The sequence below is a fragment of the Bos indicus x Bos taurus genome, chromosome 16 (assembly GCF_003369695.1).
Source record: "Bos indicus x Bos taurus breed Angus x Brahman F1 hybrid chromosome 16, Bos_hybrid_MaternalHap_v2.0, whole genome shotgun sequence".
NCBI classification, from domain to species: domain Eukaryota; kingdom Metazoa; phylum Chordata; class Mammalia; order Artiodactyla; family Bovidae; genus Bos; species Bos indicus x Bos taurus.
This window is the reverse complement of record NC_040091.1, coordinates 35,630,237-35,702,325: the sequence shown is the minus strand read 5'-3', so window position 1 is coordinate 35,702,325 and position 72,089 is coordinate 35,630,237. Positions and strand designations below refer to the sequence as shown.

The following is a 72,089-nucleotide window of genomic DNA, read 5'->3' as shown; positions in this document are numbered from 1 at the left end:
AAAGTTGGGATAATAAGGCTCACTATCTGTAAAGCACTTTGCCACTTTCAAACTCCTTTTACATTATCCCTTCAGCTGTCACAACAGCTCTGAGGGACTGGATAAGCATTATCATCATTGCACTACATGTGAGGCACAGACTCTGAGAAGACAGGGCAGAGCTGGGGCCCTAGCAAACTACCCCTTCCTCAACACAGACACATCCTCACTGCTTCCCGAAGAAGTAGCCTTTGGGCACCTCTTCCCTGCTGTTTCCATCCTTAGACACTCTTCCTCCAGTGACTCTTGTCTTCCCATGATGATTCCCCTCTACCCTGCTCTATGTAGCAACTGTCAGTCTATCTTGCGTGGATCCATCTTAAGTTATAACAGTCTTGTGTACTCAGGTCTGAATCTCCTGTATGTGTGTGTGTGTGTGTGTGTGTGTGTGTGTGTGTGTGTACGCATGTGCGTGTGTGCATGTGTGTGTGTGTGCTAAGTTGCTTCAGTCATGTCTGACTCTTTGAGACACTACGGACTGATCGTATCAAGCTCCTCTGTCCATGGGATTCTCCAGGAAAGAATATTGGAATGGATTGCCGTGCCCTCCTCCAGGGGATCTTCTCAACCTAGGGATCAAACCCACGTCTCCTGCATTTCAGGTGGATTCTTTACCACTGAGCCACCAAGGAAGCCCCTGAATCTCAAACCAAATCTCAGGTCTCCCACAGATTTATGGACTGGATGATTCGTATGAGCTGCCTGAGCCTTATTTTCTTATCTACAAATGGGGATACTACCGATTTCAGAAGTTTTTCATGATAATAAATGATGTGTGAAGATGTTTTGTAGAAGTGTACACTATTTAAGGGCTTCCCAGGTGGCTCAGTGGTAAAAGATCTGCCTGCCAATACAGGAGCTGCGAGAGACACAGGTTCTATCTTTGGGTCAGGAATATCCCTTGGAGAAGGAAATGGCAACCACTCTAATATTCTTGCCTGGAGAATCCCATACAGAGGAGCCTGATGGGCTATAGTCCATGGAGTCGCAGAGAATCTAACATGACTGAAGCAATTTAGCATGCATGCAACCCTGGAGCCAAGCTCAGGGAAGAAATAGGCACAAACTTGCATACTGGATTTTCTTTTCTTTTTGGCTGTGCCATGTGACTTGCGGGAGGTTACTTCCCAGACTAGGAATGGAATCCAGGCCTTGAGCCCAAACCACTGGACCACTAGGGAATTCCCATAGTGGATTTTTTGATGGATTATTAACCCTACAGCTTGTACAACTAATGCTATGCCTATAGATATGTCTGTTTCACATTCTGAAAGTGAAAAAAAGAACAAATGAAATGGGTAGGCACCAAATCTAGTCAAGTTTAAAGTAGTATAATTTGTTTTAGGTCTCAGTTTCCCCATTGGCCAGTGACTTGATTCTTCTTGCTCGCTAACTGTTCATCTTAAAATACGGACATCTGTGGAATATGAAAAAGACTGACATACAGTGGCAAGATGTTGATACCAGGAGGACTGACGATGACAATAACAGCTTCATTGATTGAGTGATGATTCTGTGCCAGGCAATGTGCTCAGCACTTGTACATACCTTAATTCTTTTGATCTTCATGACAACCCTGTGAGGTCACTGCTGTAAATATCCCTATTGTACATCAGAGGAAACTGAGGCTTAGAGAAGTTAAGTATTTTGTCCACAGTCACCCAGCTAAGGTGTGATAACCTGAAATTTCAATCCAAGATTCATTCTGCTGGTCAGCCTCCCCAATGACTCTATATGTTTCAAGTACATTTTCTTTTATAGGGGTTATATGTGATCTTATTTGACTCTCCTTTGTCATTTTAGTCATCTATTATTTCTTGCTCAGATTTTTGGCACTTTTAAAAATTATAAACATATTAAGTATATACACTTTACTTAATACTTAATATGTTTAAGGCTCAAACTACTACACAATTGCACTCATCTCACACACTAGTGAAGTAATGCTCAAAATTCTCCAAGCCAGGCTTCAGTAATACATGAACCGTGAACTTCCAGATGTTCAAGCTGGTTTTAGAAAAGGCAGAGGAACCAGAGACCAAATTTGCCAATCATCATTGCTGGATCATGGAAAAAGCAAGAGAGTTCCAGAAAAACATCTATTTCTGCTTTATTGACTATGTCAAAGCCTTTGACTGTGTGGATCACAATAAACTGGAAAATTCTGAAAGAGATGGGAATACCAGACCACCTGACCTGCCTCTTGAGAAACCTATATGCAGGTCAGGAAGCAACAGTTAGAAGTGGACATGGAACAACAGACTGGTTCCAAATAGGAACTAGGAAAAGGAGTACATCAAGGCTGTATATTATCACCCTGCTTATTTAACTTACATGCAGAGTACATCATGAGAAACGCTGGGCTGGAAGAAGCACAAGCTGGAATCAAGATTGCCGGGAGAAATATCAATAATAAATAATAATCTCAATAATAAATCTCAGATATGCAGATGACACCACCCTTACATCAGAAAGTGAAGAGGAACTAAAAAGCCTCTTGATGAAAGTAAAAGAGGAGAGTGAAAAAGTTGGCTTAATGCTCAACATTCATAAAACTAAGATCATGGCATCTGGTCCCATCACATCATGGGAAATAGATGGGGAAACAGGGGAAACAGTGTCAGACTTTATTTTTTGGGCTCCAAAATCACTGCAGTTGATGACTGCACCCATGAAATTAAAAGACACTTTCTCGTTGGAAGAAAAGTTATGACCAACCTAGATAGCATATTCAAAAGCAGAGACATTACTTTGCCAACAAAGGTCTGTCTAGTCAAGGCTATGGTTTTTCCAGTGGTCATATATGGATGTGAAAGTTGGACTGTGAAGAAAGCTGAGCACCGAAGAATTGATGCTTTTGAACTGTGGTGTTGGAGAAGACTCTCGAGAGTCCCTTGGACTGCAAGGAGATCCAACCAGTCCATCCTAAAGGAGATCGGTCCTGGGTGTTCATTGGAAGGACTGATGCTGAAGCTGAAACTCCAGTACTTTGGCCACCTCATGCGAAGGGAAAAGACCCTGATGCTGGGAAGGATTGGGGGCAGGAGGAGAAGGGGACGACAGAGGATGAGATGGCTGGATGTCATCACTAACTCTATGGACATGAGTTTGGGTAAACTCCAGGAGTTGGTGATGGACAGGGAGACCTGGTGTACTGCAATTCAGGGGGTCACAAAGAGTCAGACACAACTGAGTGACTGAACTGAACTGAACTGAACATACACACTTTATATGCCACAACTAATAAATCCTAAATCTGAAATTCTCATGAATCTGATTCTAAAACCTACTTGCTTCTGCAGGCTCTCATCCATGATACCTTGTTTTTTCCATGATTTTTGGGAACATTCTTATTTTATTTAACTTTATGTGGTAAAGGGTCCTGGTAAAACTATATTCTTCCATAAAGACCCTTCTTTAGCCAGATGATAGGGGGCTATGGAATATCATCTGAAAGTAAAGTTTTAACTTGCAGATTTTTTTTTTAATTGAACAGGTAATATGAATTTGGCTTGAAATCTTCAAGAGAGCCAACATTCAGTTAAAAATTCTCAGGGAATATTACATTTTCCCCTCTCCCTTTGTGGCCAGGTTTAAAGCAGACAAATTCTCTTGTGGACCTTCTTCATGTATGTGTGAGTGTGTATATGTGTTTTCATTCTTTTAGACCCTGTTCAGTTCTTTTTAATTTGAGTAGACTCCTACAGCATGGGTAGAGAAATCACCAGGAATTAGCTCATATCTTCAAGACATCTATCTGGTGGTTTAATTCTTACCCACCTTTTGGATCCCTGCTTTAGCTTTGTTTTTATCAAGTTGAAATCACTTACAAAAATAAAGGAGCAGAATGTCTTGAATGCTTGTTAGTCTTGGGTTTAATCCCGGTCTACTATCTTAATCATTACACAATCTTAGGTAATCTATCTACTTTCCTGAATTTGTTTTGTCATTTGTGAAACATAACTAAGTATGCTGCTGCTGCTAAGTCACTTCAGTTGTGCTCAACTCTGTGCGACCTCATAGATGGCACCCCATGAGGCTCCTCTGTCCCTGGGATTCTCCAGGTAAGAATACTGGAGTGGGTTGCCATTTCCTTCTCCAATGCATGCATGCATGCTAAGTCGCTTCAGTCGTGTCTGACTCTGTGCTACCCTATGGACAGCAGCCCACCAGGCTCCTCTGTCCACAGAATTCTCTAGGCAAGAATAGTTCCCTACATAACTGACTCGTGAAGATTCAAGATAATGACTGCAGAGTAAGTAGAACCTAGAGACCTTGCCTGGCTATTAAATGGCGGCAGCTATTACGAATTTTGTTAGTCAACTCTATTGAGATAAATGTCCTGAAATGTTTTAAAAACTCCAAATTGACCATTTCCAGGCAGGTCTTGGCTTCCCTGGTGGCTCAGTGGTAAAGAAAGAACCCTCTTGTCAATGCAGGAGATGAGGATTCAATCCCTGGGTTGGGAAGATCTCCATGAGAACGAAATGGCAACCCACTCCGTTATTCTTGCCTGGAGAATCCCATGGAGAGAAGAGCCTGGCAGGCTACAGTTCACGGGGTTGTAAAGTCAGACACGACTGATGGTATGGGGAGGGAGGTGGGAGGGGGGTTCAGGATGCCGAACACGTGTACACCCGGGGCAGATGCATGTTGATGTATGGCAAAACCAATACAATATTGTAAAGTAAAAAAAAATAATAAATAAATTAAAATCAACTAAACAACAGAAACAACAGGCAGTTCTGCTGCTCACTTAGCCTAGAATGATGGTAACAAATGAGAGACCTGATTTGAAATCCATGCAGTATTGTACTAAGAGTGAGGGTGGTCGTAAAGAAAATTTATCTTTTTCTTCATCTGTGTCTCAATTAGAAATGATCTGGCAGCATAAATGGCACATCTCTGACATATGAATGATTGCTTTCTGAAAGAAAATACTGAACAGAGTAGGAATCTCAACCAAGAGACCAAGTTCTGTTATTTACACAGGCTCATGAAAAGTAACAAGAAATCTGACTTCACCAGTATTTTGGCTGTGAAGCAAGCATTTTCCATCTGCCAGGGTGATGGACTTAATGATTACATATACAATATCCAAAAGGTAATTTAATACATAAGTTCCTGATACAGTTACACTAATATAATTTGAACTTGGCCTGATAGACACCAATAGACATGAAAATAAGATCGCTTTCTCTCCTTTTGATTAATTTGGCCAGATGAAAATTAATGATAACAATGTCCATTTGATAATTCTTAGGTGTATTGGATTTTACACGTGGTAAAACATCATTACCTTTAAAGCATTTTTTTTTTAAGTTTTTTGATGAATGGCTATGTGTCTATGACCACTTTGGAATTTGTTTGTTTGGTTGGTTACTGTGCCCTGCAGCAATCTTTTAAAAGTCTTCTTTCAGAGAAATTATGACAGCAGCATTAATTGGAGGCAGTCTTGTATCTTAGGAAATGTTTCCCTATAAAATTATGGAAAAGGGCCATGGTCTCCATTCTTTCTCATCTCTCGAGAGATGTTTATATTAAATTAAACTGATTTTTCTGGCAGCTTTATCCCCTTCCAGTGTTCATTCAGCCTTCCACAAATATTATTTAAACCCTACAATGAGTATCTTTATGGGTTGGGCTCCCCAGGAAACACAATTTGCTGGCAGATCTATTGACAAATGTTTTTGGCTAAGACACCTGTTGGTGGGTAAGGAAAATAGAGTTGGTTAAAAGGAGAAGTTGAATCTTGATGTGGTATCAACCAAGGCAGGTAGGTAGGTCAGCTGGACCTACACAGTGTTTTGGAGCTGAGGATTGCCTTCAGAGTTGTCCTGAATCGAGGTAAGGGGCCCAGGTCTTTGTACCACTGTACTGACCAGCCATTGGGCTGCAATTGTAGAGGGGATAAAACCTTGAACAAGGAATTTTCTTCTACAAGGGGCAATGCCTGAGAGGGCATTTAGCTGTGAACCAAAACACCCAGCAGCTCAGGGAAGTATATGTCTCCATCCTGAAGGCAGGACATGGCAATGCAGGCTCAGTGATAAAGAATCTGTCTGCTGGGCTTCCCCGATGGCTCAGTGGTAAAGAATCTGCCTGCAGTGAAGGAGACACAGGATCCCTGGTCTGGGAAGATCCCACATGCCCCAGAGCAACTAAGCCTGTGTGCCACAAACACTGAGCCTGTGTTCTAGAGTCTGGGAACTGCAACAATTGAGCCCATATGTCACAACTACTGAAGCCCACACACCCTAGAGCCCATGCTCTGCAAGAAGAGAAGCCACCACAATGAGAAGCCTGTGCACTGCAGGAAAGAGTAGCCCCTGCTCTCTGCAAATAGAGAAAAGACCCACACAGCAACACAGACCCATCACAGCCAAAAATAAATAAGTAAAAAAAAAAATCTATCTGCCAATGAAGATGTGGGTTTGATCCCTGGGTCAGGTGGATCCCCTGGAGAAAGAAATGGCAACCTCCTCCAGTATTCTTGCCTGGAAAATCTCATGGACAGAGGAGCCTGGTGGGCTATGGTCCATGGAGTCGCAAAGAGTCCCACATGACTGAACCTGAAAGCTGGGGGTGTACTGGTGAGCAAAATTAAATACAGTTCCCAGCTTCATGAATATTTAAACCTTGACCTTGACCTCCATTGGTCACATTCATCCTGTGCTTGGCGGCCCTGCCCCACTCTTCATTTACTTGTTCCAGCTTCCTTATACCCAAGGACTATGAAGACAATTATGACCATCTTTAGTATTGTTATTGAGTCAGCCTTGGGCACCTTCTTGCTTGAAGAAAGAGTTCTAGTAGCCCAATGGTGTGTTCCCAGTGATTTAGTTTTATCCATGATCTGAAATCACAGCTATAACATGAAGGCATATTTAAGACTCATCCAGGGAACACACACTCTCCATCTCCTTTCTTCCAGTGTCTTTATTTATTTATATTTTCAGTGATGCTCGCAATCTAATCATTTTTTTTATGTGAACCCAGTTTTTATATCTTTGAATTTGTTACAATATTACTTCTGTCTTACCATTTTTTGGCTGCAAGGCATGTGGATCCCAGATCCCTGACCAGGGATCAAACCCACAGCCCCTGCACTGGAAGGCAAAGTCATGACCTCTGGACCACCAGGGAAGGCCCTCCAGTGTCATTTAGATATGGCTGTACACTAATTGGTCTCAAACTATTGTGAACATCAGGACCTCTGGAGCTTATTTTTAATGATGGAAAGATATCCAGCCTCAGAGGTTCTGATTTAGCAGGGCTGAGTTGGGTACCTAGAGAGAGATTCTGAATTGGTTCCTCTGCATTTCAGACCTGAGAAGCACTGATGTACTCCTTCTGCTTTGTGACTCTGAGAGCCTTCTCCCGTCACTCAGAGTTCCATTCCTGACTTGAATATTTTCCTCCTGTGACCAAATTCTGCTGCATTCTGAGGACTGGGTTCAAGCGTCACCACTGCATTTTAAAGGGCAAAGTAGCACCACGAGTGAGTATGATTTCTACAATCGTGCGTGTGTGCATGCTCCATCGGTCAGTCATGCACGACTCTATGTGATCCCATGGACCATAGCCTATCAGACTCTTCTGTCCATGGAATTTTCCAGACAGGAATAGTGGAGTGGTTTGCCATTTTCTACTCCAGGGGGATCTACAATCAGATAGGTGAAATAAAATCTCAACTTATTTTATTGACAGCATCCAGGACTAAATTTTCTTACATAATCTCCCTGAGCTTCAATTTCTTCATCTGTTACATGAGAATAATAAGGCTATTATCTCATAGGGCTCTCAGGGTTGTGATGAGGATTAAATGATATAATACATGTGAAGTGTTGAATACACAGCCGGGCACAAACAAGAGAAGCAGTCATCACCTCCGCGTGGGAGGCAGCACAGCACAGAGGTGCCAAGTGCAGGCTCTTTGTCTCATGTGTTCAGAAGTGGGACCTTGGATAGTGTGCTTCATGTCTCTGAGCCTTCGTTTCTCCTTTGTAAAATTGGAGTAAGACTAATCTCCATCTCAACAGGATGTTATGAGGATTTGGGGGCAATAACACATGTAAGTGCCTTCCTTGCTGGCACTTAGGGAGGATCTTGAGGCTTCCCAGATACTGCTAGTGGTAAAGAACAAGCCTGCCAATGCAGAGGACATAAGATCAAACACAGGTTTGATCCCGGGGTCGAGAAGATCCCCTGGAGGAGGGCATGTCAGCCCACGCCAGTATTCTTGTCTGGAGAATCCCATGGACAGAGGAGCCTGGCAGACTACAGTCGATAGGGTCACAGAGTCAGACACAACTAAAGTGACTTAGCAGGCATGCAGGAAGGATCTCAGTAAATATCTGTTACCAGTGTTCTATGAAGATATCCTGACCTTTTATTCATGAGGTAGAATTTACTTTTCCTCTTTGGCATTTTCATAAAGCCGCTTGTACTTTTATGAAAATACTCATATTGTTTAACAATTATTCCCAAGTTTCTCCTTTAGGTCTTGTTATATTTTATATGTATACATGTAAAACAACTGTCACATCATAGGTGCTCAATAAATATTAATGAATCCCTGAATGAACCCAAAATAATTTTTTTTTATTAGATCAACAAGAGGGTATTTGAATTGGCCCTTAAAACAACCAGAAAAGCTGGCCTATATGTGACCTGATTCATTTTTGGGTAACTGACAGCATCCCAGACTCATCATGTGTTTAATAAGAAGCAGGAAGTGCATTGCTCTCCTGGAGCAGCTTAATAAAGTCCTCAGTGTGTGATGCTAAAAGGGAAGATGAGAAAATGAATAAATTAATGCTTGCCAACAGCAGTAAGCTCTGGAGAAAAAAGAAAGTTGTGTAATAATATAATGGCTCTGGGTAATTGCCTGCATGGACAGAATTTTTCTCCTTTAGTCACTGAGGGAACTCAATCTTTTATAATAACCAGGTACACTATCTTCTACAGCTTTTGTGAGAATGAATTAGGCAGGGGACTCAGATTATTCCCATTCTACAGATGTGGATACTGAGGCATGGCATAGGCATAGACTTTCCCTATACCACATACTGATGAAGTGGTGGAAATAATAAAAACAGTTAGTGTCTATCAAGAATCTACTATATCCCCTCACTGTTAGGACTATTATAAACATTATTGCTAATTTTCACGCCTATCCTGCCAGGTAAGTATTAGCAAACTGAGGTTCAGAGGGGTTAAGTGACTTGCCTCAGGTCACACAGTGATTGACAGAATCTGGAACCAGTCTGTCTGATTCCAGAGTCCCTGCACAACATCAAGCCCAAGCATTCTGATCTCTGGCCTAGAAGATTGCACTGTGGGGTAGGGAAATGGTACCGGCTTTTGAAAGACCTGTGATTAAGTTTCAAGATTTTAGAGAGCAGTGCACAGGACATGGTTAAAGGTGAATTTAGCTTCAGGTGAATGCTGCTGCAAAACCAGGTGTTCCTCGTTTAACGAACATGATTAAATTGCAGTGGAAAGTGGGCTAGAGAGGAAGAGTTTGGGGGACCTGCTCTGGCTCAGGGGAATAAATAGTGCAGGGATCCAACCCTCAGCTAGAAAGAGTGGCCTCTAGCAGGGAATGAACTGTTCTCTCTCCCTTGAGCACCCTGCAGAAAGGAGCAGGAGAGGGAGGCTGTAAGTTAGCGTGGGCTCAGTCTTGAGCAAGGTGTGGACTTCACAGCCACATGGTCTAGGTTTAAATCTCGGTTCTGACATTCTCTAGGGCAGGGGCCCCCGACCTCCGGGATCTAATGCCTGATGATCTGAGGTGGAGTTGATGTGAAAACAATAGAAATTAAGTGCACAATAATTGTAGTGTGCATTAATCACCCCAAACCATCCCAGCCCCCACTCCACCCCAGTCAGTGGAAAAATTGTCTTCTATGAGACCAGGCTCTGGTGACAAAGAGACTGGGGACCACTGCTCCAGGGTATGCCTCAGGTCTGTTTCTTCATCTAGCTGAGCCTCTACTTTCCAACTAGGAGATCAGAGACATTCTGATCATTTCATAGCAATGTGAGGAAGATTATGAGAACTTATGATTAAACTGCCACTTGCAGAGAGGGTAGTCTGACCTTCCAGCCCTGGGATGGCTGTGACTCAGAAAGCCAAGTCGCTTCACTGGGGCATGAAGTGACCCAGGGCAGCCCAGGCTGGCTTGTGGTTACTGGCATCAGTCAGACCTTGCCTTTATTGCTCTGCAGGAAGAAATAGGGTCATGGTTCTGGTTCACTAGCTGGTACGAGGCGGTTTCCACCAGGCTAGCATAGAAGAATGAGGCAGTGAGTATAGGAACCTCTCAAGGTGAGATTACCTCCCCAGGGAACCAGCACCAGGCAGTCCTGCTCTGCCCAGAAAGCAGCAACCTGCAAGTTTGGGTTTACAGAGTCTAACAGGTGTGGGAAGGGGCGGGAGAGAAATTGCTTCCTTCTCAAGGTATCGTCAGAGAAGGCAATGGCACCCCACTCCAGTACTCTTGCCTGGAAAATCCCATGGACAGAGGAGCCTAGTGGGCTGCAGTCCATGGGGTCGCACAGAGTCAGACACGACTAGGCGACTTCACTTTCATTTTTCACTTTCCTGCATTGGAGAAGGAAATGGCAACCCACTCCAGTGTTCTTGCCTGCAGAATCCCAGGGACGGGGGAGCCTGGTGGGCTGCCGTCTATGGGGTCACACAGAGTCGGACACAACTGAAGCGACTTAGCAGCAACAGCAAGGTCTCTTGCAGGCCTTTGACTTTTCCCTCCATCACACACACCTTGGAGCAGAGTGTGAAAACAACACCCAGCCCTGCCAAATCCCATCCTTGTATTTTGCCTGATGAGCACTAGGCTCTTGGGGGCACACCTTCAGAAGAGTGAGGGCGTTCCAAGTACGGACTCCATGGAGCCCACAAGGCACCAGGGCCTTGACATTTATTATTCCTCGGGAGCCTTGAGCTCTCCTGTAATTTGCAATTAATATGGTGAACTGTTTCTCACTTGTTGGCAAACTTGACTGAGTGCCTGCTTGCTCCAGAGCACAGCTCACGGACCAGGGCTTTAAGTCCTGACTTGGAAGCCCGTAGCATGCAGTAGGAGCCTGCACCACGGCTTACTCACTAGAGGGCTTGAAGTTCAATTGGTCCATCTGTAAAATGGGGATAATGTTAATGTAAGCTGTTGCAAATGGATGAATGCCTTATCAGACACTTTCCCTAATGCCTGGCACTTGTTAGATGCTCCATAAATGCCACTGAGACAGTGAACAGTAGAAGAGTTGTATTCTCAGTGTGGTCACACTATAAAACAAAAGAGATAATAATAGAATGAAATGTACAGATTCCATGACTACATGGGTTGTAGAATACTGGACAATGACCTTAAAGGCATGTATTTTAGACAGAAGGTCACATTGTCAATGATGAAAGACAGTCAGAGCTAAGGGGGCCTCATCTTTAGAACTGCATTTTAATGAGAAGGATTTTTAATTTAGTTATCATATGGCTCAGGGGTGTTGGTGATAATTTCATTCATTCCACAAATATTTTTACTGCCTACCATGTGCAAAATTTTTAAAATAAAACAACTGCCATATCCAACCTAGAGTGGCACACATAATTTCTTGTGAACTGATTGGAATTATTTGGGTTGAAACTAAAAAAAACAGCACTTTGCCCTGTGCATTTTCCACTGATTGTTTCAGCTTTCCCCTTGCTCCTGTGTCCTCTCCTTGAACACATCTCAGCATAGGAGTCCTTAGTCATCTCTTGGGGTCTCCCTCTCTTCCTGATGTCAATCAGAATTTACCTGTCCTTGCTCATTGTCTTTGGTTTTTCCATGTCCTGTCTCAGCTAACTAATTGAACTGGGACACCACGTTTCACATCATATTAAAGATTACAATCCCATTAAAGTCTTTACCATTACAGCAATTTTTATAGCATAAACAGCGACGTGTTAGGTACTCAACACATTGGCTCAAGGAATCAAATCTAATAGGATTTCAAACACTGCAATGGAAGGATGAGGTACATACAGATATTTTTGCTTCCTATTGTGATACTGTTTTTGCCAAATGATGTAAAGAAGAAAGAAAAGAATTTGGAGATAGAACAATGGACCGGATCCTGACTTGGACTTTGGAAATATATAAATAAATAAGACAGTCTGAATAAATTTTAAGTAAGAGAAAGGATGTGATTTGGAAAGTGCAAACATACCTAATACATTTTCCTCCACCTGGAGATTTTAACCATGTTATGATATTTTCCCTCCATTTTTCGCTCTTTTGAAATCTCCTATGCTTGTCACCTCTCAGTATCCACCTGATTCATCTCCCATTTGATCTGTTGGATCACTCCTTAAAATGCTGCAGTTCACAAAGCAGATATTTAAAAAGGAATCTTAAATTGTATTGACACAGTGCTTTTGCGGTCAACCCTTAAGTTTGTTTTCCTGGCATTTTAAAACAAAGGTCACATCAGGATGGTGCCTTCAGTTAGGCCAATAAGGCGTCACAAGTGAATATTCAGTTCAGTTCAGTTCAGTTCAGTCGCCCAGTCGTGTCCGACTCCTTGCAACCCATTGGCTGCAGCACCCTAGGCTTCCCTGTCCATCACCAACTCCCGGAGCTTGCTCAAACTCACGTCCATCGAGTCAGTATGCCACCCAACCATCTCATCCTCTGTCGTCCCCTTCTCCTACCTTCAGTCTTTCCCAGCATCAGGGTCTTTCAAATGAGTCGGTTCTTCCCATCAGGTGGCCAAAGTATTGGAGTTTCAGCTTCAGCATCAGTCCTTCCAATGAATATTCAGGACTGATTTCCTTTAGGAGTGACTGGTTGGATCTCCTTGCAGTGTTATCGAAATGTGATTATTCATTTGTCTTTACAGTCTGGGGTCAATTTTTTTTTTCCCCTGTGGAAATACCTTTGAAATCATAATTCAAGTTTAAAGTTTGGTTCATTAGGAAAGTTTGATTTTATTTACAAATATGCAGAAAGGAAACTAAGGCTTATAATTTGAAGTTGTTCGATTAAAGTTTGATAATATTATATGGGTTAAAAGTCAGGAAATATCATATTTTTACGATTATAATCTGATACTCTCTGGAATGTTGAATTTAAAATTAGTGTCTCTGAAGGCAGAAGCAGTGCCCCTGTGCTTTATCTTCTCTCGGTAGGAATTTATGTTGTTGTTTAGTTGCTAAGTCGTGTCTGACTCTGCAACCACATGGACTGTAGCCTGTCAGGTTCCTCTGTCCATGTGATTTCCTAGGCAAGAATTCTGGAATGAGTTACAATTTCATTCTCCAGGAGATCTTCCTGACCTGGGATTGAAGCAGTCTCCTGCACTGGAGACTTTACCACTGAGCCACCTGGGAAGCCCGGTACGAATTCATAGTCATAAAATATTAGGAAAGAATCCTTTAAAGCAGGGACTCATGGTCTGTGGTTGGATTCAAGGTGTCCATAATACCCCTGAAAATGTACATTAAAAATCTAATGTATGGATTTTCTTCTAGAAAGAAGGGTTAGTGTTTTCATCAGGTTCTCACAGTCTCTGATCTTCAGAATGCTAAGAATCACTGTCTTGAAGATAAACTACCTCAACCCTCTCATTTTACTAGTTGAGAAATGGCTCACTCCCTCCCATACTTATTCGGTTAAGCAACTTCCCTGATATTCTTTATAAGAGCAAGACAAATCCCAGGCATGGATAAAAGTCTGTGGACTTCCAGGACCATAAGAATTAGAATCTTCCCCAGTAACATCCCTGGAGAAGGAAATGGCAACCCACTCCAGTATTCATGCCTGGAGAATTCCATGCACAGAGGAGCCTGGCAGGCTACAGTCCAGGGGGGCACAAAAGAGTCGGATTAGCGACCTAACACACACTAACACCAGGATCCTCTGGACCTTTCAGGCAAACAATAAATACTAAATTTAGTTTTTTAAAAATATCATTTTCCACCATGATTATAAGGGGCTCATTAACACTAATGAGCTGGAACATATCAGTGAAACTTTGCATCATGTGCTATGTTCACTCGCACCCAGTTTGGCTCTCATGTAGCACAGGGGCTGCGTGTGTGCTGGAATAAACACCCTCTCCCTCCCTTTCACCTGCGCTCCTTCCTTCTCACGATTGGTAACAAGTGTTCCGTCTCCTCTGAAGGAGCCCTAGAGGTGGGGGATGCTACCTGCTTTTTGCTTCATGGAAAATTACTGCCGTATCTGGCCCTGATATCTGAAACCTCATACCACAGTTCTCATCCAACAGGTCTGTCAGGCGTGTGGTGTTTGCACAACAGTCTTTAGATAATAACAGAGAAGATAAAATTTCCCAGATAAGGAGGAAGTGGTGTGAGTTGAAACCTGCAGAGGTTTAATTTCCAGCTCTCCTCTCCTCACCTCATCCCTGCCCCTCTCAGAGTTAGTGAGTGCAATGACAGCACTCTGCGTACGCACTGCAAGCTGTACAGAGCCCATAAATAGTAGTTGTCAGTGACCCATAAATTAATATTTATTCTACTTACCCGATGTGGAAAATACTTTGCCTTTAGCTGAGTAAGCGTAAATAGAGTTGAATTGGAAAGGTTAAACTGTCAGGAGTTGAGTGACCCTGATTCCTTTTCCTGGCAAACCTGGGAAAAATCACCCCATCCATAGGTCTCAACCCTCTCTGCCTAACTTGTTTAATAACATTAACTCTAGGAGTTAAGTCCTTTGATTCCAACATATCATTTTTTTTCTCTACGATTTTTCTTGTAAAACAGAATTTTCACTTGTGTGTTGGAATCACTTCTCACTCTTAGCCAATTTCCTGAGCACCCATGTCAGGGTGACGGTTAAATCTGACTTTTTTCTTGCTGTTTTGATTGTTGTCAGGGAGACACAGCCCCTCTTTTCCCAGTGATCACGTTTGGCAGAAGGGGTTTTCTAGTTCATCATTTCAGTTCCATCCAACAATGACTTTTTGAGCCTTTGCTGTGTACCTCCACTGATTGTGAGGAAATCATGGCTGAATTAAGTCATGTGCTTTGTCCTCACGAAGCACACAACTTTGTGCAGAAGTCTCGTGTAAGCTGCTGGTTTTAACGCATGGCAGCATGACAATTTCATGCTGAAAAGAAATACAGGCAATGTGTTATGGCAGTCAGAGCAATGACAATCTTAGCTGTGTGATCAGAAAACTCTTCAGGGAAGAGGATGCATGTGAGTTGAGGTTTGTTTGTTTGTTTGTTTGTTTTTTGCCTAGTATAGTAATGGGTATCTTTTACTGAGTGCATACTATGAAGTATTTTTTCATTTCATACTCACAACAATTCTATGAAATGGATACTATCAATATTACCCCTCCATTGCAACTGGACAAACACAAGCATAGAGTTCAAGTAATCAACTGCCAAAGGGAGTTCTTCTTGCTAACTCTAGAATCCTTTCTCTCACCACCCCACCATACACTGGCTTATTTGAGAAACTTCTCTAACCAGCAGAAGATGGAAGCATTCCAGGCTGTACCTCCATGTTTACTGGGTGAGCGGCAGAAATGGAGTCTCTGAGGGCAGAACTGTAGAGCCTAGAAAAGAATATGGGAATTGTCCTTAACTCCTTAATGGTTACTCTAAGCCAAGCTCTGCCTGAGCACCTCACAGACACAATTAGCCTCTCATCCTTATAACACTCTTGAGAACTAGAGATTATTATCACAATTTTTAAAATTGAGGAGACTCAAAGAGTTAAGTTTGCTTACTTGAGGCATCAAGGATTATTGAAATAGGGGTTTGATCTCAAGTCCTGACAACTCCTTTCCAACCTCTTTAATCTATTATAGGAAGAGGAGGCTTCACAAACCTGATCAAAGACTCCTGTGCTTTTAACCATAAGCATATTTTCACCTCCTTCCTCTATTCCAGAACCTGAACGCAAATAAAAAAAACAAATATCCTAGTTCCTTTCACCAAATTGCCTTCCTATTATCATTTGGATTATAAATTGGCAATGAGGAAGAAAGAGAGTAGATTAATTCTCACCATAGTCTCCCAAGATATATACTGCTTACTTTATTTTGCAAATGAAAGAGCTTGCACTCAGAGAATGAAGAAACTTAGTCATGTGGATGAAAATTCAATTAACTACCAAGAAGAAAGAGAAAGAATTTTATCTGAGCCAAACTGAGGATTATAACCCAGGAAGCAAATTCTCAGGAAGTTCTGAGAACTGTTCTGCTTGCTACACGTCAAAGGCACAGTCATATACATTTTTGAGACACGGGACCATACGTCAATATGACATAGTTATAGTTTACATAAAGTTGATCATGGATATATAGTCCAGATAAATGGGTACAAAGTGAGCAGCAAGTCACCATGACTCTGTTCAGAGTCAGGAAAGACCTCTACTTTTTAAGAAGTTACACTGCTATGGTCACAAGAAAGAAAAAAAAAATTGGTCTTTCTGGTTGAGGAGGCACTCCCCTCTTTGAGGAGCTCTGGTTAATGTGTACATTAGAGAGGGAGGAGGAGGCCCAAGCATACACAGAGACTTTTATGTTTAATTTTTTCTTGCCCTGCCTTAAAATAGAAATTTATTTCATCAGTCAAAATCAGATAGCAATTATGAAAGGCAGAAGGGATGACTGTATCATTGGTTGATATTTATGGAGATTATCAAGATGTAAAATGCTTTGTATTCAGATATTTGGGCTTCCCCGGTGGCTCAGCAGTGCAGAATCTGCCTCTCGGTGCAGGAGATGCAGGTTCAATCCCTGATTCAGGAAGATCCCCTGGAGAAGAAAATGGCAACCTACTCCACTGGCTGGGAAATCCCATGGACAGAGGAGCCTGGCAGGGCTACAGTCCACGGGGTCACAAAGAGTCAGACCGAGTGACTGTACACACATGTGACAGACTAGGAGAGGACAGCTTCTAATCTTTCTCAATAATTCATTCTTTTCCAGAACCAAGAATGTAATAGTGGCTTCGAGGTTTCAGAAACAGAAGGTTTGACAGCAAAGAGTATCTTTTTTCAAGAATAAATTTCAGATATAGAATTACTACATGTTAGAGATGGAAAGGGCTCCTCATTTATTGTAATCCGTTTGGTTAACAAATGAGGAAACTGAGGCTCAGAGAGGTGTGATGACTTATCCAAGGTCCCAGTGAGCATTAATACATGCTTTTGCTTTAATAAATGCACAAGTAAATTATATTCCTGGATGAGATGAAAGTATTGTCAAAACGAATACTTTTTTTTTTTTTCCAAATCAAGTATAGCATTCATACAACTCCACTTCAAGGGTCAAAAGGATTATTTATAAACAATCCAACAAAATGACTCTAGAAATCAGTGAACTTAAATGCTCAAGTCATTCAGGGGAATTGTCTATTCCACAGTACAGTCTGCACACACAGGTAGAATGGAAGATAGGAACACATTTCTCCGAACACACAAGATAGTTTCATGCGTTATATCCCACTTTCAGGGCTTCCCTGGTGGCTCAGGCCATAAAGAATCTGCCTGTGATGCAAAAGACCCAGGTTGATCCCTGGGTAGGGAAGATCCCCTGGAGGAGGAAATGGCACACACATTCCACTTTTAATGAGTCTGAATACATTGTAAGAACACACTTTCCAAGGGAAGTGTTCTGGCCCTTATTACTGTCCTGCAACCTGACAGCCAGCCAACAAGCTTATGTTCAGGTAAGCCTTATGATGACGCCTTCACTGAAAGGAGCAGTAAAGCCATCCTAATCGTCCCTGACTCAAAGCCTTCCATTTCATCCCTTAAAAACTCTTACTGTGTTAGCTGTTCTTCCAACTGCAATAATAATTAACACTTATATAATGTCTCTTATCCCAGGAGCTCTAAGGGATTGGCTAACATTACACTGCTTAGTTCCTTTCTGATTAGGCATGGGAAAATGTCAGTTCTTGTTGCTCAGGAAAATGACTACTCTTCCCTGTACCCCCCACACACCCTAATTCATCATTCTTGGGCCAGGAGAGCAGAGTGCCTACCCCCCACACACCTTAATTCATCATTCTTGGGTCAGGAGAGCAGAGTGCCTGCACCGGCAGGGCAGACTGAGACAGAAAGAAAGGAGGGACTTGTGTCAGGAGTGGGATGCTGTTGTGGAGGGCTGTTGGTATTTACACTTGGCTCTGACTCCATCACGTGAGCAGTGCTGTGGGAGTTCTATTGTTTAGGGAGCCTCACCCTCCACGCTGCTGTCCTTGGCTCACTGCAGTGTGCTTTAGTACTGTGGTTTCAAACCATGCACTTCTTGTAAGCCACCTTTTTGATGCCTCGTGAGTGAGTCTGTTTCAGATGCTAAAAACTCATGTGTGTGTATGTGGTTCCTAATTAACAGGGCAAGGGTTGCAGAGCATGGTGCTCAGTCCTCAATCCCTCAGTCTTATCTGACTCTTTACGACCCCATGGACTGTAGCCCACCAGGCTCCTCTGTCCATGGGATTTTCCAGGCGAAAATACTGGAGTGGGTTGCCATTTCCTTCTCCAAGGGATCTTCCTGACCCAGGGACCAAACCCGAGTCTTCTGCTTCTCCTGCATTGGCAGGCAGACTCTTTACCACAGCACCCCTTGGGAATGGACCACCTCCTTTTTATGCAATCTCACTTGTAGGGTATCCAAGTAGTTTGAGAACACAGATTACTCCTGTGGGGAAGCTAGTACTTTATACTCCTTCAGTACTTTTCCATCCTTGTAATAACTGTCTGGTTTTAGAGATAAACACAGTCTGCCTAACACAATAGGGAAAGATGAGATGATGAACTTTGAAGTCAGAATTCTGAACTCAAATCCCAAGCACTCTGCTTTCTGGTTTTGTGACCTTGGGCAATTACTTGTCTTCTTTCTGTGAAACTGTTTTCTCATCTCTGAAATGTATACAATCCCATGGCAAAGGTTGTTGTGAGGATTAAAGATGATGATAAGAATAAAGAGCTTAGCTTGATGCCCAGCACATCACCATGAGAATGGCAGCTTTTGTTACATCTGTGAAGTGGTTGCTATTGATAAAATTGCTCGTAGACGTTAAGCCAAGTACCCTTTGCCTTTGCAGAAAAGAATAGGAAATTATTTTCCTCTGTTATGGTAATCAGGTTTTTTGTTGTTGTTGTTTGTTTGTTTGTTTTTTTAAAGAAAGATTTATGAACTGACACCTGGCAAAAACAATGTTTGCTTTTGGGCCCTTTTTTCCTAGTGACTCTTCCCCCCACATGCTGTTTCTTTTTTTTTTTTCCTTTCTTCTTTCTGATCACTCTAAAGTAAGATATTTACATAGTTATCAGCTTGTTACTGAAAAATTAGGGCTTACTAGAGAATTCTTATTAGCATTTGGCGTTAAAACCAAAATCTTCTTATCCTCTGTAACATTTAACATTATTTACCTCTTATTACATACCTGTACACCTTTCAAGTGTTCTATATATGTTGACTTATTTAATTCTCACCATACTTGTATGAGGTAGAAACTGTCAATCTCCCCATTTTACAGAGGAAGAAACTGAGGCACAGAAATGTTTATTAATTTGCTCAAGTTAACCATTCTATCTTCCAGGATCTGAAATCAGAGCCTGAAGCCAGGACTAAACAGTCAAGTCTCAACTTGGGAGACGCAGATTTTGGTGAACTGGAGAATCCCAGGGATGGGAGAGCCTGGTGGGCTGCCATCTATGGGGTCGCACAGAGTCGGACACGACTGAAGCGACTTAGTAGCAGTAAGCAGCAGCAGCGGTGATGAGGAAAGAGGTGAAGCCTGGGCAGGCATGTTCCCTGATGAGTCTGGATTTCTCTGGAATCAGGGAGACAGTATCCCTTGGAGGAATCGAATGGAAGGGACATTTGTCCACCCTTTTCCACCATGTTCTTATCCCTTTTGGTGGAGGCGCCCTTGCCCTCCTCCCTGACAGCTCACTGCCTCTCACCTCTAGTGAGAGGTGCTGCTCAGGAAACCAACGGTGTGCCATGGAGTGGCCACACAGAGCAGGTGGGGTGCTGTCAGAGTCAGAGAAAGAGGAGAGTGTTTGAAGGAAACTGAGAAGGCTGGCAAGGATTATGTTTCCTTCATGTGTAACTAGAAGGATGACTGTATCACTCCAGTGGTAGGTGGAATCCTCAGCACCTAGGTGTAATTTCCTAAAATATAACCTCAGATCTGGTGGCTTAGAACAGAAACTTACTCTCTCACAGTTCTGGAGGCTCAGTGTCTGAAATCAAGTCATCAGAAGGACCATGCTCCCTCTGAAGCCTCTAGGTGAGAATCCTCCCTTGCCTCTTCTCGGCTTCTGCAGCTTCTTACAACACTTGGGGTTTCTTTGCTGGTAGATGTATCACTCCAGTCTCCCCATTCTTCACATTACCCCCTTATCTGTGTCTCTCTGCATTCCCCCCTCTTCTTATAAGGACACCAGCCATTGACCCATTGTTGTCTAGTCATTCCATCTTGTTCAACTCTTTGCAACCCCATGGATTGTAGCCTGCCAGGCTCCTCTGTCCTTGGGATTTCCCAGGCAAGAATGCTGGAGTAGGTTGCCGTTGCCTTCTCCAGGGGATCTTCCTGACACAGGGATCGAACTCAGGTCTCCTGCATTGGCAGGTGGATTTTTTTTTTTTTTTTTTTTTTTGCCACTGAGCAATGAGGGAAGCCCATAGGCCCACACAAAATCCAACATGATTTCATTTTGAGATTCTTAGCGAATTACACCTATGAAGACTTTTATTCCAAGTAAAGTCACATTTTGAGGTTCTGGGTGGACATAGATTTGGGGAAATAATTTAACCCACTACAACAGACCTTAGGAAACCATCAATATTGGTTGTGGAGAAATAAATAGAATAATTATGCCCCTGCCTGACTACAAAGACCACTGAGTGCTCTGTAAGACTTGGAGTTGAATAATTAAAATCAAATTACCTCAGAAGGTACTTATAATTTCGTACACTGAACTTAAAGAGTAAGGTTACTAAGCAGCTATTAAGGATTTTGAACTAAAGTGCATTTTTGGGGGGATGTCCAATTAAAATGAGCTGATATAGCCATGCTGTTACAGAAATCGACTCTTTGATGTAGAAGCCATTTAGCAAGTAATAGATACATCTGTCAGAGAAGGCAATGGCACCCCACTCCAGTACTCTTGCCTGGAAAATCCCATGGACGGAGGAGCCTGGTGGGCTTCAGTCCATGGGGTTTCTAAGAGTCGGACACGACTGAGCAACTTCACTTTCACTTTTCACTTTCTTGCATTGGAGAAGGAAATGGCAACCCACTCCAGTGCTCTTGCCTGGAGAATCTCAGGGACGGGGGAGCCTGGTGGGCTGCCGTCTATGGGGTCGCACAGAGTCAGACATGACTGAAGCGACTTAGCAGCAGCAGCAGCAGCAGATACATCTGTAAACACATGCACACATATACAAACAGAGAGAGAACGAGAGAGAGAACATAGGTTTTACATGCCACTAATTATGGTATTTTGTGGTTAAGAAGGTAAAGAGTCTGCCTGCAATGCAGGAGATCTGGGTTTGATCTCTGGGGAGATCTCCTGGAGGAGGGCATGGCAACTCACTCCAGTATGCTTGCATGGAGAATCCCCACGGACAGAGGAGCCTTGTGGGCTACAGTCCACAGGGTTGCAAAGAGTCAGACACAACTGAGCGACTAAGTACAGCACCTGAAAAGGAAGGCCAAGACTTCCTTGCATTTTTGTACAATTGTCTTTTAGTCAATGTCACTGGTGACTTTGGTTTACAAAGGATGGCACTTTTTGCAAATTCACCTCTTCTCCCCACAAATTTGCCTCATGTTTCCATGAATCACATTTTTTTCCTGAAGTCATCTCATTTTGGATATTGCCATATGGTATGCTCTTTATTGTTGATTGTTTTCTCTGTCATGTCACTAGCCAGAAGGACATGTTAGTTTAAGTCCTGCTTCAAGGACCCCTGGAGGCATTTCTGAGGGAGAGAAAAATGAACTGAGAAAGGAGGAGCAGACAGTGCCTTTACTTCATTGATGTTGGCCTATTTGAACTCATTTGTGGAAGAAAACATTGACTGAGCATCTGAGATCAGTGCGGCGGTCCCTGGGATGGGTTCTAAGGATGCAGCGGTGAGCACCCAGGCATCTCCCCTACTTTCAGATGGCTCATTTCAGGTGGTGATCACTGGACAGCAGCTGCTTGGATATACTGTGATCATGTCAAGTGATGGTAAGTCAGAAAAACCATACTTTCTCAGCTACTGCTTATTCTAAATTTGATGTCTTAAGAGGAAGCAAACAAGTATTTATAGAGTCAACTGTTTGACAGGTACCCCATGGACCATTTGGTCCAGTATCCTGTTTTCAGTCAACAAGCATCTGATAAACACTTATTGAATGTCAAGGATGTACCAGGCACAGAAAAAGCAACAGTGGCTAAAATCAGGCACAGAACTCGCCCTGCCAGAATATAGTCTAGTGGTGGAAGTCAGATGTTATCAAATGATTACACAAATAAATATAAAATTATGATTGTGATAACAGCTATGAAAAAAGTTTAGGCAGCATTGTGAAGCTGTGAGATTGGGAATTTGAGTCAAGGAGGTCCAGAAGGCTTCCCCGGGAATTAGATTTAAGGTGAGATCTAAAAGAGAAATTTTGCAGGGGGCAGAGAGGAGGGACCCAGCAAGTTCACTGTGGACTCCCTTTCCAGATCCTTCTCTGGACCTGCAGCAGGCTCTGAAGATGGGCCAGGAATCTCTCAGGAATCTCAATTCTTTTGCAAGCTCTCTAGGTGATTTGGATGTGATCCTGAGAGATCCTTCATTTTGGGAACTTTGTGTTCCACCACATTTGAAAGCGGATTATCTGCACCAGCTGAGCGACCTTGGACAAGTTTCTCTCTCAGCATCAGTCATCTCCTTCCAAAAAACCAGGAAGAGTTGTCCTTCGATGTGTACAAAGATGACATTCAATATCATGAGTATAAAAGTGCATGCCACGATTAGACATACTGATGTAAGTGACAGGTCTGTGAGATGCCATTTTTCTTTGCTCAGGAAGATCTCTACGAACAAAGACTGCGTGTCCTGGTAGAGAAGGCTGACTCACACACATCATCAGGACAACTCAAATGGACTCCCAGTCTGTTTTCTGGATAAGATTTAACATTGACTTCCCAAAGGGCACAGGTTGCAAAGGTGGGCCTTTGGATGAAGTGGCATGAACATCGAGGGTAGAAGACTGGGGGTAGAGTTGGGGCTGGCTTCCCACTGAAGAAGGAACCACATTGACGGTTCTCAACATCACACAACTGAAGAGAACATTTTTCTCGCACTGAGTAGCTAAGAGCCACAAGCTTCTGGAGGCATTCCCAGTGCTGGGGACAGTTACTGTGTTTCAGAGTCACCCTTGTATTGAATTCAGCCAGTTATCACTTATATCATTCAGGTCCTGACAAGAAAAAGGTACATATTCAAAAGAGATGATTGGAGAGAATAAATGAAAGAATCATGTGCAAATTCGTGAGCAGGATTAAGGGTGAATACCCAGGCAGGCTCCACTAAAAACAGCTGAAAAACCGCTCCCCCACCCTACCCCCAGGTCTGAAGGGGCAGGGAAAGAGTGATGTCTAGAACTCTGTCCTGGAAGAGGGGACAGCTGACAGAGGCTGAGGCCTCATGGAAAGAAATCCAGCCACTGCTTACCAGGACTTAGCAGGGAAATTAACATTTTGACCCTTTTTCTCTCCCTTTCATATTCCCCTGGTGCCTCCCACTGGCCAAGCCTGATCAGGACCCAAGGGCAGGACGGCACACTCATTCAGTGAATTAATCTTCCCAGGGCGCAGTGCTGGAAAGAGAAGTGATCCAAAAGTGAGTGAAATGAGAATATCCAGTACGTTACTTACAAAACCATGACTTCTTTTTTTTTTTTTAATACCAGCCTCTCCTCAAGCACTTTCCACATACCTTTTTATTTAATTTCATATAGATTAAAAGGAAAGTATAGGGCTGTATGTATGAGTGCATGAATGTGCACACACTTGTGCGTGCACACAGACACACGCACACAACCCTGCAAAGAGGGCTGAGTGATTTGGGTAGATGTTAATACTGCAGCATCTTATAACGCTGGGCTAGGAAATAGGAGTCATCAGTGTGCAGTGCGCCTGGCTCCAGGCTGCCTACGGGGAGGGGAGGAAGGCTGGCCTGCAGTTTTCCCCTCTGCTCTGTCACTGTCTGCATGGGCGGAGCGGGAGCGGGAGGGTAGAGTGGGCTCCGTGAACACAGGATTAGAGGACCAAGCCCTGACCACAGCCCACAGGCCCAGGAGCCAGGGCCACACCAGGTACAGGGCAGAGGAACCTTGTCTTATTCTGCTTCACTCAGTTAGGGAAGAATATGAATCAGACTTGTTCTCAGGGAATGGATATGCCCCTTGGCCTGTGGTTCTAGATTTGGTTATGTATGAACATCATGGTGGTGGGAATGGGGGTGCGAGAGCTCATTAAAAAGACAAATTCCAGAGCCCCCTCTCCAGAGACTGCACTCCAGTAGGGCAGATAGGAGCCCAGGAATCTGCTTTTGGAACATTTGGATCCAGGTGGTCTGGGGTGACCTGAAGTTGAGAAATGCCGATGTGTAGTGGGCTTGTGTTTTTAGACTTGGGAGAGACAATAGGCTTCCTAGGTGACCAAGTCCAGTATCAGAAGCCCGGAGAGGTGAAGTGATTGTACAAAGCCAAAGGAAGTCCAAATGCATCGCTGCAGGAAAGAGAGTAACAGCGTGAATCTTAGTAAAGGGAGCTAGGGGTGATCAGAAGCAGCAGGCAGATAGTGCTGGGGAACCGACTGGCCGAGATGATGGGAATACTGTCTCCCTGGAGATGAAAGTCACTTTCAGGGCTTGCTAAATGTGCATGAGCTGGATCTTTTGAGATTCCTCAGGATTGGTCACCTTGCTCCCCTACGGGACACAGACTTCAAGTCTTACCGGAGAAACCTGGCCAAGCCCTGGGGACTGTCAGTGCAGTGTTGTATGCTTCTGGATCCTCAGATTGGAACTGGGAAACATGGGTTGATATTCAGACCCTCTCACCCAATATGTCTGCAACTTTGGGCATTACCTCTCAAAGCCTTCGTTTCCAAATTGGTAAAATGTATATAATAAACCCAGTTCAACAATGCTCAGATAAACTGAATCATGTTAAAGCCCCACAAATGGAAAAGACCAAATGTTTACTGAGTGCCCACTTCCTGCTAGATCATGTGGATTATACACAGAGTTTTAAGCATTGAGGAGGCTGATTTTGAATTAGGAAATTTGACTTGGGATGACAGCCCTTAAGTGTTTTTCCAACTGAATTATTATCTTTTTTCCTCATCTGTATCCATGTGTTCCCAATGGGACATTTCTTTACTATGTTCTCTAGCAGATCATCAACTCCTGATGACGTGTATTCTGATTTATGTTGTTTCACTTACAAGCATATAATATATCTACTAAAGCCATATATCCAGCAGCCTATGTGTCTCTGGGCTTCCTTCATCCTCACAGATCTCTGAGCACTGATGAGGCACTTAGACCTGCCACCTTCCTTTCATGAGCATCTCAGAACTAACCTGGCTTGGCTCCCCCTTCACAATCTTGGTCCCAGTGCACACGAAGTCCTCCTTCTCCACCATAAAGGCTCCTCCTTCTGCCTGCTGCTTCCAAATCTCCTGAATTCTTGTCCCTCACTCTCAGTCTTCATTGCCCAACCCTGTCCTCCTGACATCTCTTCCCACAAACTCATTCTCAGTGACCTCTGCCATCCACTCTCATCATATGGACTACTGCAGCCCCTGAGGGTGGGGAAACAACAGGCTCCCAGCTTTGCTCATTCCCAAACGAATTGCACCAGTCACGTGCCTGTGCAGGGACACTCGGCTGCCTGCTGAGCCCTCGGCTGCTCATCACACTAATTTGCATAATGATGCCTCCTATCCAGCGTCTTGTGTTTCTCTGGGGTGATAATGACAACCTCCATTTGTGTCAAGCGTTAGAATTTACAAAGGCTTTGGCAGACCACAATTTGATGAGATTCTCACAACAATCTCATGGTGGTTATTATCTCTCGTTTAACAGACAATGAAACAGGTTTGTCTAACTCAGTGGTTCTCAGCCAGAGATGAGTTTATCTCCCAGGGAACAGGTGGCAATGTGGAGGCATTTTTGGTTGTCACATGTTGCAGAGGCAAGATCTACTGACATCTACTCAATAGAGGCCAGGGATGCTGCACAGCATCCCACAACATGCAGGACAGTATCCCCAACAAGGAATCATTTGGCTCAAAGTATCAATAGTTCTGATGTCGTGAAACTCTGGTCTAGTTTCATTTACTTGCAAAACCAGAATTCTAACCCACTTGGTTAGAGTCCTTGAGCCTCTGCTGTTCTAGGGATCTTGTGCCACCGCTTTCAGGTTTTATCACTACCTTGGTTAATATCATCTCCTGATTATGAGAAAAGGATTGATGATTTCATTGAAGTCCCCTTTGTGCCTTGAGCTAGCTATGAAAAATTAGGGCAAATGACTAATGCTTTCTGAACCTCATTTTCCTCAACCATAAAATGGTTATCCTAGATTAACCGCTGGAAGATTAACTGGCCTGTCCAATGTGAAGCACATGGTAGAGAATCCAGCACACAGTAGATGCACTTTATTCTACCCCTCCCAATCTTCTCTCCTTAACTTCGGCTCTTATTCTTTCTCTGCTGCCTCCAATATGAGCATTTTTTAACATTTTAGCTCTTACAGTTAACTTCAAATGGCAAAAAGGTGGGTTCCATCACAGGAAAGCAAAGGATCACACAAAGAGAGACAAGCTTAAGGAAGAGGAGGACAGCCTGGGTGTGCCGGGGCTATTCGGACCTTCCTCAGATAAACTGGGAAGCTGATAACATTCTTTTTGGAGGGAAGATATGAATGGTTCAGCAGATACTCACCAGCTTTCCTGAGAGTGTGTATATAAGGACCCTGTGTATAGCCAGGTCCTGCTAGTGGTAAAGAACCTGTTTGCTAGTGCGGGAGACATAAGAGATACGGGTTCGATCTCTGGGTCAGGAAGATCCCCTGGATGAGGGCATGGCAACCCACTCCAGTATTCTTGCCTGGAGAATCTTATGGACTGAGAAACCTGGCAAGCTACAGTCCATAGGGTGGCAAACAGTCAGACATGACTGAAGTGACTTAACACGCATTTAGCCACAAAGAACTGCATAGGTATGAAGTCACTCCAGTCGGTAGAACTGTAGCCAAATCCTCATAATACACAGAACTTAAAAGGGAAAAAAGTAAGTATGCAAAATTGGAATTCTCCAATAATTTTCAGTCCACATTTTAGGTTAAATATCTGTTCATCTGGGGCTATCACCTTCCTCTAGGCACTAGGCAGAACCATGTCCTCTGTCTTTAATACCTTGTCCATGGAGCCAACAGGTTTTATCTATTAATAGTAGGTTTAGATCAACTCTAGAGTGACACTGTAAATATACACTGTTCTAACTGACAATGTTCCCTCATAGCTCAGTTGGTAAAGAATCCACCTGCAATTCAGGAAACCCTAGTTTGATTTCTGGGTCGGGAAGATCCACTGGAGAAGGGATAGGCTACCCTCTCCAGTATTCTTGGCTTCCCTTGTAGCTCAGCTGGTAAAAAATTCTGCCTGCAATGCGGGAGGCCCAGGTTTAATCCCTGGGTTGGTAAGATCCCCTGGAGAAGGGAAAGGCTACCCAATCCAGTATTCTGGCCTGAAGAATTCCATGGACTGTATAGGGGTCGCAAAGAGTCAGACTTGACTGAGCGACTTTCACTTTCAACTGACAATGTACAACGGGATCTGCTCTAGTCCTAAAAGTCGAAAAATAATTCACTTGAAGGGAAGTGTTGATTCAAAGGCTAGTGTGGGGGTTTCCCATTGAGATCAGGGCAAACAGTATATTCAGAATTTCTTAAGAATGAACTATATCTCTGAGGAAGCTGCCAGGAAGGAGCAGGTCCAGGCTTAGTCTCACCAGAGTGACTATGGCTTTCCACAGCTTTCAGAAGAACTCAGCCCTAATAGCAAGTATTGGTGAGGATGCAGAGAAATGAAACACTCATACACAGCTGGTAAGAATGTAAAATGGTGCAGTTACTGCATTGGAAAGGAGCCTGGTGGTTCCTTAAAAAGTTAACAATAGTTACCATATAGCCCCCAAACTCCACTCTTAAGTACTCACCCAAGGGAAATTAAAACATATGGCCACACAAAAACTTGTATGTAAATGTTCATAGCAACCATGTTCATGGCCAAAAGCTGAAAACAACCCAAATGTCCATCAGCTTATGATGGGTAAATATCAGTGGTATGTCTATACAGTGGAATATTGTTTGGCAATAACAATAAATTAAGTACTGACACATGCTATAGCATGGAAGAAGCTTGAGGAAAAACATGCTAAGTAAAAGACCATTCATGAAAGAACACATATTGAATGATCCCACTTACATGAAATGTCCAGATTAGACCAATCCATAGACAGAATGTAAACTGGTGGCTACCAAGGGCTAAAGGGTTGAGGAAAAGTGGAGAGTGATTGCTAATAGTATAGCGTTAGAGAATTTCTTGTTGGATGATAAAGATGTTCCAAAATTTACTGTGGTGATGGTGATACAACTCTGTGAATATGCTCAAAGCCATTGAATTATGTGCCTTAAATGGTAAAATGTATGATGTATGAAGTGTATCTCAATAAAGATATTAGAAGAAGGAGGAGGAGGAAAAGAAAGGAGAAGAAAAAAAAATAAAAAGGAAGAATCATCCAATCACTGGAATGCCCATGGGCAGAATCTCTCCTAAACATCTCGAGTCCGTTACTACTAAGAAGTCAGAGATCTCAGTGGTTACACTGTGGGCTCTGGCATAAATATCAATGGTTTTGGTCAGATAGGCATTAGCATCACTATATTACTCCTTCCCAAGTGACTCCTGAAATTTGGCTACAGTTTTCTGAGATGATTTGTGTGCGGTGGTTCTCTAGCATGCATCAGATCACCTGCAGGGCTTGTAAAATTGAATACCTTTGGGCCCCACCACAGCATGTCTGATTCAGCAGGTCTGGAGTAGAGCCAGAGAATCAGCCTGCCATGCAGGAGATCCCAGCTCAATTCCTGGGTTGGGAAGATCTGCTGGAGAAGGGATAGGCTACTAACTCCAGTATTCCTAGGCTTCTCTTGTGGCTCAGCTGGTAAAGAATCCACCTGCAATGCAGGAGACCTGAGTAAGGAAAATCCCCTGGAGAAGGGAAAGGCTATCCACTCCAGTATTCTGGGCTGGAGAATTCCATGGACTGTATAGTTCATGGGGTCACAAAGAGTCAGACACAACTGAATGACTTTCACTTCACAGGGCCAGAGAATTTGAGCTACCAACAATTTTCTAAGGGATGCTGATGTTGCAGGTCGTAGAACCACACTTTGAAAACTATTAATCTAATACTTAGATTAATAATTATTGTGATTAATTATTGAGAACTTAGTTCTCAAAGTTCCCCAGGGCCTACTGAGCATACTTTGCCAACAATAGCAGAAATTCATAATGTGAATTAGTGTGCATGTGTTTAATATTTATTTGTTTGGCTGCACCAGGCCTTAGCTGTGGCAGGTAGTATCTTCTCTCTTCCTTGTAGCATATGGAATCTTTAGTTGTGGTATGTGGGATCTTGTTCTCTGACCAGGGACAGAACTCAGGTCCCCTGCATTGAGAGCATGGAGTCTTAGCCACTGGACCACCAGGGAAGGCTCAGTGTGTGTTTTAATATTATAAAACCTTATAAATATTTTATTTGGAAATTATTTCTAAATGTTGATGTACTAGTGTAATTGGTAGACTTTAGTTTTGATAAAATGATGAAAGGAATCACAGACTAGGACTCAGAAGATCTGGGGGTCATGGCCTTCCAGCTCTAGGAATTTGAACCAAAAAACTTCCTGACCACAGTTTTCTTACCTGTGGGAAAAAAAAAAAATCACAATAATGCCTCACTACTATATAAGGCTGTGAGAAAGATAATATAATAACCTAGTTGAAAATACATGGTGAGCTGTACATGCATTAAACTTATATTCCTTTTTTGCTTTTTAAAAATTAATTTTATTGGAATATAGTTGCTTAACAATGTTGTGTTAGTTTCTGCTGTAAAGCACAATGAATCAGTTATAGATTTCCTTCCCATTTACATCATCACAGAGTAGAATTTCCTGTGCTATGCAATAGGTTCTCATACATACTAATGTATGTATGTCAATCCCAATCTCCAAACTTACATTCTTTCTAAAAAAATTTTATTGGAATATAGCTTCTTTACAATGTTATATGAGTTTCTCCTATACAGCATGACCTTATTTACAAAGCAGAAATAGAGATACAGACGTAGAGAGCAAATGTATGGATACCAAGGCAGGGTAGAGGGGGATGGGATGAATTGGGAGATTGGGGTTGATGTATATACACTATTGATACTATGTATAAACTTACATTCTTTTAACTGGTAGTATATAAGCAGTCTGTAGTACAGTCACACCAACAGTATATAGAAACGAACTACTGATATTTAATGACATGGATGGATCTTGAAAAGATTTCTAGTGAAAGGAATCAGACAAAAGATAGCATGCTGTGTGATTCCATCTACGGAATATCCTAGAAAAGGCAAAACTCCAGTAACAGAAAGTAGTTCAGTGTTTACCAGTGGCTGGATTTTGGGAAGGATTTGACTACCAAGGGGTGTAAGGGAACTTGAGGGTTGATGGAACTATTCTATGTTTTGATTATGGTGCTGGATGAATGACTGTATGCTGAACACAGAAGAGATGACTTTTATTATATGCAAATATACCTCATTAAAAAGAAAACATGGAAGGGAAAACCACCAAAGGATAAAATGTGACTTTATTCAGATTAAACTCATTATGTATTGAAAAGCCAAGCACAGTTTCTAGGCGTAGCTGGGTCCAGTTTCAGCAGCTCAGAAGGATGCTTAAGTGTAGAGATAACGCCCAAGTTATCTTTCCAGAGGCCCATAATATATCCGTATGTGACTTTAAAATTCTGAGTAGCTTGAAAATTGGTATTCCATACTTATGCATGTGCTCAGTCATTCAGTCCTATCCAACTCCAGTTCTATGGGCTGTAGCCCTACAGGCTCCTCTGTCCATGGACTTCTCTAGGCAAGAATACTAAAATGAATTACCATGCCGTCCTCCAGGGAATCTTCCTGACGCAGGGATCAAACCTGCGTTTCTTATGTCTCCTGCCTTAGGCGGGTTCTTTACCACTAACACTACCTGGGAAGCCCATTCCATGCTTATACTCAGGGTTAAAAGGGATTGGGCTGGGAACTTGAAAGCAGGGTTAGGATGGGAGATGGGGATTGACGTATACAAAACAGATAACTAACAAGAACCTACTGTGTAGCACAGGGGCAAAAAGAAGGTATAATCTGTTTATAGGACATTTATTAAATTAACCTTAAAATGCATTCCAATATACAGTCAGTAGGAACAGTATTTGACTCCACTTATACCTAGAGCAAACAAATTCATAGAATCAGAAAGTATCTTGTTAGCTTCCAGAGACCAGGGAGTGGGGACTGATATGGGGAGGGGAAATGGGGACTTAGTGTTTAATGGGAACAGAGTTTCAGTTAAGGAAAGTGAAAAATTTGGAAGGTGGTTGTTGGTGAGATTTACACAGCAATGTGAATGTACTTGGTGCCACTGAACTGTACAGTTAAATATGGTTAAAATAGTATGTTTTATATTAAGGGACTTACCACACACACACACACACACACAAAGAAAAACATTTTAAAAAGCAGGCATCCAGACTTACAGAAATCTAAATGATTCTGCTCCTTCATCCTATTATTTTGGTGTTTCGAAATCTCGTTCTGCATATTTGTGTGATCCTGGAAGGGTGGTTGGTGGTTTGAAGAATAAATACAGGGGTTTGCTAGTGGTGGGTGAAGCAGGGGCAGAGAGAGGTGAGGTGCTAAGAGAGGAGGGACAAACACACTGTTTTTGTTCTAACACTGTTTCTAAGGAGTGTGAAGCCATTTGCTTTTATAATCTAACTACTAATTTTTTCCTTCTCTAGGAGTTTCTTCCATTTGCATGTTCCTTACATTTTCTTAGAATTCCACCTTAAAACAAACTGAATGTACTTATGGCCAATATTTCCGCGCCGAAAAGTTTTGCTTAAACGATGACACACTGCAGTTGGAGCCTGCTCACCCACATCTGGAAGCCACATGTCAGCAGCAGCTGTATAAAACCAGCAGCCCAGCAGACATAGGGTGACAGTTTTTGCCAGAAGCCCAGACGGCATGGACCTCACTCTTCTGTGGGTGCTTCTGCCACTGGTCACCGTGGCTTGGGGACAGTATGGTGACTATGGGTACTCCTATCATCAGTACCATGACTACAGTGACGATGGGTGGGTGAATCTGAACCGGCAGGGCTTCAGCTACCAGTGTCCCCACGGGCAGGTGGTGGTGGCCGTGAGGAGCATCTTCAACAAGAAGGAAGGTTCCGACAGACAGTGGAACTACGCCTGCATGCCCACACCCCAGAGCCTGGGGGAGCCTACGGAGTGCTGGTGGGAGGAGATCAACAGGGCTGGAATGGAATGGTAAGAGCCAGCACGCTGCACACGGCTGGTGAGGCAGCAACAGACCCCTCTCGCTGGGGGAGGCTTGACCCTCAGGGAAGAGAGCTTACTGGAGACTGGGCAAATCCTACCAGGATCCTTTCCATTGCATGCTCCGGGTGTGGCAGGGTCGATGCTGAGCAGACCACTTTACAGGACAAAAACTCACGATGGGGCAGAGGGGTGTCCATGGCAGATGGACTTCTCTGTGGCTCTCAGTTTGGTCCAGGGACTAGTATGGCTTTGTGAAACATTTACTAGTTTGCCAAAAGATAAGTACAGAAACTGAAAGTCTTTATGAAACTTTGTAGCAATTCAATTTTGCTGTAACATCCAAGTGGCACTTTAGTACGGTAATAACTTATTCAGACTATCTTACAAAAAAAGTATTGGTACCCAATAGATTGGGGAAAATAAACAACAGAACCTTCACTACAGTTTGAGAAATATTGATTTAAGGCTAATGAGTGGGGGAGAGAGGTCAAAGAAATTTAAGCCAAGAGAAGTGAAATGAAATGGCTTTTTGCCATCCCAATTAAATGTGCCCTCTCAGTTTTGAGTACCAAGGTCCTTCTCTGTCTGCATTTAAAATGGATTTCATTGCTGGGAAATAGTTTACTGAAATCTTTTGGGAGAAGTCTTCTCATTCAACTGGGTTCTGCAATGGTTAATGACCCAGAAATGGCCTGAGCCTGTGTCTTCACTGTGGAGTGTGACTGTCTCACACTAGTACTCGGTCAGAGCCCATCCCAGGAGCTATGCACTGTGAGGCCAGTTAGCAGCCTGAGTGGAGGCAAGGCCACGGAGTGGGTTGGGGGAGAGGGTGAAGGCAGACTCAGGGGGAGGCTGGCCTGGGGAGGAAGAAGCCCAGCTGGCTGGTTGCTGCTATGGTAACTGTGAAGAAGAGATTCTACTGAGGGGTCTCCGTGGGCATGTGGTGGATTGGGGCTTAGGGGTGGTCAAGCACAAAATTCTGAGTGTCACTCCACCAGCACAGAGATAAGAGGTCAGGAGAAAAAGACTGATGGTTGGAGGAGCCAGGCAATAAAGAGGACTTCTAAGCAATAAAAACAGCTGTCATTGATTGCTTAACCCAACCAAGCACCATGCTGAGTGCTTTAAATCTATAAGTCACTTTATGGGTAGATAAACTGAGGTCTAGAGATCAGGGGTTTCCTCAAATGGAAAATGGTCGATCCAGGATTTGGATCCAGCGAGTTTCAGCTCCAGAGCATAAGTGCTTAGCCATGGTGATGGGCTACTTGAGAGTCTGCTGCCCCACTGCATGGGCTCAGTCAGCATGGGTCAGGGTGGTAGGGACTGGACTCAGGGCAGTTCGTCATCCTGGGAAGGGAGGGCTCTGTAAGATGACAGCAGAAGCTAGTCCTGGAGGGATGGGGTCAGCTTGATTACTGCCAGGACTGAAGAGGGGCTCAGCCAGCCTGCAAAAGGGATGGGGGTAACGGTTCACAGCTGCAGGTGGGGGCCCCTTTATCAGGCCTTATTCATCCATCCCCACTGCCTCCAGCGAGCATATTTAATTATCTAAAACCCTTCCAGACAGATGGCTGACTCAGAGTCCAGCCTCACCTCAATGACAGTCTCCAGTGGCTTCCCGTAGGCAGGCCATTGCCTGGCACAGAGCCTGGGGATGACCTAATTACAACTGTCTGTCTAGTCCTCCAATTTAGGGGACCAGTAGATGGGTGTGGCCCCTTTCTAATGGCCCCTTTTAGAGCCACACAAAACAGCACTCAGATGATTTTTTAAATCCTAAAGGAAGAGCTGGACTCTGAATCAGGAGGCCTGGACTTGGATCCTGCTTCTGAAGACAACTTGCCTGGTGACCTTGGACCATGGGTTCAGCTCTTTAGGCTCCCACCTCATTTGGAAAATAAGCAGTTAGACTGCCTAATCTTGTAGGGCTCCAAGGCTCCTAATCTCTGCTTGGCTCTGAAAATACAGCTGGATTGTTCTTTCATTCTGTTGATCTTTGTGTTTATCCCTGCTAGGGAGAGAAGGCAAATTGTGTTTAGTTTCAAACTTGCCAACGTGTGACTTGTTTGTCATTAACTCCCAAACTATTTGAAGAAAAGCATGAGAGGGAGTGCAAATTATATGATTTTGTTTGGCCAATGGGAATCAAATGAGAAGCTGACAGACACAATCTCTCTTCCGCCTTCACTTCCTCCACATTTTTGATTGTGCAGAGTCAAATGATTTTTTTTTCTTTCCTCCTTTCCACCCTCTGTTGTCTCCATCTCCTCCTCCATTAGTCAGAGAGTTAAAAAAAAAAAAAATGTACAAACGAAAACCAGTAGGACTCAGCTGCCCCAGGACTGATCCCGATTACCCCAGAGGCACTTCTGTTAGATGATTATTGCTTTTAGTTTAGGCTCCAGTCTCGGTGAAAAAATCAGGAGAGAAATTGTTCATAAACTGGGGAGCAATTATATCTTCCCGTTGACTGTGGGTTCTTAATCTATTCTGGGGGAAGAGTTGATAGTTTTGTGCAATATGGCTGCTTTGTATAACTACATTTGCTTGCAAGCTTAGTTTTAAAGGGGGTGGAGGAGTCTCAAACACAGATATAACAAAAACACATAGGATCTGCTAAAGATTCTTGTTAAATGGAGCACAGTCTTTAAAAATTGCTTTTGACATGTCTGAGTTGACTTGTAACATGGCTGTTTGCTAGGGCTTCTCTGTTGAAAAATCACATCTTTAGGTGCCAGATTCTGAAGTGTGCATGCTGGCCCCTACTTACAACTGCTTGGAGGCTTTACCTTGGTCCCATGAGTGGCATTTTGCCATCTCAGAGCATGCCCCAGTTGTTCTCAGGGAATCTTCTCAAACTTGGGTTGACCCAGGCTGTAGGACATGTGGGTCCCATGTGGGACAAGGTGAAGCTAAAATTTGTTAGCGAGGCTGAGCTGGAGTGTGGTGAGAGGAGCTCTGGTTTTAGAATCAGGAAACTTTGATTCACAGCTCCTTTTCCTATCATCTCTGAGCGCTGTGGTCTTGGGCATTCAATTTCTCATTCTGGAAAAAAAGTGTAATACCCATATTGCAAGCTGTTAGGGAGAAGTACTGTGATGCTCACAAGCTAAAGTGCAGGAGAACTCTAACACAAATCTAAAACAAATTCCTGGCACATTATGGGCAGTCAACAAAGATTTTGTGAATCTGTAATTTGACCAGGCTGATTAAAGAGGCAAGTCAGCTTTACATGGAGTCTGAATTCAGAAGAACATTCAGTCTCCTGGCATTTGCTTTTTTCCCAGGTCCTCACAGAATTCCCAAGGAGACATTTCAAAATGGCAGCTTGTTTTAGAACTGACTATTTGAATTTAATAATTCACCAAAGATAAGTCACGTGATAGACAAGAGGAAAGCACATTACTTCCACCACGTTCCAAAATCACGAGCTACTCCAAAAGCATATCTATATTAGTATAAATTCTGGCAGTTTTATCCTTGGCTAAAAGGTACAGGCCCACATAAGAGCCTGAGTCAGCCTGTTAAGCTGAAGTAGCCATAGATAAAGGTACTACCTCAAAAATATAAGAAGAAGTTGCAATAGCATACCCAGCACAGTATATGCCGTTGTCATCTTTTAAATAAGAACTGTCAGTGAACCAAGAATAATCACAGTTACCCAGAGAACTTCCTAAAGATCATCACAAAAGTCAGTAGGCCATCCCATCAGTGTTAAGCAATCATGAGGAACTTCATCAGTGCCAGAGGGGAGAAGAGTAGCAGAGTCAAGGTTATAACAACATGAATGAGTGGTGCGAGGAACAGTTAGCCAAAGGACTTCTTGTGAGGTGAGACAGCTGACTGAGAAATGTTCAGTGTGATGAGAATTCAGGAGAACTTCTACTGAGGTACAAAAATGGTTAAATGGTTCTGTCTCAAACCTCCACTCTCAGTCCTCAAGTTTTCTCATCAGTAAAATAGGAGCATTGGGATCCCCTGTGGCTCAGATGGTAAAGAGTCTGCCTGTAATTGGGACACCTGGGTTCGATCCCACACAGGAAGATCCCCTGGAGAAGCGAATGGCTACCTACTCCAATATTCTTACCTGGAGAACCCCATGGACAGAGGAGCCTGGCAGGCTTACAGTCCATAGGGTTGCAAACAGCTGGACATGACTGAGCAACTAACATAACATATAGGGACTAGTATAAGGGACAATGAGGTGTTGAGCCTTATAATCTAATATGATTTTTATGCTTTGAAGGGCTTCTTTACTTACAGGATATTGATTAATTCTGGGAAGAGGTTTTAAGGGATCTGTTTGAATCTTGATGTGTAGTGGGCTAATTTTCCTGATATCAGTTGGAGATTTTGCCACAAAAAAGGTGGTAATTGATTCAGTAGAAGCAGATGATCAGTTGTTTCCAGAATCAGCTCTAGTACCATCAAGAGCAAAACAAATAAATGTCAAAGAATCACTTAATTCACCTGGTTGGCTGCTTTGATGACTACTGTCAAATTCTAGAATTATTTTCTCCTTTTAGGAAAAAGTCCTGTATATTTCTTTGGCTTTCCTGGTGGCTCAATGGTAAAGAAACCACCTGCCAATGAGGGAGACACAGGTTCAATCCCTGGGTCAGGAAGATCCCCTGGAGAAGGAAATGGCAACCCACTCCAGTATTCTTGGAAAATCCCATAGACAGAGATGCTTGGTGGGCTGTAGTCCAACAGGTCGCAGAGATTTGGAGATGACTTAGTGACTGAGCATGCACTCGCACCCGTATACGTCTCTAAGAAGTCTTCACCTAATAAATGGAAGGGAAAAGAAACTAAGGGAAAAAGGTATGTGCCTCTTAAAAGGCCTAAGCAAAAGGGAATATATTCAGAGACAGAAACCTCATGAGGTTTATTAGAGATTTCCCGCTATTTGAATTGTTTTAGTACTACAAGGCAAGGGCTGATTTAAATAGTGCAGTTGAGTACCCAGAACGTGGCTCCAGTGTCAGTTAGAACTGGAAGAGATTCACCCCCAACCTGGACAAATTTTTTTCAAGCCATTTAAGAAGGATGATTGGGAGGAGCTCCTTTTGTTCCCAGGAGTCTAGTCATTGAGGACTGGGAGGATGTTGGAAAGATTGATTAAAGGGCTGAAGGCAACTAAAGCCCTTAAATTTGTAGCAAATTATTTTCCAATGTCCTGACTTTTTGCAAAAATAGCAGAAACTTAGGGGAAGGGGTTCATTTAGGGGCCTTCATTTGCTGAAGTTGAAGATTAAGAATTTTGGCAGTCTTCCTTTTAGGTAACTCATCTAAAGTAAGAGAGTGCTGGTTTATTAGGTTAACTGAGTCTGGAGTGGACAGTTTTGTATTCCATGCTGGTTCTTTTTACCAGAAGGGAGAGGTCCCGGATCAGCCTGTTACTAAGCATAGAGTTTAGAGCTACCCAAATGGAATCAACATCTGGAGAAAGATCAGAATTTGCTTTAAAAATAATCTGAAGTCAGTTGTAATAGTCATAAACACATTTGTGAAATTTTTGTGTGCCAGCCTGAATTTTGTTCCAATCAACAGGCTTTAGAAAAGCCCTTGTAATAACTCAATGAATATGCCTAGTGATTGCCTGAGCCTGGACACATAGTAAGTTAGTGTGCTGGTCTTACAGTTGTAATTCTAGAGACCTTTTAGGAATTTCTATATTAGCTATTTTCATTCAAATTTGGGCGTTGTCTTCACTGACAAGCATATGAACTAGCTGATATATGTTGAAGAAACCAGGTTGATAAGTTTGAATGACTAAAGTACTCAGCAAATCTATGAGGATCTTCAGTTACTTTGGGAAAAAGTTTGTGGCTTGCAGTTCAGCTTTAGTCCAGGAAATATTAGAGATTAAGGGTTGAGCCTCTGGGTTCCCAAAAGGCTTAATTTGAAAGGGACAGTTTCTGATCAGTTCAGAGGGAAAGGGAATGGGGAGACCTTCACAGAAAAGAGGAAGCCTGGCAAGAGAATCAGTACTGGGGGATTGGGAGTCTATATGAGATATAGGGGCTTCCCCAGGGCTTCAGCGGTAAAGAATCCACCTGCAATGCAGGAGTCACATGAGATGCAGGATTGATCCTTGGGTCAGGAAGATCCCTGGAGAAGGGCATGGCAACCCACTCCAGTATTCTTGCTTGGAGAATCCCATGGACAGAGGAACCTGGTGGGCTACAGTCCGTGTGGTCACAAAGAGTCAGACACGCCTGAAGTGACTGAGCACACAAACACACACAGGAGACAGGAGGTGTAGACGGCAAGATAGAGAAGGAGAAAGATGGCACTGAGGGTGGGCCCTGAGCAGGGGGTGCCGAAGGAGACAGGCAAGGTGGCAGAGGTGGAGTAAGAGACAGAGAAGCCGAGGAAGAACCGAGGCTTTGGGAGCCATGTTATCTTTCTTTGAACATTTTCCTCAGTTAATCTGAACATTTTACTTTGCAGAGATGCAGTTTTAGTCTCCTGATAATATTTGGAAGCCTCAAAATACCCATCAGAATAGGCTTTTCACTTAGCTTTGGAAAATTTAGAGCGATGGCTGTCCAATTTGGTTTTGAGAAAAGTAAGCTTAGGGATTTCAAAAGTTCCCCCAGAATGGTCATTGGTATTCCTAATTGCCTTCGGTTAGGTCAATCCAATTTAGTTAGACATAAACATGAAGAATAACCTTGGTTTTCACACATAAAATGGACCAGGATCGCTGTAGGGAAGGGGTACCCTCAAAATATTTAAATAACTGGGATCCCATTTTCTCAGAGCTGTTTTCTCTTGAGTAAGAGAATTATTTTCAAACAACTTAGCTCGAATAGCCCATACTGCATGCAGGTCTAGTATCAGCCAGTTCTAAGACAGCAGTCTGGCCCCAAAGAGACAGGAAGCTACTCAGCATACTTCCAATAAGACAGCCCCCCTTTCCTAAAGGCATGCGCTGATGGCCAGCCAGTTCCAGCTGTATCAGTCTGATTTCAAAAATTGAGTCAAAGTGCCAAATAAATATTCTCATAGGGGAACAAGGTCTTAACCAGAAAAGATGAAACCTTAAAACAGATCCTGAATAAAACCTGGAAAGCTTCAAAATGCAACGAGGGTGAAGCTCAGATCCAGGAGAAAGATTTGCTTAAAAATCTCAGGGTCAGTTAGAAAAGCAGTGAGCATCAACAAATTCAATGTGGGTACCACATCTGTTTGCTCACAAGCCTCAAAGTGATCAAGGATCTTCACTGGATCCCCCAGTGGAACACCAAAATGTTGACTTAAACGGACTGCCAGTTATAGCTCCAGAAAACAATGCATTTGGTTGGCGTGAGCAGACAATTACAATCTGGGGTCTACAACCATGGTGAGGCATGTGCAAGTCCCTACAAAATGGAGAGAACGCTTTTGTGGGGGTAAAAGGAGTTGGGAGGTCTACAGTAAACGTAGAGTCCATGGTTTTTCATTGGTTCCCTTGTGACAAACTCTCATTGGCTGAGCAGCATCACAGGGTATGAGAGCTCCCCCTTCTGGTCCATCTCCTGACTATTTAATTGAGATTTCTATTTAATTCTTTTAACAGTGGGAACTCAGTTTTCCACAGTGTAATTCTAATTGAGACCAAGGTCCTGTCTAGTAAAGAGCAGTCCTTTCTGATTCATTATGCTGGTCATTAAGTACACACTGTGCTCTCCTGGTTTTCTCAGATCAGCTCCTCTACACCAGTGTCTTTCACCTTCTGCTTTCCAATCTGCTTTATGTTTCTTGTGGTGCCTTTGTCCTTACCTGGTTTGTATTTTTATAGTTTGTTTCCTTCAAAATATAAGCTTCATGAATATAAGGAGTTTGTCTCATTCACCACTGTATAGAATATTTTTCAGCACTAGAATAATACTGGCACATTGTGGGACCCACTAAATATGTAGTGAAATATCAAATGAGACTGGTTAGGGACTTCTTTGACAGTCAGCGGTTAAGAATCTACCTTCTTAACCGCTGAGGGTGTGGATTCAATCCCTAGTTGGGAGCTAAAATCTCACATGCCTCATGGTCAAAAAACCAGAACATAAACAGCAAGAGCAATATTGTAACAAATTCAATAAAGACTTTAAAATAGTTCACATTAAAAAAAAAAACTTAAAAAAAGACTAGTTAGTTCATTGAGCAGCCCAAATTCCAGCCAATGTCCTTAGTGCCCTCAATGAAGAAGCCTGCAGATCTTCCTGCACAGGAAACCACTTTGGTTACATTTTTAAATTATTTTATTTTATTTTATATTGTAGTAAAGCTGATTTACAATGTGTTAGGTTCAGGTGTACAGCAAAGTGATTCAATTACATATATATATGTAGATAGATAGATAAATAGATAGATACATTCTTTCTCATTTTTTTTTCCATATAGGTGATTACAGGATACTGAGTAGAGTTCCCTGTGCTATACAGTAGATCCTTCTTGATTATCTATTTTATTATAGTAGTGTATATATGTTAACCACAGACTCCTAATTTACCCCCTCTCCCCACTACATATATACAATGGAATACTACTCATCCATGAAAAAGAATGAACTTATGCCATTTGCCGGAACTTGGAGGAACCTAGAGATTATCATACTGAGTAAAGTAAGTCAGACAGAGAAAGACGAATAACATATGATATCACTGATACGTGTAATCTAAAAAAAAAAAGTGATACAAATGAACTTCTTTACAAAACAGAAACAAACTCACAGACTTCAAAAACAAAGGTGAGAGTTAAGCAATTGAAAAAGCAATGAAACAGGTATGAAGTATAAGTGCTATTACCCTAATTTTAATTGATATGATGCTATATAATTTATAAAATATTCCTCATTCATTTGCCTATTTATTCACTGCTGCTGCTACTGCTGCTAAGTTGCTTCAGTCGTGTCCGACTCTGTGCGACCCCATGGACTGCAACCTACCAGGCTTCTCTGTCCATGGGATTCTCCAGGCAAGAACACTGGAGTGGGTTGCCAGTTCCTTCTCCAATGCATGAAAGTGGAAAGTGAAAGGGAAGTCGCTCAGTCGTGTCCAACTCTTAGTGACCCCATGGACTGCAGCCTACCAGGCTCCTCCATCCATGGGATTTGCCAGACAACAGTACTGGAGTGGGGTGCCATTGCCTTCTCCCTATTTATTCACTAACAAATACTTATTATCACAAACTTTGCCAGACTCCAGGAATATGAAGATGAATAACATATAGTCTATGCCCCTGAGTTACTCATGGTCTAATCTTATTTGAGCTTCACAATAATACTGCAAGGCAAAATTACTATTGGGTTGGTCAAAAAGTTCATTCAGTTTCTTCCATAAGATGTCTCTAATAGTGCTTAGTTGTTTTTTAACTTCACTTGAAACAATTTTGTTAGGCTGTATTGTAACAGCTATCATATCAGTGTGGATTTAAAAAATATATATCAAAATTGGTAAATTTTTGTTCAGCCATTTTAATACTGGAGATGGAAGAAGTAAAGCAACATTTTTGGCATATTATGCTTTATGACTTCATGAAAGGCAAAAAAAGCAGCTGAAATGGAAAAAAAAATTGTGCAGTGTATGGAGAAGGTGCTGTGACTGATCGAACATGTCAAAAGTGATTTGTGAAGTTTTGTGCTGAAGATTTCTCATAAGACATTGCTCCATGGTCAAGTGGACCAGTTGAATTTGATAGTGATCAAATTGAGACATTAATTGAGAAAAATCAATGCTATACCATGTGGGAAATAATCAACATACTCAAAATATCCAAATCAAGTGTTGAGAATCATTTGCACCAGCTTGGTTATGTTAATTGCTTTGATGTTCCATGGAAGCTAAACAGAAAAAAAAAAAAAAAAAAACAGAAACCTTCTTGACAGTATTTCCTCATATGATTCTCTACTTAGGCGTAACTAAACCATTCCATTTTAAAAACAAATTGTTATGGGAGATGAAAAGTGGGTACTGTACAATAATGCAGAACAGAAGAGATAATGAGCATTTAAAATGAAAAACCATCAACCACACCAAAGCCCAATCTTCATCCAAAGAAGTTGATGATGTATATATGGTGAGGTTAGAAGGGAGTCCTCTACTATGAGCCCCTTCTGGAAAAATAAATGACTAATTTCAATAAGTACTGCTACCAATTAGACCAACTGAAAGCATCACTTGACAGAAAGTGTCTGGACTTAGTCAACAGAAAACCCATAGTCTTCTATCAGGATACTGAAAGACTGCATGTTCTTTGATGATCAGGCAAAAGCTGTTACAGCCTGGCTGGAAAGTTCTGATTCATTCCCCTATCCACCAGACATTGTACCTTCAGATTTCTATTTACTTCAGTCTTTACAAAATTCTCCTAATGGAAGAATTTTCAATTCCCTGGAAGACTGTAGAAGACACCTAGAACAATTCTTGGCCCAGATGTAGCTTCTCCTTCCATTTAATTGCAAATATTTATGGTAACAGTAATAGTAACAACCACTACCTTTTCTGTCTTTTCATAACATACTTTGTATGAGGCTCTGGGGTAGACACTTGACATATAACATCTCTTTAATCTTCATGCAATACTATCAGGCCTGAAGTTGTCATCCCCGTTTTGTGGCTGTGCTGTGCTGTGCTTAGTTGCTCAGTCATGTCTGACTCTTTGTGACTCCATGGACTCCAGTCCACCAGGCTCTTCTGTTCATGGGGGTTCTCCAGGCAAGAATACTGAAGTGTTGTCATGCCCTCTCCAGGGAGTCTTCCCAACTCAGGGATCGAATCCAGGTTTCCTGCATTGCAGGCACATTCTTTACTGTCTGAGCTACCAGGGAAGCCCCCATTTTTGTGGAGGTAGGCATAAACATCAGCAGAAAGAACAAGATGGGACATGGAGTCATTCTGTTGGGGCTTGAGAGAAATATCCAAAACGTGTAAAGCTCCTTTGAATAGGTAAACTTGCCCCCAAACTGATGTGTCTTTGTCCCTTGCCATTTCACTGCCCCACCATCCCCAGCCAGTTTCTTGTTTCTCATCTTTGTCTTTAGTACCCGTCTATTTCTTCCATCCAACGTCTGTACCATTGTGATGTCCCTTACCAGTACACTTGTCTGGAAAGCATTCCGGACCAAGTACAGCACCTGTCATAGAGTAGGTTCTAATGAATACTTGTTGACCTAACAAATATTTTGAAAATCTGTGAAGCATGTTATACATGTCTTATAGCAACTCAAAGAATATTCTGGGGAAAAGAGAATTAACAGGAGTCCAAGCTGGCATCCCACTCCAGTACTCTTGCCTGGAAAATCCCATGGACGGAGGAGCCTGGAAGGCTGCAGTCCATGGGGTCACTGAGGGTCAGACACGACTGAGTGACTTCACCTTCACTTTTCACTTTTATGCATTGGAGAAGGAAATGGCAACCCATTCCAGTGTTCTTGCCTGGAGAATCCCAGGGACGGGGGAGCCTGGTGGGCTGCCGTCTCTGGGGTCGCACAGAGTTGGACACGACTGAAGTGACTTAGCAGCAAGCTTTACTCTAAAAGAATGAGTCTTGACAAAGGTGCCCACTCTCACCACTACTATTTAACATAGTTTTGGAAGTTTTGGCCACAGCAATCAAAGCAGAAAAAGAAATAAAAGGAATCCAAATTGGAAAAGAAGAAGTAAAATTCTCACTGTTTGCAGATGGCATGATCCTCTTCATAGAAAACCCTTAAGACTCCATCAGAAAATTACTAGAGCTAATCAATGAATATAGTAAAGTTGTAGGATATAAAATCAACACACAGAAATCCCTTGCATTCCTATATACTAATAATGAGGAAATAGAAAGAGAAATTAAGGAAACAATTCCATTCACCATTGCAATGAAAAGAATAAAATACTTAGGAATATATCTACCTAAAGAAACAAAGGACCTATATATAGAAAACTATAAAACACTGGTGAAAGAAATCAAGAGGACACTAATGGAGAAATATACCATGTTCATGGGTCGGAAGAATCAATATAGTGAAAATGAGTATATTACCCAAAGCAGTCTATAGATTCAATGCAATCCCTATCAAGCTACTAACGGTATTTTTCACAGAACTAGAATAAATAATTTCACAATTTTTATGGAAATATAAAAAACCTCGAATAGCCAAGCAATCTTGAGAAAGAAGAATGGAACTGGAGGAATCAACCTGCCTGACTCCAGGCTCTACTACAAAGCCACAGTCATTAAGACAGTATGGTACTGGCACAAAGATAGAAATGTAGATCAATGGAACAAAATAGAAAGCCCAGAGACAAATCCACACACCTATAGACACCTTGTCTTTGACAAAGAAGGCAAGAATACACAATTGAGAAAAGACAATCTCTTTAACAAGTGGTGCTGGGAAAACGGCTCAACCACTTATAAAAGGGTGAAACTAGAACACTTTCTAACACCATATACAAAAATAAACTCAAAATGGATTAAAGATCTAAACATAAGACCAGAAACTATAAAACTCCTAGAGGAGAACATAGGCAAAACACTCTCTGACATAAATCGCAGCAGGATCCTCTATGACCCACCTTCCAGAATATTGGAAATAAAAGCAAAAATAAACAAATGGGGCCTAATTAAACTCAAAAGCTTCTGCACAAAAAAAGGAAACTATAAGCAAGGTGAAAAGACAGCCTTCAGAATGGGAGAAAATAATAGCAAATGAAGCAATTGACAAAGATTTAATCTCAAAAATATACAAGCAACTCCTGCAGCTCAATTCCAGAAAAATAAACGACCCAATTAAAAAATGGGCCAAAGAACTAAATAGACATTTCTCCAAAGAAGACATACAGATGGCTAAAAAACACATGAAAAGATGCTCAACATCACTCATTATCAGAGAAAGGCAAACCAAAACCACAATGAGGTACCATTTCACGCCAGTCAGAATGGCTGCGATCCAAAAGTCTACAAGCAATAAATACTGGAGAGGGTATGGAGAAAAGGGAACCCTCTTACACTGTTGATGGGAATGTAAACTAGTACAGCCACTATGGAGAACAGTGTAGCGATTCCTTAAAAAACTGGAAATAGAACTGCCTTATGACCCTGCAATCCCACTGCTGGGCATACACACCAAGGAAACCAAAATTGAAAGAGACACATGTACACCAATGTTCATCGCAGCACTGTTTATAATAGCCAGGACATGGAAGCAACGGAGATGTCCATCAGCAGATGAATGGATAAGAAAGCTGTGGTACATATACACAATGGAGTATTACTCAGCCATTAAAAAGAATACATTTGAATCAGTTCTAATGAGGTGGATGAAACTGGAGCCTATTATATAGACTGAAGTAAGCCAGAAAGAAAAACACCAGTACAGTATACTAATGCATATATATGGAATTTAGAAAGATGGTAACGATAACCCTGTATGCAAGACAGCAAAAGAGACACAGATGTATAGACCAGTCTTTTGAACTCTGTGGGAGAGCGAGAGGGTGGAGAGATTTGGGAGAATGGCATTGAAACATGTGTATTATCATATGTGAAACGAATCACCAGTCCAGGTTTGTGCATGATACAGGGTGCTTGGGGCTGGTGCACTGGGATGACACAGAGAGATGGGATGGGGAGGGAGGTGGGAAGGGGGTTCAGGATGGGGAACACATGTATACCCGTGGTGGATTCATGTCAATGTATGGCAAAACCAATACAATGTTGTAAAGTAATTAGCCTCCAATTAAAACAAATAAATTTATATTAAAATTAAAAAGAAAAGAAAAGAAAAATATCCGTGGAAAATACATATTTGTGTTCGTGTAAGCTTAATTTTCACAAGATACATTATCTAAAATGAAAAATAAATAAATAAATAAAAGAATGATTCTCCCTTGGTGAAATTTAAACCCTTATCACCTGCATTGGGAGAGCAATGTTGGGGAGTAAGAGGTTGAGCCACATGGTCTTCTAGTCACAGGGAGTGGCCACCAGCCTGGACGATGGGAAAAGTTGCTTTTATTCCATCTTTGTCGTGGAGTTGAAGACTGGCTAGCAGACCTGGAAACACAGTTTGTGGAGCTGGAAGAAGAGACGAGCACAACCGGCCCATCCATTTGATGGGATTCTGAAAGCTCTTCACCAAGTTGATGCTACTTTCCTTACTCAACCCAATGCCACCTCCAACTTGCTAAGAGTCTGGGTTTTCTGTGAGTCTGGACCGAGACCAGCAGAGACTGGAATGAGAGACTAAAACTTCACAGAGAAGTTCACTGGCAAAACCAGACACGTGAACAGCTTCCCATCCTGGCCACTGTCACTGAGCCTGACCAATGGCCCTGGACCCAGGGAAGGACACAACAGCAGGGAGAAAGCCTGACTGGAGAATGGACCAGAAAGCAGAAGGACAATCATGGAGCAACATTTTGGGCTCCCTGAGAGTTCCTGAACAGGAGCTCTGGCCTCAGGAATATCTGAGTTTGGATCGTTGCTCTTCCTGTTTCTATCTTGGCCGAGAGCTTTGCAGGTGTTATTTCACTTGATTCTCACAGTGACCTAGGTGAGGCTCCACATGGAATGTGAAGGTCACAGCTAGGTCCAGAACTCAATGCCTGCCAATCCCTCAGCAAGGACTCTTTCCCCTGAATCCTGTTGCTTCCACATTTTGCTATTGTGGATATAGAAGAAAGTTTTTCTGGGGTGATGGCCCTGAGAAAAGAGAAATCACTTTCATAAAGGCCATTTTCTCAGAAAATGTCCATGACCATTGTTGTCAGAGGAGGAACAACTGCCTGGTGATTTTCCTTCTAGAAAGTTTCCAGCATCAGGTGGAGCAGGGCTCACAGTGCTCGAGTTTGTGAATCTGAGCCTCCAGCCTTCAAAGGGTTGATGAGGAAGAATGTCTTTTCAAAGGGAGAGGAGAGAGTCCAGATGCAAGGAACCCCAGGGCCCTCAGACTCTGAGGAAATGTTCTCAGGGAACCTGTGCCTAGGGCTCAGCTGGGTCCTATTATCCTTTACCAGGAAAGCTGCAGTCTTGGGCCCATCCTCTTTTCTGCAGACCATTCAAGAACAACAGTCATGGACTGGGCAGTGAAGCAGAGCCTCAGGGATGTCTTTTCCACAACTTAAAAAAAAAAATTGAATTTGAATCACTTTAGTAATGCAAGCTTTGTCCAACTCCCCCTCCTTCCCCTCCTGTTGATAAGCTGCCTTCATTCCCCTTCTCACCTGCCTGGCTCCTGTGTTTGGAATCCTGCAGTTTGTGGGCAAATCTTTAGGTGGATCTTATTAAGTACTTTTTGAAAAGGTGATTGAAAGGGAGAGGAGTGGAGGTGAGGAATGCCCCAAACTAGATTCGTTTTGCACCCTCATCCTGGAGTAGGCTGTGTTCCTGAAGGAGAAGGTAGAAGTGGGAAGATGTACCGCTCACGTGAGTTTCTGAGAACTGCTTGCAGAGAGTTTCAGGGTCCCTCCTGGATTTGAATGATGGACTCTTACAAGTGCATTCTGGGGGACTTCCCTGATGGTCCAGTGTTAAGAGTCCATCTTGCAGTGCAGGCAATGAAGGTTCAATCTCTGATTGGGGACCTGGCATGCCACATGCTGTAGAACAATGGAACTAGCACATCTCAACTGGAGAGAGTTATATATGAAAGTGAAAGTGTTAGTCTCGATCAGTTGTGTCCGACTCTTTGCAACCCCATGGGCTATAACCCTCCAGGCTCCCCTGTCTATGGGGTATTCTCCAGACAATCATACTGGTGTGGGTAACCATTCCCTTCTCCAGGGGATCTTCCTGACCCTCCTGAGTGATTAAACCCGCATCTCCTCTTTTGCAGGTAGATTATTTACTATCAGCTACAGAGTTGTGTATGCATTGCTTCATTTGGTCTTCACAATAACTTTAATAACTACATACTGTTATTATGCCCATTTTACAGATGAGAAAACTGAGACCTTTAGAGGGTATGAAGCCTGTCAAAGGTGATACAGTCAGGAATGGTTGGAGTAGCAGTCCAGCAACATAACCTGTGCTCTTAACTACCCTGCTAGACTGCTTCTACATAAGTGTGAAAATGTCCCCTTACAAAAATCCAATTCTAGAAGGGATAATTTCATCACGTTGGCCATACACACAGCCAAGCTCCGGTACAGGCTCACTCTACCAAAATGTGAAAGCAGTGGGACAGAAACTGGGGGAGGCGAGCTCTGTTTGGTTAACTAGCTTTCATCATATGTCCTTGGGCCCTGGGCGTGTAGTGTCCAAATAATCTTCACAAGACAGTGTTATTTTAGGTGGCGTTTGAGAGAGTGACACACACACACTTCCCATATAGGACTGTGGGGTCAGCTGCCTGGCTGGCAGCCGGCAGAGAATTCATGGAACTTGGATGGGCTTCACAACTGGTACCGAAACCATTCAGCTTATCTTGTTACATTTATTTTTGCTTATGGGAACTTACCATCATGGGAATGCGTCCCTGTGACAGTCTGAGTGCCCAGGACAAACCAAGACAGTGGAACAACAGTTCCAGGAAAGCCTGGTTCAGTTCTGACAGGGCTGATTTAGAGGGAGGCAAACTTTTAGTGATGGAGAAAGATCACAGAGAGTACCAGTTTGCTGCACCATCACTCTTTGGACACATATGAGCTTGGTTTACAACTCTTAGAGCTTTCTATTGAAGTTGCATCTCACTAGCAAGGCTAGAATTAGGATAGGATAAACCATTGTGGAAAATCAGCCCCCAAGGCTACCCTTCAGACCTTAGTCATCCGTTCCAACTGTATGGATTCCTGAAATGTACCAGGTGCTTTCAAAAGCTGAGATATGAGCAATGGTAGAGCAAAGAAGGCTAGGTCATCAATGGGCATAGGTCTCAATGTACATCTTAACTTGCATTATTTATATCTTATAGCCAAGCTTTCAAAGGTTTGTCACAACTTCTTGCAAGTCCTGGGAACAGGGAGTTCGAGCCAATTTGCCTGTTGACTGAGTAACAAGCCCATTTCTTGATTTTTGTTTCAACACAGAGATTGATACAGAATAGTGAGGAGGTACAAGTTTGTTGGATGAATGGATAAATAAATACATTTGAATAAGTCACGTCCAACTCTTTTGAGACCCTATGGAGTATAGCACACAAGCTTCTCTGTCCTTGGGATTCTCCAGGCCAGAATACTAGAGTGGGTTGCCATTTCCTTCTCCAGGGGATCTTCCTGACCCAGGATTGAACCTGGGTCTCCTGCATTGTAAGTGGATTCTTTACCTTCTGAGCCACCTGGGAAGTCCTTATTTGAATCTGATCAAACTAGATACTAAATATATTTCATCTCTTGTCAGGAAGCATCTTTTTTTTCCCCATTCGTTATTCATTTATTCATTCATGCTTATATATATATATATATATATATATATATATATATATATATATTCAAATACATATCTACATATGATCCAGAAGATCATTTCCAATAATTAAAAAGAACAAAATGAAGTTCGGTCACTGATGGTTTTATAGTTTGTGTGTCAGCAAGGTCTCTCTCACCTATCAGCACTGGGTACTTATTCTTAATCTATTATATTTTCTGGAAACTTATCTTTACTTGGAAAGCAGGGATGTATTCCAACTGCCAGGTAGTGACACAGAGACAAATTCCTGCTCTGCTTCCTCACAAGAGGGAACAGGATCAATGTCCAGGTGGGTAAAAATGCAGAAAAACAGAGTTAGCTAAGACTCACTTTGGAAAAGCTTTTGAAAGCTTTCAGGGCTTCCCTGGTGGCTCAAGGGTAGAGAATCTGCCCATTCTTAAGCAGAAGAAATGTTTATTTGAAGTTCATCGATCCGTTGTGTTTTTCCTTGTCTTCATTTTATTTCAATTCAGACAAAGTGAATTATATTATCTTTTATTTTGAACGGCATGAATAATACAATCTTGCATTTGTAAAAATTCTAGATGCCTCTGTATCCATCCATTTATGCATTCTTCCATCTAACAACATATTCTCAGAGGTCTAACAAGAGCAGAGTTTCCCAATTTTCCTCCAGTTGAAAGATTTTGAATCATTTGAATTTTAACGGTGAGTATATGTCATTCCTACCAATAAAACAAAGTCTTTTTTATTTGCATAAAATAGAATAAATTGTAAGGAATCTAGGTCATTGAAAGAGTGGCTTGGCTTAGTAACTGGGTGTTGAGGTCTTGGGGAGGGGGTGAATTTGTGCACCATTGTGTTAGCTTATTTGGAGTTTTCTCTTCTCTTCAGGTACCAGACATGCTCCAACAATGGACTGGTGGCAGGGTTCCAGAGCCGCTACTTCGAGTCAGTGCTGGATCGCGAGTGGCAATTTTACTGCTGTCGCTACAGCAAGAGATGCCCATATTCCTGCTGGTGAGCCTGGCAGCCAAACGCAATCCCTTTAGGCTACTGGGACTGGAAGGGAGCTTGGGGGGTGTGCTTTGGTCCATGTTTCTAGTTTCAGATAAGCATAAGCCATCACAAACAAGTTTTAAATATAGCAGCTAGTCTATAGAAGGGAAAAGGAAATGGCAACCCACTCCAGTGTTCTTGCCTGGAGAATCCCAGGGACAGAGGAGCCTGGTGGGCTGCCATCTATGGGGTCGCACAGAGTCGGACACGACTGAAGTGACTTAGCAGCAGCAGCAGCAGCCTATAGAAGGGGATGGATAGATGAAAGAAAAGGCCAGAGTAGTATTCACACTGGGAGGGACCTTACAGGTCATCAACCCAGTGCTCCTACATCCCTCTTTTGGTAGAAAAGCAAAAAAAAAAAAAAAAGAGCAATAGAGCAAAAACGTGACTTGCCCCAGACCAGCCAGCTTATTTCATGGTGGTTCACCTCTAAGCTGAAGTTTACAGACTCCTGTTGCAGTGCTCTTTTCTGTCTCTATCATTATAACTTCTCATCACATCCAAGGACACTGGACATATCTGGGACCCTATGTTTTCTTGCAGGACTTCTTTTGAAGATCCAGCCTTTTTCCAGGTCAGAGTGCCAAACATAGTATATAATCATAGACTTAAAAAGGACCTGGCCTTTGAGTATATATAAATTCTGATAACTTGCATTGGATGTTGACAACACAACTTGTCCCAAGTTCTTCAGTCTGGAAACAAGTCAGACATTTCTACTCAGAACAAAAGAATAAGTGTCAACATTTGAAGGTTGACTCACTCAAGTGACATATCTCTCCACAGTGTGATGTGATGCTTGGAAAAACAGCCTTGTGGGTCACGCTTATTCTCTGTAACCAAACAACTCCACAGATGCTCAAGTAGGGCACAGTGTCTCTAGGGACAGGCAGCACTTTTCTGTTTGAAGCAGTGATGAATGGTAAATTCAGAGCTCAAAGTCATCTGAGAGCAGAAGCTCTCTGATGGGGCAGGGACTTCAGCCAGCTGTCCAAAATGCCTCCATGCTGCTGTTGTTGCTCAGTCGCTCAGTCGTGTCTGACTCTTTACGACCCCATGAACTGCAACACGCCAGGCTCCTCTGTCCTCCACTGTTTCCTGGAGTTTGCTCAAATTCATGTGCATTGAGTCAGTGATGTCATCTACCCATCTCATTCTCTGTCGTCGCCTTCTCCTCCTGCCTTCAATCATCAGGGTCTTTTCCAATGAGTTGGCTCTTAGCATCAGGCAGTGAAAGTATTGCAGCTTCAGCTTCAGCATCAGTCTTTCCAATTAATATTCAGTGTTGATTTCCTTTAGGACTGATTTACTTGGTCTCCTTGTAGTCCAAGGAACTCTCAAGAGTCTTCTCTCCAGCACCTCAGTTTGGAAGCATCAATTCTTCAGCACTCAGCCTTCTTTACGGTCCAACTCTCACATCCGTGCATGACTGCTGGGAAGTCCTTAGCTTTGGCTTTACAGAACTTTGTCAGCAAACTGATGTCTCTGCTTTTTAATACGCTGTCCAGATTTGTCAAAGCTTTCCTTCCAAGGAACAAGTGTTGTTTTTTTTTGTTTGTTTGTTTGTTTTTAATTTTGTGGCTACAGTCACCATCCACAGTGATTTTGGAGCCCAAGAAAGTAAAATCTGTCATTGCTTCCACTTTTTCCCCATCTATTTGCCATGAAGTGATGGGACCAGATGCCTCCATAAAGCTGGTCTTACTCCACCATGGTTGGTGAACAGACATGACTAGGGTGTAGGTTATAACTCTGAAAGTTCCTGAATCCGAGACCTAAACGGTCTTACATTCAGGGTAGAGTAGCAGGAGCCCACCAGTTTCTAAGAGGCTAAGAATTTAATGAGCATGGAGCCGTGTATGTGGGACCAAAGTCTTGAGATAAAAGGCTGACAGAGATGAGCAACTTAAGTTACCCAAGACATTAAAATCTCTGGTAACAAAATTTATCCTTGGCCGTGGTCTGCAATGGTCTGCCCATCCTCTCCCACCACCCCACTCTCCCCATTCCTCATCCCACTCCATCACCCAGACTTGACACTGACAGTTGGTAGAATCAACCTGTGGAGAGAGAGAGAAGAATGGAGAGAGGAGATAATTCCTCTGAAAGACACAGAAAGTCCACTTTGAAGTGGTCCCTCTAAGAAAGGCTTCCCTTGACTGGACCTCTTCCTGGTTGTGTGGTGTCAGAGCTGAGAACTACTATGGTTGTCAAGGAAATAGTCCTTTTCCAAAGGGACACTTGGAACAGCACAATGAGATTGCAGGAAGCACTGTGGTATGCAGGGCATGAGTCACTGTCCCGCCGGCATGTCTAGACATTTCAGTGGCATCTTTAAGTTTCCTGAGTCATGACATTCTATGTTTTTCTAAATTGCATGAAACCTCTAGGGCATGAATTAGGTCTTATTTCTCTGGCATCTCAGCATATTGCTTGGCACAAAGTAGGCAATAAATTTTTCAAATGAATAGTTGAGCATCAAAGGCCCCTTGGAACAGTAACAGTAGGGAAACCTGACATTGATATGAGGAGGTTTTATAGTGGAAAAAAGTCTTTCTTCAAGTGCATTATTTTATCCGACCCTTTTAACAGCCCTTCGGAGCGAGAACTGTTTTCCCACACCTTCCTACAGTGAAAGCTCCTGATAACCCTCTTCCTCTAAACCTTCCCTCACATCACTTTAACTAACTTGAATCACCTCCCAGGGAACTGGGCATATGTGGGTGGAAACATTTTTCTCTTCCCACTTGGAAGGCTGTTCTATAGCACTGAGCCTGACATTGAGAAGTGAACATCTATCCTCTCCGAGCTTGCAAGCTTTTAGGGATTCAGGAATAGCACCCTGTGCACAGGAAAAAAAAGTAAATCATCCAAGCAACTCCCACATAAGTGCGGGATTTATTTGTTTGGTGGGGACCAAGGCGCCGCTCCCATTTCAGTCTCTGCAGTTTCTCATGAGATATTATAGCATCACTGAAGTCTGGTAAGAAAGCAAATTCCTGATAGAAGCAGACATGGCATCACTCTCAAGTCCCCACTGGGACTGGATACAGACGTAAATGTTGTTACACAGATTTATTTATGTGTGAGAATATGCATTCTTAGTCCATTCATCTGCAAACCACAAACATGTGTCACTGAGGAAGCCACAACCTTTCAGAGACTGAATAATTCCCCAGTCTCCACACAGCTCCAGTGGCTGCTTGCCATGCATCAGGCTGTCCCCCATCAGCACGCTGAGGCTGTCCAGGTGTAGACCATGTCGCAGGGACCAACAGTTTTGAATTGAGCATGTGTTTCCTTTCCTAAATGTTTCTTTTCCAGATTCATAGCCTTTCCTCAGGTTCACTGCATAATATGTTTTGACCAAAAAAAAAAAAAAAAACCTTCCTCAGAATCAGCATAGATAACCCATTAGTTTTCCTTCAGCCTTGAGTTTCTATAATGAATTTCTACTATGAGTTTCTATATGAATCTCAGATACTGTATTCTGTTCTCCACTATCTGGTCTCCCCTTCAATTATGCTGAAGTCATAAGCCAGAGATTTTTTTTTTAATTCCTAGATAGTTCTGGCTAACAACTACAACAAAACCAGCTCATCTGAATATTCTCCTCTTCCTACCCCAAAGCACTCTATCAAAGCTTATCTTTAACTACTGATTTCATTGTCCAGCTTTTAATACAAGATGGATAATGTTTGCATTCCCATTTCCCGTGAAACCATGACAGGGACAAAGATGACCTCATAGCCATCTCCATGTGGCATCTGCCCCCCCCACCCCTGCTCAGATGCCTACTACAGCACTACTCCCAGAAGCCTGGTGGGAAGGGCAGCTTCTACAATGCTTCCTCTGAGCAGGTTGGAAGCTGTTATTACGGAGATGGAGACACCCACATTTTGAGAAAGTAAGACTGGATGTTACATTTTTAAGCAGCCTGCATTGAGTTTAGCTGCTTCTGGGGCTTCGATCAACCATCGCCTGGCACTGCATGAAGCATGAAGCACTCATTTTAGGGGCTGATGGGCCCTTTGAGCTTCAGCAAAATCAATCATATCTGTCATCAGTTGGGGTGGCGTGGCTGTCGTAATCATTGTGCCATATTTCTAATTTAGAAATGTATTTGCTGCCTTCATGTCAGTGCTTCCTCCCTTCCTATGTTCGACCTTCAAGAGTAGAAACTTCAGAGATGTGGCTGGTTGTCTAGTAAGTATTGGGTAACATAAGATCAGGTCCCACTTGCTGCTTAGAACAAAGTAAACCTTGCAATTCCAAATTTGTGGCTCTATACTTTCTTATTCACTCTCTTTTATTGTATTCTAGAAATAATCATTCATTCCTCTATTCATTAATTCACTTAATCAGACTGAATATGAATGGATATAAGTAAAGTTCATAAACTTTGATTCAGTTCCTAATGATGATGATAAATTTTATTTTATTTATTAATCTACCCCATTAGTTCATTTACTTCTGATGCACAGAAATCATAATCTATGGCCCAGATGATAGAACCAGGGTGCAGAAGTTGTGACTTGTTCAAAGTTCTGAACTCAATTCCAACAGGTCTATCTGCCTCCAGATCCCACATGCTTTGCATAGTACTGAGTCCTCTGAATCTCGATGAGAAAATAAGACCTGGAAAATTGGAGTATTAGGTAACAATACAGTGGGCATCTCACAGTGAAAACAAAGAAGAAAGTGGTTATTTTAGCTGGAAGGGAGACACTGCAGGTGGAGTTGTCCCCACCAACTGCGGGATTGGGCAACCATGATGCAGTGTGGCCGGTGAAAATTAACATGAGTCAAAACAAATGTGCTTACTGACCAGCCCTGGGCTTGCAATGGTGAGCTGGAAATTCATTTCCAAGAGAGTGATTTGGAAAATAGTTAGGGACTTTCCTATTCTAATTTAAAATGACAGATATATCTAGAACTGTGTTCCCCCTTTTGTGATACATATTTGAACACTTTGATATATAGTGCTCCAAAATGCCACAAGAGGACAGACATGACCGTATTGAATTCTTTCTCTGACCCCTGGAGTTCAGGGCCTCTCTGCAGAGAAGGGCACTTTGGTGACTCCAGAGTCATTTAGTCCCACTTGAACTCTTCCCCCAGCTCTGCAGAAGTCAGTTGACTCCAAGGTTGCTTTCCTTTATGCATAACTGCAATTGGGTTTTACTTTTTTCATTTTTGCAAAAATAATTCAAATAGGTTCTGATATAGCACCTACTGGGGATGCCAGGCCACAGGCAAATTAGTCTTACCTAAAATTTTCTCATTCTTTGTAGCTTACCTGGCAAAGCATTTATTAATCAAGAGGATTGACCACAAGCAGATTCTGTTTATTTAAGACACTTTTCAGTGATTTGCCTGTCAGAAAGGGGTGTCCTCTTTTTGACTGGATGTGGAATGTAGGCCAATCTCAACATATCCCAAGTCTATAAATGTTGAATTTCTCCACATCCACAGCTGAACTAGATTATAAAAGTGTATATGCTTGTCATATACTAATGACCCCTCAAGGAGCTCACTGTACTGATCACCATTGTGAAACAAGATGCTATACAGTATTCTGTCTTTTGATCAAAAGCTAAATATGTGGTGCTGACAAGTAATAGGACTTTAGAATGTTGTTTAGTCGCTAATGTTGTTTAGTCGCTAAGTTTTGTGAACCCATGAACTATAGTCTGGGAGGCTCCTCTGTCTATGGGATTTCCCAGGTAAAATACTGGAGTGGATTGCCATTTTCTTGTTCAGGAGATCACTCCTGACCAAGGGGTAAAACCTATGTCTCCTGCATCACAGGCAGATTGTTTACCACTGAGCCACCTGCAAGGCCCAGAACATTAGAACAGAGTATTTTAAACAAGGTGTTAATTGAGAAGCAGAAGAGTGACATGTTAGGTCCTCAGTCATGTTTGACTCTTTGTGACCCCATGGATTGTAGCCCACCAAGCTCCTCTGTCCATGGAATTCTCCAGGCAAGAATATTGGAGTGGGTTTCCATTTCCTTCTCCAGGGTATCTTCTTGACCCTGGGATTGGAACCTGGGTCTTCTGCTTTGCAGGCAGACTCTTTATCATCTGAGTCATCAGGGAATTCTAGGAAGCATAGAAAATAGAAGTAAGACAGAATTAGAGGCTGGATTGACCAGAAGAAGCTTCTCTAAAATGTTGTTTGAGGATGGGCTGAGCGCTAAAGAATGGGATGGGAAATACTGTTTACTCTTGTTTTGAAAAAAGCTGATGTATGGCTTCCTCAGGTAACCCCTTCTAGTTTGTTAACTTGTAAATGCTGGGTTTTCTCCCAGTTTTTAGGGTAGGACATCTGTGGTGTGTGCTTCTCTGGCATCCCACAAAGTGGGATATGGTTGAGGATGTGATACTAACTGATGCTGGGCCATAGGGCATGGCCCCATTTGTTCTCGTGCACACCAGTGAAGTACACAGCCTAAAAGTGGAGCCTCTGGGATGACCCCCAAAGAATCCAGTTGTCCTACTTGCTGACAGGTCAGACATGTAACAAATAGATGCTGGTGCTACAAGGCCTGACCTTGTGTTCAAGTCTCAGTAATCAATAATAAATGGCTTCCTGAATGTCTCAGTGGTAAAGAATCTGCCTGCAATACAGGACATGAGGGTACAATCCCTGGGTTGGGAATATACTCTAGAGAGGGAAATGGCAACTCATTCCAGTATTCTTGTCTGGGAAATCCCATCAACAGAACCTGGTGGACTATAGTCTATGGGATTGCAAAAGAATCAGACATGACTTAGCAACTAAACAAAACAAATCAATAATAAAGGTGAAGTTTGATAAAATCTATACTGAGTCACTTTCTGTTGAGAAAGAGTCAAAACCCTTTCCTTTAACTATTAAAAATTGCATAAATTCTCAAGCAAACCTCCAACAATAAGTAAATTGTCCTTTTTAAATTCTATCTCTACTCTCCTTTTTAAAATGAATGTGATGATATATATCTGAGTAAGGTCTGTGACATGTCATGTTCTCATAGAAAAGGAGAATGCCATCTGTCAGCTGTGGCTCAATTTGTGGTTACGTACTGGACAGCAATCATTTATTGATTCTAGCTGAATCCATTGATAATTTCAGAGCTTTAATAATCTTAGATGAGAAAATCCTGTATCTGTTTTAAAAATCACCTCCATTTGCAAGGGCCTTCTTCAATTCATACCTAAGACATTATTTAATTTCTTTCCATCTTCTTCAAACTTATCTAATTCAAGAAATTGTACACGTGGTTCTATGTTATCAAGTTCTCACTTAGTTTTGAAACAACCTTCTGGTCCTGTCCCCTTGCCTACAGTTCAGTTCAGTCACTCAGTCGTGCCCAACTCTTGGTGACCCCATGGACTGCAGCATACCAGGCTTCCTTGTCGGTCACCAACTCCCAAAACTTGCTCAAACTCATGTCCAACAAGTCGGTGATGCCATACTCCTGCCTATAGATGGCATTAAAAGTAGTTTACAGTGAGAAATTATGCTCCAGTAGCCACTCATCCAAAAGTGATAGGGGAAACACACACAGAGGGACAATTAGCTCTTTGTAAAGGGATATATAAGGATCCTGATAGAAGAGCTTCAGTAGTAGACTCATTTCAGTAAATTGCATAAAAACGACCATATAATCAAAGCTGTTTTTTCCAGTAGTCATGTATGGATTGTCAGAGTTGGTCTATAAAGAAAACTGAGCACTGAACAATTGATATTTTGAATTGTGGTCCTGGATAAGACTCTTGAGAGTCCCTTGGACTGCAAGGAGATCAACCAATCAATCTGAAGGGAAATCAACCCTGAATATTCATTGGAAGGACTGATGCTGAAGATGAAGCCCCAATACTTGGGCCACCTAATGTGAAGAGCTAAGTCATTGGAAAAGACCCTGATGCTGGGAAAGATTGAAGGCAAAAGGAAGAGAAGGCAGCAGAGGATGAGATGGTTAGATAGCATCACTGACTTTGAGCAAACTCATGGAGAGAGTGGAGGACAGGGAAGCCAGGCATGCTGGAGTCCATGGGGTCACAAAGAGTCAGACACAACTTAGTGACTGAACAACAGCAATGTTACTGACAGAACTTTCTCTTCTTCTTGCAAGGGAAGGCCTGTTTGATTGTTTTAATTGGTCTGGAAATGTATGGCAGTGCTCAGTATGAAGTGTACTTTGCCATAAAACTGCCTGCCGTGACCTGGTAATCCACAAGGAATCTGGAACCACACTGAACTCCTCCCCTTCTGCCCTCAGGAAGCCCATCACCATAGTTTATGAAACCCTTATCTTGTGCTTCCTTGTAGTCTCTTTTAATTTCCTGACAAGTTCCTATGTCCTTGTCCCCGTGTCTTGTTCTGAACGTTTAAATTCTATTTTTTCCTTCTGAGGAGTTATTACTAGGGCTTTCTCTTATTGGAATATTTTGTGTGTGCATGACATCCTCAGAAACTAAATGGAGGCACATTTATCTTGTTCTAAAATTCAGAATCCTGACTGTATTGAAACAGCAGTTCCCTCTATGAATGGTGTTTGGGAGGCTTATTGATTGGGGCTCTTTCTTCCTCTGTATTTTTACTTTCATAAAGTAGAAGTAATTTTTACCAAAACCCAAACTCTTGCCTTACCCTCTTAATCAAAGATTCTGTAAAATAATCTACACTTGACCTCATGATTTTATAACAAAAACAAAGCAACATGAAAATCCCCAATATCAAGTAAGAACAAAAAACTGGCTGGGACCAAGATGGAAATACACAAATAAGCATGTATGACACATTCCTGAGGGTATTCTAGAAATTTACTGAACAGCAATCCCCCACAGAGAAACCTCATAGACAAACTGTCAGTTGAACAGGAGACTTTTGGTCTGGCCACTACCAAAAATGAAGCCATAGGAACTGGTAGTTGAAAAAAGCAATGGATAACTTTTGTCCCCCTTTGAAGCTTAAAATGTCATTTTTTAAAAAAATGCAAGCCTCTCTTTCCCATTTCATTCCAAATGTATTTAACTATCCAAATAATCTGAAAGTAGATCAGTAAAAACTTAAAGAAATATCAGTCTAGCATAATGATTTCCAATAGTTTTGGGAACTGGATTTAGCCTAATGTAGTGTTGCCTTGGGGCTTTCCTGGTGGCTCAGATGGTAAAGAATCTGCCTATAAAACAGGAGACCCAGTTTCAACCCATGGATCAGAAAGATCCCCTGAGATGGTAATCGCAACCCACTCCAGTATCCTTGCCTGGAGAATTCCATGGACAGAGGAGTCTGGTGGGCTATAGTCTATGGGGTCACAAAGAGTCAGACATGACTGAGTGACTACTGTACACTATTACCTTAGGTGGATTTCTGCCTCAGCACATCTTAAAATGTTTGGCAATCAACTTTTATATATTGTATCTAAAGAGTGCTCTAAAAATTCTGGAAAATATTTTGTGCTCCCTGATGTAAGAAAAACTGCATTCTACTCCATCTCTTTTAATCCTAATTTTCATTATCAACAAATCCCTCCTCTGGGTAAACTTGAATCTAGCACTTGCTAGAATCCTCAGGGATCACAAACCAACAGAATCCAAATGAAAACTTATTAGGGCCATTTATGAGTCATTTAATGTTTTCATTAGGAAGAGAAAGTCCTTGTTCTGAGTCTCCTTGGAAGCACAAAATAGGGTTCTGCCTTAGCCTGTTTCCTTCCATAAATATTAAGCAGAAACACATGGAACCCACTCTAGATAGGGCTTGGTGTTCTGATAGAGCATAATTATGTCTTGAGAAGAGAAGAATCAGAGAACAAGAACAAGTGCATAATGTGGGAAAAGAAATGGTTATGAACAAAGAGAGTGAAATTTTAGGTTCCAGTTTGGGCTTCCCTGATGGCTCAGAGGGTAAAGCGTCTGCCTGCAATGCAGGAGACCTGGGTTCGATCCCTGGGTTGGGAAGATCCTCTGGAGAAGGAAATGGCAACCCACTCTGGTATCCTTGCCTGGAAAATCCCATGAACAGAGAAACCTGGTAGGCTATAGTCCATGGGGTCTCAAATAGTTGGAGACGACTGAACAACTTCAACTTCAATAACTCAGGTTATCTTGTGTTAACTTGTTGCATCGAAGCTTGAGAATCTTCTAAGAGACCTTCCAGTTTATGAATCAGGCTTTTAAGATCTCATGACAATCTTTGCAGTATTAAGTCTACATGTAGGGAGATCTTTATATCATCAACATACAATGACCTGTGACCCCAAATCAGATTAAATTACTGACACTATTTGTTTCCCAAGCAGTTTGGGGGTGCAGATAAAGACTTTGGGGAACACATATCACACCAAAAGGACTATTTTGATCCTGAAGATCCCCAGTGGTGAAGCATTATAAGAGCCAGGAAATTCTAGATTTATTCTAGTGGACCACAACGAGCCTACCCAGGGAGGGGCCAGGGCTTGGCTTAATCTTGGAGGAGAAAGAAGGAAATGTGAAGGAGGAAGAAGACACAAAATTTCTCCTAACAATTCAACTCCTACCACGTGTCATACTTATTTGTGCTAATCCAAATGACAAACGTGTAAGGTAACTTTCATTCTTCTATAGACCAGGAAACAGATTAAATGACTCTCTCAAGGCTATTTATTTATTCAAAAAATACTTACTATGTACCAGGAACTGTTTTAGGTGCCAAATAAACACTGGCAGACTAGGTAAAAACTATTTTTATACAGCCTATATTTTATTTTAATATTTTTCAAATACAGTTAAAAAAGTGCATATTAAATTATCAGACCATACAAATAACATATAAATACATGCACACATATATATTTGAAACAAAGTTTTTATCTACATACACAATAACTTTAGTATGTACAATGCAGTCTCTGATATTTTCTATTCAATCTCTTCTTCTTTTTTAAAGCTCAGCTGGTCCTAACCAATTAAACTGATTTCATGATCTACTAGTAAGTTACAACCTGTATTTTGAAAGCATGGTTCTGGTTAACTGGATTGGAATGAACTAATACTGATATTAGTCAATGTTTCCTCAAGGCCTGAGGAGCTCGCTGTATCTTTTTTAGTGTCTAGTTTAGTGGCAAGGAGGAACATGAGACGTGAGAGAAAACTGTCCATCTTTTTGCAGCCTGGAATGGTTTAGCAGAGGTCATCCAGCTCTGATTTGGGTCTCCCATAATGTTGAAACTGTATCTCTCCTTTATAACATGTTTTCTGTTTGCTCCCAGCAGTATAGTTTTATCTTTTCCCTCTAACCTTTTGTTCTTCCCACATAGGCTGACAACAGAATATCCAGGCCACTATGGTGAGGAGATGGACATGATTTCCTACAATTATGATTATTATATGCGAGGGGCAACAACCACTTTCTCTGCAGTGGAAAGGTGAGCCTTCCCCATGGGCAAGGTTGGAGTGGTCAGAACCAGCTCTCTGCAAGGGTCATATCTGCAGGATTTTTGATCTGGGGTTTTCCCTATTTTAGTTTCCTACTTGGTCTAGGTTAACTAAAAGATTGACATGACAATGGAAAACAATGTGAATTGAACCTACTTCATGGAGCAGCTCACCCTTGGAGATGAGGATGGGTTCCAGATTGCTCAGAGCAGGAGATGCCAAGTTGGTATTCCATGATGGTTTATGCTCTTCCCTTCACTCAGTCTTAAAAAGCACTTTTTTTCCTGCCAAACATGTTAGAGAGGACAAAAATGATTAAAAGAGTGCCCAGTGTCAAAATGAACCCTCTCCAATACCACTTCTCTATATGATCCTCACTTTGGGTTGTGGGAAGGGAGAGAAAAGAGAAGAGAGGGGACTGGAGATGAGAAACACACAAAACTCACCAACTATATTTAGAAACAATGATCCAGCAATCCCACTGCTGGGCATACACACTGAGGAAACCAGAAGGGAAAGAGACACGTGTACCCCAATGTTCATCGCAGCACTGTTTATAATAGCCAGGACATGGAAGCAACCTAGATGCCCATCAGCAGATGAATGGATAAGAAAGCTGTGGTACATATACACAATGGAGTATTACTCAGCCATTAAAAAGAATACATTTGAATCAGTTCTAATGAGATGGATGAAACTGGAACCTATTATACAGAGTGAAGTAAGCCAGAAAGAAAAACACCAATACAGTATACTAACGCATATATATGGAATTTAGAAAGATGGTAACAATAACCCTGTGTATGAGACAGCAAAAGAGACACTGATGTATAGATTAGTCTTATGGACTCTGTGGGAGAGGGAGAGGGTGGAGAGATTTGGGAGAATGACATTGAAACATGTATAATATCATGTATGAAACAAGTCGCCAGTCCAGGTTCGATGCACGATACTGGATGCTTGGGGCTGGTGCACTGGGATGACCCAGAGGGAGGGTATGGGGAGGGAGGAGGGAGGAGGGTTCAGGATGGGGAACACAGTTATACCTGTGGCGGATTCATTTCGATATTTGGCAAAACTAATACAATATTGTAAAGTTTAAAAATAAAATAAAATTTTTTAAAAAATGGAGAACTTCAGAGAAAAACAGTACTAATTTTTTAAAACCCCTTTCTCTCATAATCAGTTTCCAATTTTATCACAAATACATCAAAGCAAAACAATAAGAGGAAAATAAAAATTCTTCTCCCTGCTAATAAAGAAAGAGATATGAATAAATTCAGGTGTTAGAAGGTTGATTTGACCTACTTATAGTTAGGTGATCATCACTTTGCACAGCAAATGAATTCCTGAAAAGTTACCAATAACTGTTTAGCAAATGAACAAAACCTAACTCATTAATTCATTAAATAATAGAATGACAAATTTGGTTGGGACATTTTGGTGTATATTTATGTTTTTAAGTGCAATGATATCATACCTAATTGGAGTTAACTTATTTAATATGACCTTTAATTAAAAAAAAATTAAACAGAAAAAACAAACATGAACGAAATCTGAAAAGATGCAATACAGGTTTCAGGCTCAATGAACAAAAACCCTTACATTTATTCATAGAAAACCCCCTCAGTTCTCACACATTAATTGTTTGCATTTTACATACCTTTTTATCTAGCTTAGTTATTATTTTCTCAACCCACATTTTGAAAGCATGGTTCTGGTTGACTTGATTGGAATGAACTAATATTGATATTAGTCAATGTTTCCTCAAGGCCTGAGGAGCTCGCTATATCTTTTTTAGTGTCTAGTTTAGTGGCAAGAAGGAACATGAGACATGAGAGAAAACTGTCCATCTTTTTGCAGCCTGGAATGGTTTAGCAGGCAAATTAAAAAATAAACTACAGTGAGCTATAAACTCACACCAGGCAGAATGGCCATCATCAAAAAATCTACAAGCAATAAATTCTGGAGAGGGTGTGGAGAAAAGGGAACCCTCTTACACTGTTGGTGGGAATGTAAATTGATACAGCCACTATGGAAGATGGTCTGGAGAATCTTTAAAAAGCTAGGAATAAAATCATCATATGATCCAGCAATCCCACTCCTAGGCATATGCCCTGAGGAAACCAAAATTGAAAAAAACACATGTATCCCACTGTTCTTAGCAGCATTATTTACAATAGCTAGAACATGGAAGCAACCTAGATGTCCATTGACAGATGGATGGATAAAGAAGCTGTGGTACATATACACAAAGGAATATTATTCAGCTGTAAAAAAGGAACACATTTGAATCAGTTCTAATGAGGTGGATGAACCTAGAGCCTATTACAGAGAGTGAAGTAAGAAAGATAAATATCATATACTAATGCATGTGTATGCAATCTAGAAAAATGGTACTGATGAATTTATTTGCAGGGTAGCAATGGAGAAACAGACATAGAGAATAGACTTATGGAGGGAGAGGGTGAGATGTGTGGAGTGAGTACCATGGAGACATACATTACCATATGTAAAATAGATAGCCAATGGGAATTTGCTGTATGACTCAGGAAACTCAAACAGGGGCTCTGTAACAATCTAGAGGGGTGGGATGGGGAGGGAGATGGGAGGGAGGTTCAAGAGGGAGGGGACATATGTATTCCTATGGCTGATTCATGTTGATATTTGACAGAAAACAACAAAATTATGTAAAGCAATTATCCTTCAATTAAAAAAAAATTTTAATGAATAGGGAAGATATTACTTCTCACCAGTTAAAATAAAACAGCTGAATGATGTGACACACATAAAACTATATTTAAGAAAAAGAAAAGGAAAAACCTAAGAACTCAAAGCCCTGAAGGGCAACTCTGGACAACAGTATAGAAGGGTGCTCAATGTTCCTAATGACGTTTCCAACTCAATGAGAAAATTAGTTCGGCATTTTCTGTTTAAGGAGACAGGAAGGAATACAGTAAAGAGAGTACACCATCCAAAATTTCCTCAAAATAAATATATTTTGACAGCTAAAATGTCCAGTGGCTATTGACTTGGACATTTTCAGTTATGTAGTTTAACCTAAAATCTTGGAAAACTGAGCTATTATATCATGCATTTGTTTACAATTAATATACCCATGCAATTTTGCCACGGTCACTAACAATCAGTGGTGTGAAGATCCACAACTTGGATTTCTCCCGCTCTGCTGAAAGATGCTGAGGTCATCACCTTCAAGAAATATTTTCAGTGTAGGACTCATTGGGCAAGAGCTTTTCCTCCACAGGCAGATCATAGTGGTTTTCTCCTGGAATGGAGTTGCCCAGCTGGGGCACAGATAGCTCTTTGTTGCAGGAGCCTTTCCCATGCATTCCAGATGTTCAGCAGCAGCCGGACCCCTCCACACTAGATGACAATAGTGACCTCCCCTCCCCCAGAGTTGTGACGACAACAACAATAAAAAACTCTGAGAAGCAAAACTGCCCCTTCTTGAGAACCACCATCCAGGAGGGAAATCAGAGACTAAGCCTGATTCTTATAACTTGGTTCTTTTACAACCAAGTCTAAATTTTGCTTAGCATCAATTAAAGCCTTTTGAAAGAGCAGCGTGAATGCCTGGCTCAAGGTCTTATTTAGCTATGTCTGTTGGCATAGAGATAAATCAGACTTGTCTACAGTAATGAAATTTATTTCATAAACTCACATGCCACCGATTTCCTAACCTCCATCTGAAACAAGCCATGTTCTCTGTTAACAACTGCAGGAATAAATACTAATAAATAACTGGTTACCCAGGCTCTTGATAACTTTTTATACTTGGGCAGCCTATGCCCATTACTCTAAACAACCTCGAGCAGCAGACTCAAATTACAAAGCCTGCCTTACTGTGTGAGCAGCCTGTTCCATAGCTGTTGGCAAGTTACCTCCCAGAACTTGAGAGTGGTCAGTCCCACCTTCCAGATTTGCAGCTTGATAACGATCTTATCAGTGTTGGTGTCTAAGAAAAATCTGGGAAGAAGCCTTTCAGACTGAAGAGGAAGAAGAATATTCTAAGGTTAAATGACCCCACTGTGCTTGAGAAGCATTTGCGTGGCCATATACGGAATGACTTTTTTTGCCCTTCATCAAGACTTTGCAAAAGATATGACAGCCGTGTTCTCAATGGGGGTATGGGTGTCAAGTTACGGAGTCATTGTGGTATCAGATAAAGAGCAAGATTTGAGTCCAACAAACTTGGAACTTGCAATTGTCATCTAATTATGTTAATAAAGTTCATGTTTCTCTGAGTCCACTTCTCCACCTAAACAATGACATATTGTGAGGATTAAATGAGAAAATATGTAAAGCATCTAGTACAATGCTGGACATGTTGGAGGACTCAGCGAATAGTGGTTACAGTTGTCATTACCATCGCTGCTATCGTTGTTAAATAGTATCAGACCAGAAGAGTACTATGCAGAGTAGGCTTTCAATATATTTTTGTTAAATAGGTGAACAAAGGACTTGGGCTAGTCCTTAGCAAAGAATGTTCCTTGAAAGGCATCCACACTATATTTTTCAAAACTAAACAATTCTGTTTTCTCATACCTATGCCTGACCATCTAAACAAACATGCAATTCAGTTTCTGTCATGCAAAAATAACAGGGACTTTCCTTTTCATGTTAAGGCTTTTAGAGTTGTTTTCTCTCTGTCCATTTCCCTGTGATAGTGTTTTCTGAAGAGGGTACAGCACAGAGCCCAGCACATTGTACGTTCTCAGAAAAAGAAAGAATGAGCGATGGATAGCCAATGTAAGAGATGATTCTCAACAATGAAATGAAGAAAATGTTAAATAAATGCTTTTATCCCAAGCTGTTAACCTGTATGTCCAAGAAGGTGCTTTTGAGATGGACCAGTGATCAGCTGATCACTGGTGATAAACAGGACCTAAACACACTGGCAACCTAGTTAGTCCCGTCCAAGATGCACCTTGAACTGGGAGGAGGGGTCCAGGAGTCCTGACCTCATAGACAATTACCAATAGGTTTTCTAGAGACTTCTTAGAGATGTTTCCTGAGAGGAAAGTGAGATTAGCTGTCCCTTACGTTCCTAAATTCTCCAAAGATTGCTCATTGCTTTATTCTTCCCAAGGTGTCTTTTCTCACTGACATTAGCTCTCTGACTCTCTCCCTACAGGGATCGCCAGTGGAAATTCATAATGTGCCGGATGACTGACTATGACTGTGAATTTGCAAATGTTTAGATCTGCAACCTACCAATCTGAGTGAAGGGAAGAGGTCCAGGAGGCCTGAGGACTCCACAGACGTTAACATCAGCAGGGACTCCTAAGTGGTTTCTGTTGCTCTCTTTTCTTCTGCTCAAGCTGGTTGGTAGCTGGAATGCCAGTTTTCTGGGCCTTCTGACTAGTATCACGCTTATAATAAAATCCCTAATTTCTCACTTTCAACATGTTCCATAGAAACCCTTTTGTATGAGTGACGATGGCTGTGTTGCACACCATATATTCTGTGTGCACAGGCACAGCCTGAAAACAAGCCTAGTTGCTTGAGCACCTGTCTCAGCCTTGCTGTTGCTTTTACTACCCAGTGAGTTGCCTAGTGCTGAGCAGTACCTGTGAGGAGGTTTAGCAGTGGAATGAAGGGGCAGAAATTGAAGAAGGGGACCAGGAATGCTCTCTGGAGCTCTGTCTGTTTGAAGGAAACCTAGGATCTTCACAGAGAACAGACCTTCTGCCTTAGGGCGACCTGCTTCCACTCTCCCACTCCGCATAAGCCAAGCTTGCCTAGAAGTTCAAGTGCAGAGCTCTGTGCTCCAGGAGGGAGGAGACTGGGAGGTGAAATGGGGAGGTGAAATTGTTTGGGCCTGAAAGACTGAGGATTGGAAGAATTTCCTAAACTGGAAGAAGATTGTTACATGCCCAGTAATGAAAATGAGCACAGGAACCAGAGAAACCTGTGAGAATCAGTCTCAAGTAAGACAAAAACAAGGAGGATGAGAGAGGTCAGAGAATGGGACTCAAGTTAGGAACCTGGAGGAAAACTGAAAAAGGAGTTTGACTTGCCAGCACCTGGAAAAACTGGCAAAGGCCCTGTAGTTGTGCGAGCTACTGGCAAACTCATGTTGACTGGTTTCCATTTTCTGGATGGAAAAGGCTGCCCTGGGGGATCTACTTCTTTTCAATGTGTAGTTTAGGGGTGTCTTTTGCAGAGATGGCACTATCATTCCTCCTCCTGTGATGTCCCCATCCCCAGCCCTTTGTACTCTCTTCATCATAAAAAGAATAAAAATATTAACATTCACTATGTTGCAAATGTTAAGGGTCATTTTTCTCTCTCTGTGCGAAGCCACTTCAATCATGTCTGACTCTTTGCGATCCTACGGATTGTAGCCCTCCATGCTCCTCTGTCCATGGGATTCTCCAGGCAAGAATACTGGGGTGAGTTGCCATTTGCTTCTCCATTTTGCTCTCTGCTGCTGCTGCTGCTAAGTCGCTTCAGTCGTGTCCGACCCCATAGATGGCAGCCCACCAGGCTTCCCCATCCTTGGGGTTCTCCAGGCAAGAACACTGGAGTGGGTTGCCATTTCCTTCTCCAATGCATGAAAGTGAAAAGTGAAAGTGAAGTCGCTCAGTCGTGTCCGACTCTTAGCGACCCCATGGACTGCAGCCCACCAGGCTCCTCCATCCATGGGATTTTCCAGGCAAGAGTACTGGAGTGGGGTGCCATCGCCTTCTCCGACTTTGCTCTCTACTCTTCCCCTTTCTGATTATTCAGAAAATATAGCTTCTCATTGTGATTTGTGCCAAGCACCATGCAGGGCACCAGGAATCCAATAATGATAATGACAGAGTATGAGAAATCCAATAAATAAAGCATAAAGTGCTAAGTGCTTTCATTAAGGATTGGATAAAGGGTGGAATCACATTTCTTTGCCTTTGAATCTAGCTGATTTGTCCTCAGCATCCTACAGACCTCCTCATGCCAATGTGTCACATGATTTTTGACCACAGGGAGCCTCTACTTTCTTTATCCACACAGTTTGCCTTTTCTTTTCAAATCTGTGCTGTGCTTCCCTTCTCTTCTCTCTCAGGAGACCCAGGCAGGCAGGCAAATCCACAGGGATCACCTACCTTGTTAGGCAACCCATCCAGGTGGTCAAGACAGTGAATCTCAGCCAGTGAAGCTGGCATTTCCCAGTGAGACCTCAGTATTAGGAAGAGAAAGGCAGAGCTAAGGATGTCCACCTTTGACTTAACGCTGAGGTCCTTTTTCACATTATGTTTCTGCTTTATTTCTTCCATTTCCCTGTTTCCACGTCTCTGGCAATTTTCATTTATACCAAGCTTCCCTGTGTTTTTTTCTCACAAACGGCACCATTAATATTTTAGCAATTGCAGCTTTGGGTCAGGATGGCAGCCAGGAAATGGACTTAGCCGGGTGTGTGGAGCACAGCTGGAAGAGAGACAAGCAACGCAGACTGGCTGACTTAGCAGCCATGAAGGAAACCAAAGGCTGGGGAGGAGGTGGGGGAGTAGGGCACCAGGACGCCGGAGGCTCGGGTTGGAGAGGTACAACTGGGAGCAGCAGTCCAGGAGACTGCCAGACAGCACGAGTCACGGAAAAAAAGTAATACAGCAATCCAATGTATGTCTGTGCCAAATAGAATAAATAGAGAGAAGAACTAAGAGAAAAGCTATTTTTGCATATAGGCCGAGGACAATAACAGGAAAGTCATCATCAGCTTGGTCCAAATCTGAATTTATACTTTTTTTTTTTTTTGGTCAACCTCAATTAGAAGAAACCAAGTGCCAGATTGAGGCTTCATCCCTGATCTTCTGACTGTGATCTCTCTCTGTGCTCTCATTTCTCCAATCTTTCTAGTAACCTGCACACAACCTTAGACAAACCACCTCCCCACTCTATGAGGAATTTATCCAGGTGATATTGTGGTTTCTTGCAACCCCAGAAATCCTGTGAATGCTGAACAATCTGTCCCAGATTGTTTACAAATTCCTAAGGCATTTTCTTCCAGGGAAGAAGCCTGGGATGGGATTTGAAAACGTAGTTCCTGCCCCTGGCTCTGACAACAAGTGGCTGTGTACTATTAGACAGATCCCCAAGCCCACTCTTTCCTCATCTGCCTGGTTATGAGCAGGAGTCCCTTTTCCAGTAACTTCACAAGAGGGTGGTCACAAAAAAATGGGAAGAAAAGAGATTTGATTCCTGCCTCACCGGGCCTACAGTCTGACAGGAAGAGATGAGAAAACAGACAATGAAGACACAAGTGCAGGAAAGTTTCCTGAGGAAGCCAAGCCCATGACTCGTCCTGAAGGACCCGTAGAACTTGTGAAGTGAGTGCAAGAGGGCCCTGGATTCCAACAGTCAGGGCACAGATCCTTGTTCCATCACTTACCAGCTGCATGACCAAGGCTCAGTCACCTACTTTCCCTAACACTCTATTTCCTTACCAGTAAAGACAATAATTTGAGACGGAAATGGCAACCCACTCCAGTGTCCTGGGAAATCCCATGGATAGAGAAGCCTAGTACAGCCCATGGGGTCACAAAAGAGTTGGACACTACTTACCAACTAAACAACACAAAAAAAACTTTTTTTCTTTGGAATCCTAACTCTATAAAAGTCACTAAAATCCACCTGCAAAGCAGAAGATGTGAGTTCAGTCCCTGGGCCAGGAAGATCCCCTGGAGAATGAAATGGCAACCCACTCCAGTATTCTTGGCTAGAAAATCCCATGGGCAGAGGAGCCTGGTGGGCTACAGTCCATAGGGTCACAGGAGTTGGACATGGCCTAGTGACTAAACAACAAGAAAGACAATAGTAGCACCCACACTGTGGGATTCTTGTAAGATTAAATACGATCTCATAGTGTCTTGCACTAATAAGGACCCAATAAATGTAGTAAGAGAAATAGAATATTATTAGCATACTTTAGAAATAATGTTCCTTGTGTAAATTGGATATTGGTATAGATGAAGAAAAGGAAAATTCATAGAAGAGGTGAGATCAGTTTTGCTATCATTCACTTATTTATTCATTTATTCACATTCAGTCACTCAACCAATACATTATTAAAGGCTTATTATATATCAGCCACTTCACAAGGCAGAGTTCCTGCATTCCAGAGGATTATAAACTAAGGGAGTCAAACAAGCAAGCAAATCATCACAGTCCAGGTTGGTGAGTCAAGAATAGGTGGCATTGCAACAGAGAGTGGTGAGAGGTTAGGGTGGGAAAAGGGAGAGTGGCATTTCAGGCAATGGAAACAACATCATCAGATCAGATCAGATCAGTTCAGTTGCTCAGTCGTGTCCGACTCTCCGAGACCCCATGAATCGCAGCATGCCAGGCCTCCCTGTCCATCACCAACTCCCGGAGTTCACTCAGACTCACGTCCATCGAGTCAGTGATGCCATCCAGCCATCTCATCCTCTGTCGTCCCCTTCTCCTCCCGCCCCCAATCCCTCCCAGCATCAGGGTCTTTTCCAATGAGTCAGCTCTT

General features: G+C 42.3%; 1 protein-coding gene across 1 annotated transcript; it reads left to right on the top strand.

Moving 5' to 3' along the window:
• Positions 1 to 32,151: 32,151 nt before the first annotated feature.
• DPT (dermatopontin) lies at positions 32,152 to 68,872 on the top strand. The gene is made up of 4 exons (XM_027564737.1): positions 32,152 to 32,765; positions 51,015 to 51,140; positions 62,473 to 62,580; positions 67,746 to 68,872. The coding sequence occupies exons 1-4, from the start codon at positions 32,461 to 32,463 to the stop codon at positions 67,810 to 67,812; spliced, it is 606 nt and encodes a 201-aa protein (XP_027420538.1). The 5' UTR covers positions 32,152 to 32,460; the 3' UTR covers positions 67,813 to 68,872.
• The last annotated feature ends 3,217 nt before the right edge of the window (positions 68,873 to 72,089 follow it).

Bases quoted from the DNA above. Each gene is read 5' to 3' on its own strand.
- DPT (XM_027564737.1), top strand. From the start codon at position 32,461: ATGGACCTCACTCTTCTGTGGGTGCTTCTGCCACTGGTCACCGTGGCT. The intron at 32,766-51,014 runs GTAAGAGCCAGC...TCTTCTCTTCAG, and splicing joins AACAGGGCTGGAATGGAATG to GTACCAGACATGCTCCAACA. The intron at 62,581-67,745 runs GTGAGCCTTCCC...CTCTCCCTACAG, and splicing joins ACTTTCTCTGCAGTGGAAAG to GGATCGCCAGTGGAAATTCA.